The sequence below is a fragment of the Schistocerca piceifrons genome, chromosome 6 (assembly GCF_021461385.2).
Source record: "Schistocerca piceifrons isolate TAMUIC-IGC-003096 chromosome 6, iqSchPice1.1, whole genome shotgun sequence".
Lineage (NCBI taxonomy): Eukaryota > Metazoa > Arthropoda > Insecta > Orthoptera > Acrididae > Schistocerca > Schistocerca piceifrons.
This window is the reverse complement of record NC_060143.1, coordinates 433938038-434010126: the sequence shown is the minus strand read 5'-3', so window position 1 is coordinate 434010126 and position 72089 is coordinate 433938038.

The window sequence follows — 72089 nt, the reverse complement described above, 5'->3', positions numbered from 1 at the left end:
AGTCTACTTGGAAGACAGGGAGCGTTTTAATGTACACCAGTCGCAAGTCCTGGGTTGACCAACACCATTAAAGGGTCCACAGAGATTGCAGAAAGTCGCCCGTCAACTCATAACAAGAAGATTCCGACGAAAGAATGCAACTCGACGGTAGTGTTGTACCGACCTCTGCTTTTTTCCCTGAGTGAGATGCGGTGTGGGAACCACACACACTTTCGGACACAGAAACCCACGTCCGCAAACAGGGGTCACCGAGGAAACGTGAAAAGAAGCGACGTCGCACACCCTCATATGATTGCCTCCTGCGGACGTCTTCTACAGATGACGACCGGACGGCCGATGAGACGGGAAAAATGGATGACGCAGGATAGACCTCACCTGTTACTTTCCCTGATTTCGATACACACGTTTCCGCTATCTCAGGCCAGCAGATCACAAGCACAGCGCCCACAAAGGGCACACAACCAAAAACACCTGTGGGTTCACCCTTGGTCTCTAAGTCAAAAGTGTCCTACCACAGCCACGGTTAACTTACGGACCTTGGGCGGACGACATTGAAGACGGTTCTACGCCCGCTATGGTGGATGAGTAAAGGGGTCTCTCCTCCCACACCTCGACCCTCCCGAGTAGCAGCAGATGACGGCGCAGACGCGGCCTGCAGATTCCAGGCCCCAGCGTTAACGGCGACGCTGTCGGCGGCCCCCATTGCAGGAGACGATCTACAGACCCACGGCTTAGCGACTAACAACGTTAACACCATTCGGACACTTACGAAGTTGTCGCTGCTCCAAGACATGTTCAGTGCAGCAGACGTTGACATTGTCTTTCTCGAAGAAGCCTTCGTCGACGATTTCTCTTGCATGTATGGTTATACCGTTCGGTGTCCCACTCCACGCCAACTAACAGTCGTGTCGCAGTTTTCCTGAGGGAGGGCCTCGACGCTAGAGGAAGGGGCGTAATGGCGCTAGGGGTCCAGTTTATCAATGTGTAAGCCCCTTCCGGAGCGAATCGCTGTCGCGACCAACCGCTCTTATCCGCGGAAGGAGTAGCACCGCTTTTTCAGGGCAGGCACGATGACATGGTACTATGGGGCGATTTTAATAGCACCCAAGCACCTAAAGATCAGCTGACACGTCATTCACCGTGCCCCGATCTTGGGACACTTATCAGCGATCTCCAGTTGGTAGATACATGGGAACATGTCCAAGGAAATCGACGGGGATTCACTCAATTCACGAGTCACTCGTGCAGCCGCATTGATAGGATTTACGTCTCCTGTTCTCTCGGAGCAACAGTGAGCGACGCGGTGTAGCTAGTCGCCTTCTCTGATCATGAGGGCTATGGGCTGTCACTCTTCGTCGCAGCCGGCATCCCTTGCGGTTAAACCTTGCTCATCCCACTTCTGCGGATTGTCGACGCCCCATCGAGGACACGTGGAGCTCGTGCGTCCGCCTCTTCCCGACGTATCCTACAACCATCAGTTGATGGTTAAACTGCGCCAAATCGACCCTACAGAGAACCCTGATTACGTATGGTCCTGAGACCGCTGCTTGGAGGCGGTAGATCCTCGAGTTTTATTACACTGTTGTTCACGAATGTGCCTCCTTGCCCAACACACCGGAACGACAGATGACAGTACAGCGTGCGAAGGCACAGATCGTAGTCCATATGCGCCGACACCTCCAAAGGAAGATCGTCCGAGCGCGAACACACGACACACTCACAATGGAACGACCCACCATGTGTCACGAAATTCGAGAACGAGAACTGTGATACAGGTCATCATCAATGCGGACGACTGTAGGCACATCACACAACGCGGTATTGGTGCAGTCTTCTTCGACCACTACGAAGGGCTTTATTCTGCTCTATGTTCCATCCCGACGACGGTGACAGGAGTCTCACGATTGGTTTATGGCACTGTCCCACGGGATTTACAAATTGTCTGGAGTCTATGTCCCCTGTGGTGCCGTTCCCCGCAGCCTCCGTAGAAGGAATGATTATATCGATTCACAAACCGAAAAGTGGCGCTCGAATACATGATTATCGCCTGCTGACACCGGTCAACTGCGACAGGAAGATATTCACTAAATTATTAGCAAACCGTATAAAAGAGACCCTGCCTCACGTCATCTCACGCTTCCCTAGGAGGTATCAATGACATTCTGGCTATCAATAACACCCACACAGAAATGTGTCGATACCGTGGCATAATAGCCCTAGCAAGGGCACGCCGCATCCTGGGAACGCTGTCATCACTAGATTTTAGCCAAGCTTTCGATCGAGTGGATCTGAGGTCTGTTCTCCAACACGTGCTGTCCCCACCGCAGTTCACAGACGTTGTGATGTGTCTGTTGTGGGGGCGGCCTCCAAGGTGCTCGTTAACGGGCGACTCATGCAGTCCCTCCCTATTTTAAGATCGGTGCGTCAAGGCTGCCCCCTATCGACGTTGCTCTACGCTCTGGCACTGGAACCGCTCCTCTGAAGCCTTCACACACATTTCGCTGTACAGCGTATGCTGACCACCTGGATCTCGTGCTCCGCAATCGCACCACCAACCAACGATGTAACCAGCGCACTAGAATGGATTACCACATACGGTGTGGCTTCAAGAAGCTGCTTCAACGACACCAAATCGGTTGCCATTGCCGTAGGAGACAGGTTGATCCCAGCGTATGTCGACCCCCCACAGCTTAGTGATACTATCAAATGTCTGGGAGTAGAGTTTCATGAGGACATAACGCGCACAGCGGTCATTAATTACCGGCGCTTATTACAACAAATTCGGGTCTTGTTCTCCAACCTTCGTCTGCGGACCCTCGACATTCTCCACACATCGTCAAATTTTACATCGCATAGCGCCTTCCACACACAGCGCATGTTCTTTCAGTACCAGTACTGATGGCTCGACGTACTATACATTAGCATAATTCGGAGCCTACGTCAGTACAGGCATGCTATTCAAAGTCAGTTATAATCCGCTGATCCTTCCCCCAGAAAGGGGAGGTGTTGGCCTAGTCCATGTCCATGACAGAGCGGTGGCCCTGTTTGTGAACTCGCACATCAAACTGTGGTGCCACCACTCGGAAAGTTTGCGTGGTTTGCTGTTGGGGTCTTATCCGTCCTCCCTTACGCCTGTAATGACAAAACAAGACAAACCCCCATCCTTCTACTACCTCCGGCACTTTCACATTGAATACAGCTATGTCCGTATCGCAGTACCACCGACGAAACAGGCGACGGCGCGCGATACACGGGTGATTATAATTAAAGTCAAACTTTCAAACCGCTGTAGAAATAAAACCACTGGTCAGAATGATGTTAGTTGCAACGGAATATTTTGGGAGATGGGGGAAAATGTATGCCAGAATAAAAATAAATAGTTACAAAATGTAGCAATAGATGGCGCTGAAAGCATCATAATTTAATAGTGGTCCACTAAAAGTGATAAATGAATCATATAACAGTGCCCTAAGGAGTACGTTTCACGTTAAACAAACTGAACTACTCAGTGTGCATGGGTGTACAGATGTGATACTGTTAGTTACATAAACCCATCTACCACGGCAACATCGGATGGGAAAAATCAGTTTTTAATTGCACGTAAGCAAAAAACCGCATAAAAATATCAATCAAAATCAAGTCGGATTATTAATTTCCGTGTGACTGGCACAAAACATGTTTAATACGCTGGCCACCGTTTTCTGCAACAAGTTTAAATCGAGAAACAGCATGTTCCACAACTGATGGAAGTGTTTCCGAGGTCACCTTCAGAATGTGTTGCGCAATGCGTGCCTTCAACGCAGCTAAGTTTTCAGTCGGAACACTGACCACAACATGTTTCAGATAGCCTCACAACTAGGAGTCACACGGATTAAGATCAGGTGATCGGGACTGCCAGTCTGTAGCAAGATGACGGCTGATAATTCTGTTGTTGTTGTTGTGATCTTCAGTCCTGAGACTGGTTTGATGCAGCTCTCCATGCTACTCTATCCTGTGCAAGCTGCTTCATCTCCCCGTACCTACTGCAACCCACATCCTTCTGAATCTGCTTACTATATTCATCTCTGGGTCTCCCCCTACGATTTTTACCCTCCACGCTGCCCTCCAATACTAAATTGGTGATCCCTTGATGCCTCAGAACATGTCCTACCATAATTCTAGCTTTTCCGAAATGCCGCTTCAGCAGCTGCTTAACTGGTTTTGCAATTTGCGGAGGTGGGCATCTTGCTTAAAAATGATTCTATTCACACATCCACGCTGTTGGAGAGCTGGAATGACGTGGTTGCGCAAAAGACACTCATAGCGCTTCCAGTGATGGTACAGCACCTCTCTCTTCGAAAAAATATGGCGTTATGATAAAAGATGTTGTAAAGCTGCACCACACAGTGACCTTTTCAGAATGAAGTGGTACTGGTTGATTTCCGTATGGATTTTCCGTTGCCTAATTTCGACAGTTCTGCGTATTGACATATCTTGCCAGATGGAAGTGGGCTTCGTCTGTCCACAAAATCTTCCACTGCGAATCATTGTCCACTTCCATGCGAGCAATAAATTTTAAAGCAAAGGTGTCTCTTACTGGCAGGTCAACAGGAAGGAACTCGAGCACGTGGGTAATTTTAAATGGGTAGCAAATACGGATGTTTCGTAGGATTTTACGCACCGTGCTCACTTGTATGTCCAATGTTAGGGCAATTCTCCGTGAACTACACGTTTGCACACCACCACTCGTCTCCTCCTGCATTGCTGTGGCCACTGGTTCCACTGACGTAGAATCAATTCGTTTCCTCCCTCTAGCAGGTTGCACACCAAAAGAATCCGTCTTTTCGAATTTCCGAATAATTTTCTCCAGTCATCGGACCAACACCTTTTTTCAAACCCTTCAGTGTCCGGAACTTCTGCAGAGCGACGTGTGCACAGTGATCATTCTTGTAAGACAGTTTACAAGCAGAGCGCGATCTTGCATTGAGACAGTCATGGAGAACGTCACGGACACGAAAGGAGGAAAAGCCGTGTACCCGGCGTGTTTATACAAACATCAATGGGTCGTGTACATGACAGGTGTTTTCATTTTCGTATTCTGACACACACAGCGCCATCTATTGATCAATTTTCACACTACATTTTTTCTTCTGCCATTCGTTTTCCCCCTTCTCCATAATATTCCGTTGCAATTTGACGTCATTTTGATCAGTGGTGTTATTTCTACAGCGTTTTGGAAGTTTAATTATAATTATTCTCTACATCGCGTCCTACAAAGGAGGCGCCCACCAAACATCGAAGCGGCCGAATACCCTCACGTTAGTTGGAATGTGGTATGGCGGACGATACACGCGGTTATACTGGATACAGACGTCCGATCCACATGGTACATCACACCCAAGGGTAAACAGATCACCCGATCACGCCTCCACAAGATAAATATGGTGGACTCACCCTTATGTGCAGACTCCGGAGTACCGGATACGGACGTGCACCGTCTCAGATGTGGCGTGGCAGAAGACGTACGGCGCTTGGTGCAACAAATTTTGTCGTAATTTTTACGACTGATCCCGGAACATATCACATCTAGGCTTCTGCTATTTCCGGACGAACAATATCTCCTGCGCACCAAAACCAACCCAGTCACGTTGGTCCGTGGGCACGCAGTACAATATTTATTTCGCGATGGGCCTAAAGATGTATTGGACTTTTGGAACTACCTGCAAGAACGTTATAGCAAGATTGTACGGTACCCAAGATATAGACAGTATTTTTCTAATTACTTAGGAAGTGCCCTACGCGACCCTCCACGCAGCTGGATCATCAACATGTTGGAGAAGATACCCATTGACTGAGTTGACAAAAACATGTCCGATTATCGGTGGAATTACATACGACATGAGTGAATACATAGCTAAATGATGAAGAGTAATGAGAGTAGCGACGCACCCTTCTGAATCGTGTACAAAGCACATTTTTCGTTTTCCCATATATATTAATTACCTCGGTGTAGGAAAGTACCGAGCTATGTGTTTTGTTTACTTAGTGCACGATGTGGTGATATGTGCATGCATTTTCGATGTGGTACAAAGGAAATACAAATTAAAAATACATTAAAAAATACAATGAAATAAATTAAACGTTATAAAAGAAAGCGGAGCATCCGGGTTCGAGGCCCACTCCGGCACAAATTTTCATCTCTCGCCGTCGCGTTGTTGCTTTGTCCTGTCATTATTTCCATCCTATCTCTTCCCCACCCCCATTTCTTTTGATTCCATACACCCCCATTATCCAAGTATTCTCTTTGACTTTGGTCTTCGGTCTCCCCTGAATAAGTAAGCAGCTTCCCGGGACATTCATCTTTTGATAGATGGTCGAGCTCACACTATCTGACGCGCAGAGCTACGGACTGAAATGAAGTTACCACTATCACACGCAGAACTGATTTGCTTTGATCATTTTGTTCTTTTAAGTCGATCAAAAATACTAACATCTATTCAGCGACACGTAGTTATAAAATGCGCTTATTCGAACAAGAAGGCGCTACATGTTTATTTGACACGTATCGGGAACACGTATAGTAGAAGTGGGAGAAATCTACGAACACTGATGATCCAGGGTTAAGGTCACTGATGAATCTAGGCACTGCACACCTGTTTTGTTTAGTAATTTTTTAAATTATCTCATTTTCTTCAGGCTGAAATATCACTTGGTATGGTTCATGGTTTGTTCTGAGCAGAGACCACCATGTGTATATATTTTAGTTCTGAAACCTATCCATGTTTCTATAATATTCCATTTCAAATCTGCGATACATGCAGCTTCCATCATTTTACTTATTTATTTTTTGTTGTGTTGCGACCACATGTATCGTAAGGTTCACTTACAGACACCGGCCTGTGCGGCCGAGCGGTTCTAGGCGCTTCAGTCCGGAACCGCGCTGCTGCGACGGTTGCAGGTTCGAATCCTCCCTCGGGAATGGATGTGTGTGATGTCCTTAGGTTAGTTAGGTTTAAGTAGTTCTGAGTCTAGGAGATAACATCAGATGCTAAGTCCCATAGTGCTCAGAGCCATTTGAACCATTTTTAACTTACAGACAATAAATATGTTCCTGGAGCTTTGAGTGACATGTACTCTCTGACCACCCACTGTTTACGTATTTATACCCTAGTCCAATATCCCAACTCCTCCAAGTGCCTTAAAATTAGAACCATAATAATAAGCGCGCTCTACAATGCACTAAACCCAAAGACTGAAATTAAATATTTTGAGTCACTGCAGTCAGAAACGAACGCTCGACCTTCAGTGTACACATATTTCTTCTTAGGCTTCTCATCGAGAGGCAATAATGCGCTGGCAGCAGCAACAACGTGTTGTCACCCGAGCGAAACTCACAGCTGCCTGAGATGCTGCCCCGCTGATCACCGATGGGCGTCGCCGTGCTGAACCAAAGTGCAGTGGGAAACCCCGTAATTGTAAATGCAGCTCACGATACAGGAGTCACCCGACGCACGCTGCGTTACGTCATCTGCATCAACAGTTACGAATTCACTACATAGCGCTCCATAGTCTAGCTCTGAACAAATGCTGATATAACTATCCGCGCGAAACGTCTGAAATGGCAAGAGTTCTCTCGACTCTACAAATCAGAAACGATCTATATTACTAAGCGACTGACCCTGAACCCGTAATCCAGTACCAGTTGTGGCTGCCTGTCTAACGGCTTCTACACCACTGGCCATTAAAATTCCTACACCAAGAAGAAATGCAGATTATAAACGGGTATTCATTGGACAAATATATTATACTAGAACTGACGTATGATTATATTTTCACGCAATTTGGGTGCATAGATCCTGAGAAATCAGTACCCAGAACAACCACCTCAGGCCGTAATAACGGCCTTGATACGCCTGGGCATTGAGTAAAACAGAGCTTGGATGGCATGTACAGGTACAGCTGCCCATACAGCTTCAACACGATACCACGATTCATCAAGAGTAATGACTGGCGTATTGTGACGAGCCAGTTGCTCGGACACCATTGACCAGATGTTTTCAATTGGTGAGAGATCTGGAGAATGTGCTGGCCATGGCAGCAGTCGAACATTTTCTGTATCCAGAAAGGCCTGTACAGGACCTGCAACATGCGGTCGTGCATTATCCTGCTGAAATGTAGGGTTTCGCAGGGATCGAATGAAGGGTAGAGCCACGGGTCGTAACACATCTGAAATGTAACGTCCACTGTTCAAAGTGCCGTCAATGCGAACAAGAGGTGACCGAGATGTGTAACCAATGGCACTCCATACCCTCACGCCGGGTGATACGTCAGTATGGCGATGACGAACACACGCTTTCAATGTGCGTTCACCGCGATGTCACCAAACACAGATGCGACCATTATGATGCTGTAAACAGAACCTGGATTCATCCGAAAAGACGTTTTGCCATTCGTGCACCCAAGTTCGTCGTTGAGTACACCATCGCAGGCGCTCCTGGCTGTGATGCAGCGTCGAGGGTAACCACAGCCATGGTCTCCGAGCTGATAGTCCATGTTGCTGCAAACGTCGTCGAACTGTTTGTGCAGATGGTTGTTGTCTTCCAAACGTCCCCATCTGTTGACTCGGGGATTGAGACTTGGCCTCACGATCCGTTACAGCCATGCGGATAAGATGCCTGTCATCTCGACTGCTAGTGATACGAGGCCGTTGGGATCCAGTACGGCGTTCCGTATTACCCTCCTGAACGCACCGATTCCATATTCTGCTAACAGTCATTGGACCTCGACCAACGCGAGCAGCAATGTCCCGATACGATAAACCTCAATCGCGATAGGCTACAATCCGATCTTTATCAAAGTCGGAAACGTGATGGTAAGCATTTCTCCTTCTTACACGAGGCATCACAACAACGTTTCACCAGGCAACGCCCATCAACTGCTGTTTGTGTATGAGAAACCGGTTGGAAACTTTCCTCATGTCAGCACGTTGTAGGTGTCACCACCGGCGCCAACCTTGTGCGAATGCCTTGAAAACCTAATTATTTGCATATCACAGCACCTTCTTCCTGTCGGTAAAATTTCGCGTCTGTAGCACGTCATATTCGTGGTGTAGCAATTTTAATGGCCAGTAGTGTACCTTTACACTCGGTTTGCGTGGTTTCTCAGGATTATTTGTGTATTGTTTATTACAGGTAGCTCGTCATCTGCAACGAAACGATGTTGATGAGAAATTTTGTTATGAGTTAACCTACCATTTTATGTTTTCCTAAATGCAAAATGCTGCTGAATTTTGCACACGGTAGTCATGCAATGGAGAGTGAGTATGAGATTGTTTTCGTTTCTTGTATGGTTGCAGCCACTAGATAGATCAGAGTTTATATCGTAATTATAAGGTGGTAGATTTTTGGTATGTCACTGACTAGAATGCGAACCTCGAATCCGATAAAAAAGGCAAGCTGAATGGTAATCACTTTATGTAACCTAATAGAGCGTCTGAGACCAATCTGAATGAAGCGTACGGTTCACTAAATTAATTCAAGTCCAACTTTACTCCTTTGTTTATTGTATTGTTTACAATTGCTCGTTACTTCCGGTAACTCTACGAACTCACATCCGACGTCTGGTTGAATGACGTCATTGTTACATCTTGACAGCATCTTTTCTGTTTATTGACTGTACAGCAATCAAATCTTAACGTAGTACAGCATTACTCTATTACTTGCTCTGTTGAGCTCACCCATTCTTTGTTGGAGTTCTTCTGCAAGCGAATCAATCAAAATAGCGCCAGTTGTAGACTGAAGATAGCTTAGAACATCGTGGTATATGCCTACTTCGTTAGTGTTTATTGATTCAAAAGAACTTCAGTCCACTGATAAACAATAAAATGTTGCAGAAAAATGCTGATAGATCAGAATATCAACTTCGCCATAACTGTGGTTACAGGTTTTTGCTTCGTAATCATTTAAATGCTATCTTTGGTTGAAAATCATTTTTCGGCTGTGTGAAAATGAAAGCTGCTAGCCCAAATTCCAACTCCAGTCATGCTCTTATTTCGGCCGCAATAGTGAGGTTGATTGCTGCCTGAAGGTCTCCGGCCGCCAAGTCTTTTGCGTCAGTGTCAGAAAGCTGCCAGACGTGAGAGACATGGGCAAGTAAAGGTTTTATTCGTCCGCCGGGGAAAAACTCATTGCTATTCTGCGGCGCACTTGCAGCACTCTGCATTGCATTGAGCGCCGAGCGGCGGCCACCCTCAGACAGAAATCGTCGTAGGTGGCCGTCCTCACAACGAGCAATCCAAATGGTCGTGTTATGCGCTGTCTGGTGGCGAATTCTAACGACGACGCGCACCTTCCGGTAGAGGCAGCAGACCACGAACGAATAATCTACCGCCTGCCTAGCACTGGGAAACTCGGGTTGGTAAGACTGTCGCAACTTATTCCGCAGAAGCAATAAACTGTATGAACTCATAACAAGGCTTGATTGTTTGAAACTCGTGGTAAGGGACACAATATGTATCAGTCAGTAGTCAATTATTATTATTGTTACTATTATTATATACCTACAGGCCACTAGCGGATCACGTGTAGAGTCTACATGATGTAAGATTTTCTTAAATGTCACACTTGTTTCATCTTGCACCCTTGCACTTTCTCCCATGTTTTGTTTATGAAACAATTCATACTGTTTTAGTCACTTGTTTGCTAATATTTAAATAGCACGCTCATCTTGCACCCTTGCACTTTCTCCCATGTTTTGTTTATGAAACAATTATACTGTTTTAGTCACTTGTTTGCTAATATTTAAATAGCACGCGTTTCGAAGCATGCTGCCATCATCAGGTGCATTCCAGTTACGTTTACATTATATTAAACTGAAGTGCGATTATGTTCATCTGCTGTGTGTGGCAGTGAGGTTATGTACTGACAGACACTGGGGAGACAAAAGTTACGGGATAGCGATATGCACATCTGCAGATGGCGGTAGCAGCGCATCACCATGTGTAAAAAGGCAGTACATTGGCGGAGTTGTCATTTCCACTCAGGTGATTGATTTGGAAAGGTGCCCGACGTGATTGTGGTCGCACGACAGGAAACGCAGGACTTTCAACGAGGAACAGTAGTTAGAGCTAGACGCATGGACATTCCATTTCGGAAATCGTTTGTGAATTCAGTATTCCGAGATCCATGGTATCAGGAGCATGCCAAGGATACGAAATTTCAGGCATTACTTGTCACCACGGACAACGCAGTGGCCGATGGTCTTTACTTAACTACAAAGAGTTTTGCATGGAGTTGTCAGTGCTATCAGACAAGAAACACTGCGTACTATAACCGCAACGTGAGACTTGTGACCAAATTATCTAGAAGCTGTGATATTATTGGATTTCAGACATTTTGCATATGAGAAAGGACAGCCACCGAGCTGTAGTTTGTAATGATACTAAGCATGACAACGCAAGAGTAAAGAAACGAAATCTGTTTATAACGTGCGCCTACACCAAGACGCGCGGCCAGCGTTTAAAAGGTACTTTTAAATACTATGACTCGCTGGGCGCAGATATTTAAAATCATTGCCGCAGCGCTTGATAGCAAGAAGCTGCGAAACAGAAGAAAGAACAATTTATCATTTGTTAGGAAAGTTCTAGAGTCTTTATACACTCCTGGAAATGGAAAAAAGAACACATTGACACCGGTGTGTCAGACCCACCATACTGGCTCCGGACACTGCAAGAGCGCTGTACAAGCAATGATCACACGCACGGCACAGCGGACACACCAGGAACCGCGGTGTTGGCCGTCGAATGGCGCTAGCTGCGCAGCATTTGTGCACCGCCGCCGTCAGTGTCAGCCAGTTTGCCGTGGCATACGGAGCTCCATCGCAGTCTTTAACACTGGTAGCATGCCGCGACAGCGTGGACGTGGACCGTATGTGCAGTTGACGGACTTTGAGCGAGGGCGTATAGTGGGCATGCGGGAGGCCGGGTGGACGTACCGCCGAATTGCTCAACACGTGGGGCGTGAGGTCTCCACAGTACATCGATGTTGTCGCCAGTGGTCGGCGGAAGGTGCACGTGCCCGTCGACCTGGGACTGGACCGCAGCGACGCACGGATGCACGCCAAGACCGTAGGATCCTACGCAGTGCCGTAGGGGACCGCACCGCCACTTCCCAGCAAATTAGGGACACTGTTGCTCCTGGGGTATCGGCGAGGACCATTCGCAACCGTCTCCATGAAGCTGGGCTACGGTCCCGCACACCGTTAGGCCGTCTTCCGCTCACGCCCCAACATCGTGCAGCCCGCCTCTAGTGGTGTCGCGACAGGCGTGAATGGAGGGACGAATGGAGACGTGTCGTCTTCAGCGATGAGAGTCGCTTCTGCCTTGGTGCCAATGATGGTCGTATGCGTGTTTGGCGCCGTGCAGGTGAGCGCCACAATCAGGACTGCATACGACCGAGGCACACAGGGCCAACACCCGGCATCATGGTGTGGGGAGCGATCTCCTACACTGGCCGTACACCACTGGTGATCGTCGAGGGGACACTGAATAGTGCACGGTACATCCAAACCGTCATCGAACCCATCGTTCTACCATTCCTAGACCGGCAAGGGAACTTGCTGTTCCAACAGGACAATGCACGTCCGCATGTATCCCGTGCCACCCAACGTGCTCTAGAAGGTGTAAGTCAACTACCCTGGCCAGCAAGATCTCCGGATCTGTCCCCCATTGAGCATGTTTGGGACTGGATGAAGCGTCGTCTCACGCGGTCTGCACGTCCAGCACGAACGCTGGTCCAACTGAGGCGCCAGGTGGAAATGGCATGCCAAGCCGTTCCACAGGACTACATCCAGCATCTCTACGATCGTCTCCATGGGAGAATAGCAGCCTGCATTGCTGCGAAAGGTGGATATACACTGTACTAGTGCCGACATTGTGCATGCTCTGTTGCCTGTGTCTATGTGCCTGTGGTTCTGTCAGTGTGATCATGTGATGTATCTGACCCCAGGAATGTGTCAATAAAGTTTCCCCTTCCCGGGACAATGAATTCACGGAGTTCTTATTTCAATTTCCAGGAGTGTAGTTAGTTGTACTTCTGGTCGCCGATATGTTAATATGTACTTCATTACCTTTGATTTTTGGTCGCCGACTTGTTAAGACGTGTTTTGTAGCACCGCTACAAGTTATATTTCATTTAGTGTGAAAAACCACGTTATCATCAAGAAAGAAAACGCCTTTGTAAACCTAGTGACGATAAAAAATACTTACGCGCACGCCAGGACATTTAATTTTTACAAAATATCACACATACAAAAGCAGCGATTGTTGAACTGCTCCATGTATGAGAAAAACATAAAAAAGTAAGTTTTGTATTCATTGTAAATTTGTTAATGTTTATAGTTTGACGCCTTTGTTCTTTGAGAATATATTGATGCTTCACTGTACAGAAAATCTATGCTTATTCTTTTCTTTAAATTAACCACAAATAATGTTTATGTTTAAATGAACTTTGTTACAGGTTCACTCTTTATCGCGGTGTCTCGATTGTATTTGGGAGACCATTAATGTGTTCAGTTTCCGATCTGACAACTTTTTTTACAAAATTTCACTGTTTTGCATTTTTTTTATTATTCAAATAGGTCCCTTAGGTAATTTCATTGAAGAGTCTGATTGCGTGAAAGCAATCCGGGTTAAAAGGTCATTTGAGAAACTATTTTCACGCAATCAATACGTACGTCTCCTGAACACAATCGAGAACCGACGCATCGTCGATCATTCATTAATTTTTCTCTCTTTCCAAGTCGCACCAAAAAAAAAAAAAAAAAAACGGCCAAGGAGAACTGCCGTGAGTACGCAATCTAGTGTTAAAAGGTTGCATTCTTTATCTTGTCGGCAAACATTGCCATAAATTATCATCATCAATGTTATATTTGGTTAAATACGAAAAGCAAAAACCTTTTAACGCTAGAAAGCGCACGGCGAAATTTGGCATTAATGGGCTATGGCAGCAAGCGACCGACGCGAGTGCCTTTGCTAACAGCACGACATCGCGTGCAGAGCGTCTGCTGGCCTTTTGACCATATCGATTGTACTCTAAACGACTGGAAAACGGTGAACTGTGAGCCGTGCTGCAGCTCGCGTTGGTGCCGTGTGTAGGTTTCTGCCAGACCGTATCGTCAGTTGGCATGGTTGCGTTGTTTGTCTTCTTCTCGTGCCCACTGGCGCCACTCGGTTTCGTAAGCGTTGCCTGTTCGCTAGTGGCAGCAGCGGCGCTTATCGATATGTTGTTCTGCTGCACTATCGGGCTTCTTCCGTGTGGTGGGAGTGTGGAGTTCGGTTCGGGACGAGGAGCGACGTGGTCCGCGCAGAGCGACCACGCGCCGGGACCGCTGGCGGCGTGTATGGACTGCCAGATCGAAGTGGTCACGAGGGTGCACGACCTCGTCGAAATCGAATCCTGTATGATTAAATTGAGTGCATTGCAATTCGCGTGGAGAAACCTCCACCATTGTGGAATCTCACGATTCCCCAGTGACTTGGGTTCGTGTTGCTGCTTGTAGTGTCGCTGAGGCGAAAAGCAGCGAGTGGAGTACCTGGGCAAGGTGGATCTGATTAGCCTTCCTGTGCTTCTAATTACTATTTACTATTCTCAGTTCCTTACTTTGTTAAGTTCAACCAGCGGTGTTTTTCTGGCTTGTGGCCGCTACAGCCCCAGTTACTTGCCCTGGGGGTTAGTGTATGTAACGGCAGTGTACGTTTCCTCGCCTTGCTACCACTCTCTGGCGAGGCGTGTAATTTTGACAGCTTCTTGTGTGTCGGTTGGGTGGCGTTCTTCTACCTCAGTGGTAGTCATTCCTTCCTCTTCCGGGCGCTCTAAGCACAGTATTCTGCAGGCGGAGCCCAGACCGCCGATTCCGCTTTGGCGTAATTTTACATTTGTTTTGTTGGATGTCAGGTAGCCTCACCAAGATTATCATTAGTCACTCGTTAGACAGCCACTAGTCCGAGTTACCATGCAACTCTTGGCTGCCTTTCTCTTCCCTCGCGAAAGTGTTTTTGGTGTGACCTACTCAGAGGTCGATTCCTGGAGCACCGTTGGTCACTGGCCCTTGTGTTTTATTTTATTGTAGAATTATGTAGTTACCATCATTTGTCTCGCCTGTTTGGTGATCTGTTGTTTGTTTTTTAATTAACTTTTGTTATCGCATTAGCCGTTTGACAGTATATTCGTTAATTTTTTTTTTTATAATTGCGATTTTAGCGTTAAAGGCCTTCAGCCGTGATTGTGGTTACTTGCTTTAAAATTCTGATTGCGACCTTGGCTTGTTTTCAAAAATTATCTGCTGTCTGTATTTTATGTATGTTTGTTAAATTCTTTTAATGATTGCCATTTTGGGCGTTAAAGGCCTTCAGCCGTGATAATGGTTACTTGCCTTAAATTTCTGATTGAGAGCACATTGGCTTGCTTTTCAAAATTATTGCTGTCTGTGTTGTGACTTGGCAAGACAGCCAAGTCACTATGAGGTGAAGCCGAAAGGCACGCGTTTAAGCTCACGCAGGCTGGCGTGAGGTCTGGAACAGTTAAAGGAGTTGAGTCTAGTAAATAAAGTACGAAGCTGCTGGAATACTTAACTTTAATCCATAAGTGGTGAACATAGCTCTTGACGGTACATGCATCACAAGATAAACAGCAATTGATAATGGCGCCTTGCTAGGTCGTAGCAAATGACGTAGCTGAAGGCTATGCTAACTATCGTCTCGGCAAATGAGAGCGTAATTTGTCAGTGAACCATCGCTAGCAAAGTCGGCTGTACAACTGGGGCGAGTGCTAGGAAGTCTCTCTAGACCTGCCGTGTGGCGGCGCTCGGTCTGCAATCACTGACAGTGGCGACACGCGGGTCCCACGTATACTACCGGACCGCGGCCGATTTAAAGGCTACCAACTAGCAAGTGTGGTGTCTGGCGGTGACACCACAGTCTGTATTTTACGTATTTGTTGAATTTTAAATTATTTCCATTTTTCGCGTTAAAGGCCTTCAGCCATGATTGTGGTTACGTGCCTTAAAATTCTGATTGCGACCTCATAGGCTTGTTACCAAAAATTATTTATTAAAATAAATGAGTGAAATTGCAAAGCAAACCATTAATAGGCCTAACTGATTCGGGCCCCGCCCACAATCGTAACCCAATCCTGCCTTCCTTAATTACCAGGTTTCAGACTGGTCAGATGAGTCTAGATTTCAGCTGGTAATAACTGATGGTAGGGTTCGAGAATGACGCATACCCCACGAAGCCATGGATCGAAATTGTCAACCAGGCACTAAGCAAGCTGGTGATGGCTCCATAACAGCGTGGCCTGTGTTTACATCAAATGGTCCGAGTCCTCTGGTCAGACTGAGCTGATCATTGTCTGGAAATGATTATGTTCGGCTACTTGCAAAGCATTTGCAGCCATTCGTGGACTCCATGTTTCCAAACAACAATGTCGTGTCACCGTGTCACAATTGTTCACGATTGGTTTGAAGAACATTCTGGACACTTCGACTGAATGATTTGGCCACTCAGATCGCCCAACATGAATCCCATCGAACATTTATGGAACATAATCGAGAGGTCAGTTCGTGCACAAAATCCTGCACCGACAACACTTTTGCAATTATGGACGGCCTTAGTCATTTTGGTTCAATATTTCTGCAGGAGTCTTTCAACGGCTTGTTGAGTCTATGTCACGTCGAGTTGTTACACTACACTGGCAAGAATGTGGTGCGACACGATATCAGGAGCTATTCTACGACTTTTATCCCCTCAGCGTACAATCTAGTACAGAAAGGTAAATATAGTTCAGTGTGTACATTTGGCGCATTTACTTACATTTTTGTCGAAAATTTTAGTTATCTGACAAATACATTCCAGCTCAACACTTCCACATACAGTTGTGTACATCATTCCTAAGAGTCTTAACTGCTAGGATAAACTAGTTTCAGTCTCTTAATGTACACACTAACATCCATACATCTTTCGGTACAGGACTGTATGTCGATACACAACCTCACTTTCCTACACAGAAAATAAACATATTCAAAATTCACATTAACATAGTGCAGTTGTAACTGGAATGCACCTGATGAACGCGTTGGCTACTTAAATATTAGTAAAAAAATTACTTATGCAGTAAAAATCACTTCATAAATTTACAATACAGTTGGATTCCTCTAACCATTCCATATAACATGGATAAATTTAAGTTCTTCCTTTCTTCCCACCAAGCTGTTTCTGTTATGATTTTCTTGACTTCTTTCCTAACTTCCCACTTGGGTACTTTGTGGTTGAATGTTTATCTGTCTCGTCTATCTGAGTTTGTTCTGCTAGTATCCTTCTGGCTTTTTGTGACTCAACGTGACCAACTTCATGTTCTTACTGTTTTCTGTGTGCTCCAAGAGCTTTCAGTTTGCCGAGTGTCCGAAATTCTCTTGGTATGCCAGTAAAATTTCAGTCGATGTTTCTGCATGTCATGTACTGTGTTGGGTATCTCTCTTGTCCACTCTAGAATCTGTAGCCTTCTTTTGTTTTACTGGCCCTGCGATTTTTCTGATAGTTCTTCTCTCTAGTTTCTTGATGCTCTCTAGTGCATCTTCCTGGCCTATGGCCAAAGTTTCTAATGCATACAAGAATTCTGGTTTGAAGAACACGCTGTAACGCCTTACTTTTAAATGATTTATTGTAGACGATTCCAGTCTTCCAAAATGCTGTAGTCGTCTTTTGGCTCTACTGTTCGTGAACTTCCTTCATCTATCCTTTTGCCTACTGTGTCGTCTCCTCAAGGCTCTGAATTTGTTCGTTCACTTGATTTCATCATATTTTGCTGCATTCTTTTTTGGCACATCTTATTGGTTTGTCACTTTCAGGACGCCGATTTGCTTTATTGCAGGTTCCGTGTTATCTGTGACGATTTAGAGATCATCAACGAATATCAGACAGTTTAGTTTATAAACTCCCCGTATCTTCAAGTCTTTATGCCATTCCCTGACAATTTTGTCTATTAATATTCTGAGAATAGTGGTTAAATACCACCGCTCTATCTCACTTCTGTTCTAATCCCGAAGGATTCTGATAACTCATCTATTAATTTGATTTTGTATTTGGCGTCTGTTTGATAATATTCACTGACTTCTCGTCGAGGTCCATCTCTTCCAGTTCTTGGATCAACAATGGTCTTTCTATAAAGTCATATGTTTTCGAAATCTACGAAGATGCACGCAATCTGTCTGCTTTTTATCGCTTGGTACCCCAAGATAATCTTAAAACTGAGTACCTGTTCAGCATCTGATCTTCCCTCTCTGAAGTCTACTTGGTAATCTACATTGTTTACCATCTGGAACAAGTCCTATCTAACAGATGCTGTAAAGGTATCGCTATATAATTATTAATATCGAGCGTATTCCCTTTCTTCTGCGTAGTTTCAGTCTTCTGGGATTACTTTGGCCTCTCAATTGTGTTGTATGATATTATCGTATTCGGCCCAGCTTTGGCAATTAAGCTACGATGCGATCTTCTCTCGCAGTTCCACCGTTATAACTTTCAGAGTTATAAAGATTTCAAGGTATTTCAGGATTTCTCTCTTGATCTCTAGTTAGCCTGGTGATTTTAACTTTTTTGCTTGATCTCTTGGCTTCTTGAAAACTCTCTGCCATTTAGGGTCATTCATTAGTTCAGTGAAATACTTAACCTGTGTGTCGTAGTTATTTTTTTCCGTTCAGTGCCATTTCTATATCCTTTTTTATGATACACAGGTTTTATGGTTGGCTTCTTATGATTATGGTTATAAATTATTGTTATTACTATTATTATTATTGTGATACTACTTGGCATCCAGCCCTGTTGCACCAAAAGCCCAACGCATTGTACCATAAAAAGAAATACTGATCGAAAAAATATTAAGAACAATTTTACTTGACAATATCTAAATCTACATACATGCTCCGCTACGGTGCATGGCGGAGGATACACGTAGTAGTGCTAGTCATTTCGTTTCCTGGTCTACTAGAAAATAGAGCGAGGAAAAAAGAACTTTGTGAAAGGCACTGTGCGAGCCCTAATTTCTGGCATGTCATCTTCATGGTCCTTACGCGAAATCTATTTTGGCAGCAATAAAATCGTTCTGCAGTCGGCCACAAATGCTGGCTGGGTAAATTTCCGCAAGAGCGCCACGCGAAAAGAGCGTCTTCTTCCCTGCTGGGATTCCCGTTTGATTTCATGACAGCATCTCCGTTAATACTTGTATGTTCAGCGAACCTACCGCTAACAAATCTTGCAGCACGCCTCTGAAATACTTCGACTTCTTCCTTTAATGGAGCCCAAGCACTCTAACAATAGTCAAGAATCGGTTTCACCGGTGTTCTATACGCCGTCTCCTTTATGGGTGAACCACACTTTCACAGAATTCGCCCAATAAAACGAAGTCTAGCATTCCCTTCCATACTGCTGGGCTGACGTGTTCTCTCCATTTCATATCGCTTTGCAACGTTACGTCCAGATATTTAATCGATATGACTATGTCAAGCAGGATCGTAGTAATGCTATTTTCGAGAGTTACAGTGTTGTTTTCCCTACTCATCAGCATTAAATTGCATTTTTCCACATTTAGAGCAAGCTGGCATTGATCACACCAACTAGAAAGTCTATCTAAGCCATCTTGAATGCTCCTACACTAACCCAACGAGGACACCCCCCTGTACACGACAGCTTCACCAGCAAACCGCGTCGATGTGGTGCAACGATTAGCGAATTATACCTGCATTCGGGAGGACGATGGTTCAAACCAGCGTCCGGTCATCTTAATTTTGGTTTGTCGCAATTTCCCGAAATCGCTCCAGGCAAATGTCGGAATAGTTCCTTCGGAAGGGAACGGTCGACTTCCTTCAGCATCCTTGATGACTGAAGGAGATTGTGCCCCGTGTCTATTGACCGTGAAAGGACATTAAACTGTACTCTTCCTTCTTTCTTCCAGGAAACAGGCGTAAATTGCTGCTCACCCTGCCTGTTAGATCATTTATGTACATAGGGAATAAGATCGGTGTTACCAGCCCTTCCCTAGGGCACTAGCAACGATACGCTAGTCACAGATGAACACTCGCCGTCGAGGACGTACTTAGTCTTAGAGCCACTCAAATAACGTGTGGGAACCTCAATCGTAGGCTCAGACCGCCGTGAAAAATCTGCAGGGGCACCATGTCAGGTAACTTTCACAGTTATAAAAATTACAAGGCATTTAGAACACGAGTTAAAGGTATTTTAGTTAACACTGAAAGACAATTACGAAAAATTATTCTCAAGGCTGAACAGTATAAACCACCATCCGCTTTCTGAAACCAAAATCATGAAGTATACGTGGCAGGTGAAATTGAATACGAAGAAGTCATAAAACCTTAATTATCGGCCCGAGAAATAAAAAGTTACGTGATTAAATTTTGTTTATTTGCAGTTCTTCTACACACTGGAATCATTGCAACGCGGTACCGCAGGATGCCGCTAAAGGAGGTGAAAAAAAAATTGGCGCAACTTGTTGAGAAAATAATGCTGCGCGGTAATTCATTTTCCACATTTGAACAGGAACAACGCGGCAACAGTCCATTTTGCGTTGTTGGAAGTGTACATCAAAAATGCACAATAGTATGACACAGTGATCAGGTAACAGAGACGTTTCCAGTGCAGGCAGGCAAGGCTCAATGACGAGGCACGAAGTGTGTGACCATCTCTCCGTGAAGCACAGGGCATACCTAGAGAAATGGAGCCGCTGGTGCTCAGAAAATGGCGTGTCGGATCACATTCCAGTCAGCTGTGAGAAACCGTACTTGGACCATAGACCTGATATAGTAAAATTTTACTCAAGACATTTGAGTCTCATCTTTATCTACGATAATGATGAAAGCTGAAGAAATGAATTAAGTATCTCCTTACTTACTAGGCATGTATGCTAGCCATTACACCACTTAGGCACTATGCTTTACACTACGCTAGTCAAATATCCTCCCTGCCACAAACCTCAATTCACTCCTTCAGCTTTTTTCCCCTGGCCATGGCACAAAATTTTGATTCATTTCTTCAGTTTCCATCATTACAAAAATTGTAATTCATTTCTTCAGCTTTCATCATTATAATAGATAAAGATGAGGCTCATATGTCTCACCGAGCGAGGTGGCGCAGTGGTTAGCACACTGGACTCGCATTCGGGAGGACGACGGTTCAATCCCGCGTCGGCCATCCTGATTTAGGTTTTCCGTGATTTCCCTAAATCTCCCCAGGCAAATGCCGGGATGGTTCCTTTGAAAGGGCATGGCCGACTTCATTCCCCGTCCTTCCCTAATCCGATGAGACCGATGACCTCGCAGTTTGGTCTCTTCCCCCAAACAACCCAACCCAACCCATATGTCTCAAGGAAAATTTCATCATGTCAGATCTATAGACCACGTAAACCTGAAGTACAGGCAGAATTTACCCATTACGTCCAACGCTGGGGTGCTATTCCGGTACCAGAGAAAAACATGGTTCAAATGGCTCTGAGCACTATGGGACTTAACATCTGAGGTCATCAGTCCCATAGAACTTAGAACTACTTAAACCTAACTAACCTAAGGACATCACACACATCCATTCCCGAAGCAGGATTCGAACCTGCGACCGTAGCGGTGGCGCGGTTTCAGACTGAAGCGCCTAGAACCACTCGGCCACACCGGCCGACAGTACCAGAGTGTCTCGACAATAGTGACGAACTAAGAAGGGGAAAATAAGCTGAAGATGTGGACTGACGTTTCTGTTACGGAGCGCATTGGACTAAAGTAGTCCGTGCAGCTCTGTTAGGCATAGTGCTGTGGTGGTGTAATGCCTAGCTTACCTGCCTAGCAGTCTGCTTTGCGTAGTCGTGCGGCTCGGACGTCTGTTTACGTCCCTGCCGCGGTGCTTAGTGCGTACGTGTTTGTTTACTTCGTGTTAGCCTTCGCTTGTGCTTGCGCTTTCGAACTAGAACGGTTCATTCGTACCGACAATCTACTACCAATATCAGTTTTAATAATGAATTTGCGCGACCGAAGGCATTTGAAATAGAACGATTTATACGTGAATAAATTAAAATTGAACCACAAGATACGATTGGCATCCACTTCTGTCACAAGCAGTGTGGTCTACGTGAAACTGATCAGCGACATGGAGTGTGACGAGATCGTACGCTACCATAAAGATGGCCCTAAATTTAAACATTCATACGGCCATGTCTGAACGGTAGCTACTGATCACGTGGGACTTAGATTGAGAACTGTCAGAGTATTTGAGGTGCCATTCGAGGTTCCGGCTGAGATCGCGGTTAACGCGCTACAACCCTATGGATGGGTACTTAGCCACATAGCAAAAAAATGGACAACCTTTACCACGTACCTGGTACTTAATGGTGTGAGAGAAACGGATCGAGCTATCAAAACGTGTGCGGTCTTATCTTACAATTGGAGGCTGCAGAGCGATAGTCATTTACGATGGTCAGCCGAAAACGTTTTCACTGTGTGGTCAAGAAGGTCACGTTTGCTCATCGTTTCTCCACTGAAGAATTGCACAGATACTGAAAGGTGTAGCAACACCTGTGACGACGTCTCTCCCTTTCCATATGGAAATATGTTCCGGAAGGACGCCCCACCGAACAGTGGCAGCGCCCAACAGCTGGACAGGCCAGTCGAAAAGCCGACGACGGCCGATGAGGAAACGTGCATGGTGACGGTGGCGACGGCCCCCACCGAGCAGCACCGGCCGATACCACCAGTACAGGGATCGGACGAGGAAATGGTCATCGACAGTGGAATATCGCCAACGGCTGCCTTCATGTCCGACTGCAGTGGTTACAGAAACACTTACCCACATTCGGATGCGGTAACGCATACGCGTAAGCAACGGTCTCCGAAATGGCGTAAGAAACGACGTCTAACCCCGTCGGACGATTCCTTAATACGTATGCAGGGCGACGATCAAGAAAGGACCGAGGAAGACGGCCATCTTACAGAGGGTCCTGAGACTCCTCATCCAGAACACCACCGTCTCGCCAGCAGCATATGGCAAGAGCGACCTGAAAGACTTGACAACGCACGACAACCAGCAGTCCGCTGCCGCTACCAAGTATTAGACAAGGAACCACATAGAGACGGGGTTGCCGGACCCCGGCCGAAGGAAAACTTGTTCCAAGGATACTGGGCTGATGATTGTGAAGGGAACCCACCGACAGTCGTAACAGGCAACACGGCGGGGGCGGCGACCCTCTAAAGTTCAACTTATAACCAACGACGGCGGGCAGGACGGGATCACGTAACGTGCCAGTACGTCAGCAGTCGGTGTAAACTCCCATGGCCGATACACATGTGACGGAACGGAGACAAGCATATCGGTTTGCTTCTTTCAATATCAATAATATACGCTCGCAGATTAAGATGTCCTTACTCAAAGACATGCTATAACAGCGGACATCGACATCGTCCTCTTACAAGAAGTATACGTCGATGAATTTCCTGTCATGCACGGGTACGTGTCCTACATATCACTCGCCACCGAAACTAGCAGCGGCTAAGCAATACTTCTTAATGAAGACATCACGGCAGTGTATATACTGTACCTGCCGTCGGCACAGTGATTAACAATGACAGTACTTGACGTACGACTCATCAACATCTATGCACCGTCCGGTACAGACAGGAGGCGAGAGCGTTCCCGCTTCTTCGCAGACGAAATTGCCCCGCTCTTCCAAGGTCGACACCACCAATTAATCCAAGGCGGCAATTTTAATTGTCTACTTGCACCGAAAGACCAATTTCCTCGATGTACCCCGTGTCCAGAATTACGAGTGTTGGTGCAGAGTATACACCTGGTTGATATCTGGGAGCATGTCCATGGCCTCCGTCCTGGATTCACCCACACAACAAGTCATTCCGCTAGCCGTTTCGACCGAATACATGTCACAAGCAATCTTAACGCTGACGTCCTGGAAGCAGAGCCTATACCGACCATACAGCGTTGATATGTACAATCTCCCTCCGGCGACAGCAAGAGTGGCGTAGCCGCGGTCCTTGGAAAATGAACGTCGCCCACCTGCGGGACCCAACTTGTCGAGACGTCATTGAAGATTTTTGGAGATCTTGCGAACGGCACCTTCGGTCGTATCCCTAAGTTGGTGGATGGGTTGCGCCAAACCGGTGCTGCGCCGTGCAATGATGGCTTGTGGTCGTGAGCAGGCAGTGTGGTAGCGTCAGACGATGGACATCTATTTCACGATGCTACGGGAATGCGCCGAACAAATGCCTTCTCCGAAGCGGCAAGAGGCGGTACAACGAGCAAACGTCAAAACTATATCCATGATGCGACGTCACCGCGAAGGTACGGTGGTCAGGGCGCGAACACTAGATAGGGTTGCAGGAAAACGCCCATCGATGTATCACATCATCAACGAAAACAAAAGCTGACGAAGAGCCCTAGTACATGCTGTGGACACGCATGATGGCAGACAACATCGCAACAAGAAATAGGCAATGCTTTCGTAGAACATTTCACTCTACTTTACACCGCAGTGGATACCGATATGGCGGCCATTAACGAAGTTACGCATATGGTTTTCGGCACCATTGATCCAGAGCCGTCAGCACAACTGATGGAGAAGATTACAGATGAGGAAGTGATGGAGGTCATTGGTAGGGGAGCGGTGAACAAATCGTCGGGACCAGATGGTCTCCCTCTGGAATTCTACAGGACCTTTAGCTGTGTGATCGCACCACGATGGAATACTAACTGCCGCGAATTAATGTCTACTGACGTCCCCTTACCACCGGCTTTTGTGGAGGGGCTGATTATCCCGATACAGAAATCCTCTGGCGGTACGCGGGATACTTGACTAACGACCAGTGACGTTCCGTAACTGCGACTTTAAAATATTCACCAGATTAGTAGCAGCACGCTTCCGAGGAGCATTGCGGCAAGTACTCTCGCGTGCTCAAACTTCGCTCGGTGGAAATAGCAACATCCAGACGACGCTTGTTGAATATCGCGATTTGATCGCCCTAGCAAAGACGTGCTGCCTCCGTGCTGCACTAGCGTCAATAGATTTTGATCAAGCCTTTGATAGAGGTAGCCGTAACTATCTGGCAGAAGTGCTGACACACATGCGATTCCCACGACCATTTATCGCTGTCGTAATGCGTCTGCTCAGCAATGCCTCTTCCAAAGTGCTCGTCAATGGAAGTACGACAAAATCTCTAGTCGTAGCGAGCTCGGTCAGACAAGGATGTCCCTTATCAACGACATTATATGCACTGGCTCTCGACCCGTTACTTTGTCGCCTACGACACCGCTTGATAGGACTGACTTTACGAGGATACACAGTTACGTGCAGGTCATATGCGGATGACCTGGTGCTGATAGTACGGAATGAAAACGATATGAGTATGGCTTTGGATTGGATACGCAAATATGGAACTGCCACTGGCTGCCATATAAATATGGACAAGTCTGTAGCGATGAATATTGGTGTTGGACTAAAGGAAGAATGTGTAGCACCCTTACGGCTCATGGATACCTTGAAATGCCTAGTTACTGTTTTTACCAACGACATATGTCGCACAAAAGCGTACAACTATAAGAGACTACTACAGTCAGTTCGGACGGGCATTAGACAGGATCCAGTGGGTCTCGTATGTTAACACCTACCTAGCGTCACGAATTCCACATTTTGCTCAAGTACTCCCAATGCCGGTGACGATAGCACGACGAATGCTGACGGCGTCCGGTTCCTTTGTGAGTGCAGGTCTACTGTTTAAAGTAAAATACGACGCCCTTATCCTCCCTCTCAGTATGGGTGGACATAGTCTTGCGCATGTATATGATCGAGCGGTGTCACTATATATCAGCACAATGTTAAAACTGTGGCGACTACATCAGAGTTGTCTAACAGGAATCTTAATAGACGAACTAGCACCAGTTTCTAGAATTGCGCCAGTTGCGCTCCAGCACATTTCCCAGTCGCTCATTGCACATACTCACGGCTGTGTCGGAAGCCACCCCTTCAACGATGCGTGACATATATCGGATACTAACCACAGGACAACACAGCAATTCTATTGAGAGGAAGCATCCACATATCAAGTGACAAATACTATGGGGATCGATACACCATGTTTCCTTAGAAACAGAGACACGTGCAAAGTAGTGCCTATCAGTTAATGGTTGGCTTGAGAGCACAATGGTCAATCTCTCATATGAATCGCATGGAGTCTCGATCTGGTGACATTTTTACCATTAACTGGACAAAGACAAACACCGCCTCATATGCGGCCCCTCGTCAGATGATCGCTCTCTTTCTCTGAATGGGACAACCCAACACTGATCCATGGATTATATTCTTCACGGCCGGGACTTACTACCCACGCACTAAAATGAATGCCGTAACGTAGCTTCGAAGCCTGACGGTGCTCTATTTGTTCGGAGATGGCGCAAAGAATGTGGTGGTCTTTTGGACCTTTTAACAGGAACGAGATATAAAGATTGTGATCAATCCGAAATACCGAAAGTATTTCTCTACCTTCCCCTGCAGTGCGTTTAAAGAGTCCCCGCATAGCTGGAATGTCCAGGATAGGAGAAGTTAAATTATCGATGCGAAGAAAGCATGAACGGAAGATAAGAATCGATGAATCGGTGGATACATTGTACTTACGAGAAGACATACTCGGTTGACAGAACAGCGGGGGGATTGGAAATACGATTCTCCATTGTGATGTGTGTATTTTTTTTTTTTTTTTTTAATCTAATGCGAGAATAATGTTCAGTTTACTAGCTTCAAGTAACACAGAAATATTATTTGTGGTATGACAAGGCAGTGGTTGTTACCGAAATTTAACTTCACTTAAGTGTTATATGTGAACCAGGCTTTGCTTTAATTTGTGAAAGATATTCATTGAAGTCTGAAGCATAGTTGGAGAAGTATTTCTTTTAACGTGATTTTATTGCGTTTTTTTTTATTTCTGAAGTATGATTACCTTCCAAAGCTCACTACTTATCACAATGTTAATTTTACGTCAATCTAGTTTATAGTTATCCTTTCAGCTTATATATATATATATATAGAAATTTTTAATCTCATTTTGTAATACCAACAAAAAGGTACCTTTTTGTTTTCTATTGTTCCTGTTAAAAAAAACAAAATAAATAAAAAATAAAACAAAAAAATGGTTAATCTGACCGCAAGTGACAAACGAGAAACCCGGGTTCGAATCCAGATTCGACGTAGATTTTAATTTGTTTTGGAATATTCTACAGCTGATGCGGAACTATCATCACAATCTGCGAATCATTTCTTAAAAATAAAGAAAAAGAAAGTAAGCAAGAAGACCTAGGTTCAAGTTCCAGCAACGTAACAAAATGCACTTCTTCAGCTTTCATCATTATCGTAGTACATGGATCAGTTTTTAACATCTCTCACGATATTCTGAACGCGATAAATGTCGCGCCCGTTGGGTTTCACGGCTGCTGTCACCTCTTCAAAGCACCCGTCGTGAGGCAGTAGCAGAAATATTGCAACTGTGTTACAGTAATCTAGACTACTACCTTAGTCACGTAATGACATTGGACGAGCAGAGAAAGCAGTGGAAGAAACATGTTGATTCACCACCGCCAACAAAGCGACGACGCAATCATCATCAAGCTAGGTGATGCTTAGTATTTTTTGGGATTATCATGGTGTGGTACTAACAGCTTATGCTCGTAATATTAGCTAAATATCCTAATGAGGTCACAGGGATCTGTCAAAATGAAAAACAGCGGAAAGCTGTCCCACGGGGTGTGGAGGCTGGTGATGAGTTGGAGGGTTGGGTGGGTGGGGGGAGGGGGGGGGGGGCTATCACCGCTTCTCCACGCGTACAAGCTCATCCTGCACATGCAGAGTACGCAGTCAGCAGTCACACTTGTTGCTTCTTTGGGCTGTCAAGTTTTGCCTCGCACCCCTCCCCCGTTTCTCCCTACATGGCAATCAGCTTCTTCTTTCTTTTTCCTTGCATGAAGAAACCATTACGGGGAGGCATTTGCAGAATGATGATGTGATTTCCGAGATGCCATCGTTTATGGACCTCCGATTGCAGATAATTAAGGATCTTTATCATCATCATTCATTCATCTTCACACGTCGCAATGGAGGGTGAATTTGAAGAGAAGAATTAACACAAAGTTTCATGGGCACGCCTTAATTTTTTACTGTGATGGACATTGTATCAGTTTTTGCTGAAGTACGAGTACAAATGCTGATGGGTTTGCTTTTGAAGAAAAGGACGTGGTTTTATTAATTGTCTAAGCGTTTATTGTTTGTTTTCAAGTTTAATTAACAACACCGCTATGAATATCCAGCGTGGATACATGCTTGTAAATGCTGATGAGGATAATCATCCTGAGGTTGAAGCTCTATTTTTCCGTGTTTCCTTCAACAATACGTATGTTTCTGGATAGGGTCCGCCTTTAGCAAAACACAATTTTGTTTTTTCACCCAAACATGTTTCACTGCAGTTGCAACCTCTTTAGTGGGCTTTTATTTTTCATCTGTTAAAGATAAAGAATGTTCTTTACTGTTTGTATACACGTAACTATTAATTTTTAAATTGTAATTACAGATGTTTGAAAAAACACATAAATTATATGAATTCATACCTTTTTACCACATGATGCGGTTTTTCTGATGTGTTGTGTTTCTACAGTGACTGTTTTGTTCAACAATTTGTCATCTGCAACCATTTACACCTTAAAGTAAATAAACTGTTTAAGTCAAAATTACGATCTGAAAATTGTTATTGATATGCCTGGAATTAATTAATTCTGTGTGTGTGTGTGTGTGTGTGTGTGTGTGTGTGTGTCTGTGTGTGTGTGTGTGTGTGTGTGTGTGTGTCTGAGCCGGCCGCGGTGGTCTAGTGGTTCTAGGCGCTCAGTCCGGAACCGCGGGACTGCTACGGTCGCAGGTTCGAATCCTGCCTCGGGCATGGATGTGTGTGATGTCCTTAGGTTAGTTAGGTGTAAGTAGTTCTAAGTTCTAGGGGACTGATGACCACAGAAGTTAAGTCCCATAGTGCTCAGAGCCATTTGAACCATTTTGTGTGTGTCTGTGTGTTTGTGTGTGTGTGTGTGTGTGTGTGTGTGTCTGTGTGTGTGTGTGTGTGTGTGTGTGTGTGTGTGTGTGTGTGTGAGGGGGGGGGGGGGGGTAATTGCAGAGAGCTGCAATGGAAAATTAAAATTAAAATTTCAAAAATTTTAGCTGCAATGGATCTCTGTTCTCTGCTCTCAAAGAATTATTAGACAAGACCAACCTATAGATCTTCCCCCCCCGCTCACCGCCACCCCAGCCCCCCACACCCACACACACATACATATACACAGTGACAATGGCAAATCAATTTATGGTGTTTGACAGTGATGAAGATGATTAAAAGGAAACTGTAAGTGAAACACTATGTAAATAAGACACACTCTCACACACACACACACACACTTATAGAATTAGTTAATTTAAGACATAGAAATAACTATTTTCAAATCGTAATTTTGGTTCAAATGGCTCTGAGTACTATGGGACTTAACATCTGAGGTCATGAGTTCCCTAGAACTTAGAACTACTTAAACCTAACTACCCTAAGAACATCACACACATCCATGGCCGAGGCAGGATTCGAACCTGCGACAGTAGCAGTCGCACGGTTCCAAACTGAAGCGCCTAGAGCCGCTCGGCCACCGCGGCCGGCCGTAATTTTGGCTTAAATAATTTATGTACTTGAAAGTGTAAGTGGTTGCCGATGACAAACTGTGGAACAAAACAGTCGCTGTAGAAACATAACACATCAGGAAACCCACACCACGTAGTAAAAATGTACGAATTCATAATTTATTTGTTTTTTTTCAAAAATCTGTAATTACGATTTAAAAACTAATAGTTACAAACAGTAAAGAATATTCTTTAACAGATGAAAAATAAATGCCCACTGAAGATACGCAACTGCAGTGAAACATGTTTCGGTTAAAAAACAAAATCGTGTTTTGCTAAATGCTGACCTTATCCAAAAACATACGTGCTGATGAGGATATTTGTCTGAAGATATTTCTGACTACAAAAGCATGTACCTTCGAGCAGCGTTAAAAAAACTGGTGCTTTAGCATTGTGAGTGGCGGAGCCTTCATTGTTGCCTTCAAACTTCATGATTATTAAAGATCTTTGATAGGTAAATTACAGCTAAATTTAAGACACTTACTTGTTAGAATTAAAGTATGTCTCTTCTGTGGTATATCGAAACGAATTTACAGGTGTACATGCATGAATTTTGTTGTGAATTTAGTAACTGAATGCTGCTGTTAATTCAGCCCACACATCCCCGATAGCAGAAAACTGCTATAGTTTATTCAAGGAAGCCGTTGCACACTACCGTAAGGAAACACGTCTTTGATGTGGCAGCACTAAAATAGCGATGTGACAACACAATAAGAAATCAGGTTTTATTCCATAGGGAAACAGTTATGTCCAACGACTGCAATCATTTCAAGCAGCTCAGGGTCAACAATCAGTCAGAAAGATTTTTATTTCACATCTAGATTTCGTCACTGTGTGGCCATCCTTAGTGCAGAAATGTACACTGGGGTAAGTCTTGGGATACCTCCTAATATTGTGTCGGACATGTTTTTGCCTGGCGTAGTGCAGCAAATCCACGTGGGATGGGCTTAACAAGTCGTTGCAAATTCCCTACAGAAATATTGAGCCATGCTGGCTTCTACAGCCATTTATAATGCGAAAGTGTTGCCGGTGCATTATTTTGTGCAAGAGCTATTCTCTCTAACATGTCCTGTATTCTTTGGGACTCATGTCAGGCGATCTGAGTGGCCAAACGCTTCGCCCCAGCTGTCCAGAAAGTTCTTCAAACCAATCGTAAACAATTGTGGCCCGGTGAGGTCACGCATTGGTCATCCATAAAAATTCTATCGCCGTTGGTGAACATGAAGTACATGAACAAAAACCAGGACCTATTCTATTCAATTTGCACATTGCTTTGTTGACAGCTTGCATCTATGGCGTGGCGTCTGCGCCACACTCAGAACCTATCGGCAATTCTTACCAACTGAAATCACGACTCATCTGACCAGGTCACAATTTTCCAGTCGTCTAGCGTAAAACCGATATGGTCATGAGCCAAGAACAGGTACTGCAGGCGACGTCGTTCTGTTAGCAAAGGCAGCCGCGTAGGTCGTCTGCTACCACACACCATTAACATCACATTTCACCGCACTGTGCTAAGGGATGCGTTCGTCGAACGTCTCACACTGATATCTGCCGTTATTTCACTGACAGTTCTACGCAAACGTCGCTATTCTCGGTCGTTAAATGAAGGCCGTCCGCCACGGCGTTGTCCACAGTGAAAGGTAATGCCTGAAATTCGGTTTTCTTGGCACGCTCTTGACACTGTGGATCACCCAGTATTGATTTCCCTACCAATTTCCGAAACTGAACGTCCCATGCGTCTAGCTGCAGCTGCCATCCCACGTTCAAAGTCTGTTAATTCCCGTTATCAGGCCATAATCACATCGGAAACTTTTTCACTTGAATTCCCTGCGTACAAATAACAGATCCGCCGATGCACTGCCCGTTTATACCTTCTGTACGCGGTACCCCCGCAGTCTGTATACGTGCATATCACTATCCAAAGACGTTTTCTTCACCTCAGTATAAGTTAAAACATTAAAAACACTTGTGTATGCACGTAGTCCCAACTGTCACACACTGAGTGAACCCAATCTCTGACATGTATCATCCACTACATATGTTTTTGGATAGGGTCCGCCTTTGGGAAAACACAATGTTGTTTTTTTAACACAAATATGTTTCACTGCAGTTGCAGGATCTTCAGTGGGCTTTTATTTTCCATCTGTTAAAGATAAAGAGTGTTCTTTGTTGTGTGTATGTATGTAGCTATTAGTTTTTATATCGTAATTACAGATATTTGAGAAAAACACATAAATTACGAATTCATACCCTTTTACCACATGGTGTGGTTTCTCTGATGTGTTGTGTTTCTACAGTGACCGTTTTGTTGCACAGTTTGTCATCTGCAACAACTTATACCTTCAAGTAGACAAATTGTTTAAGTTAAAATTACGATTTGAAAACTTGTTATTTGTAGTCAGAAATTATTTAATTCTATGTGTGTGTCTATTTACATAAGGTTTCACATAGATTTTCCTTTTAATCATCCTTATCACTGTCAGACACTATATATTGAGTTGCCACTGTCAATGTCACTGTTTCACTGTTTACCAGCTGTAAAAACAAATGTGGCGGGCAGTTGAACAATTGAAGGTGTAAAAACAAGATGGCTGACAGTGGAACATTTGAAGGTGTTTCTGGCGGTTGTCCTTCTCTCTCTCTCTCTCTCTTTCTCTCTCTCTCTCTCTCTCTCTCTCTCTGTGTGTGTGTGTGTGTGTGTGTGAAATGGAGGGAGTGAGGGAGAGTGAGTGTGATAGTAGATTCAGAACAACCGCCAGGAACACCTTCAAATGTTCCACTGTCAGCCATCTTGTTTTTATACCTTGAATTGTTCAACTGCCCGCCATGTTTGTTTTTACAGCTCCATGTTTTAACATAGGTGGAATGTTTTGTGACTCAAACTCTATATTTGGTTTGCGCCTCATTTTTCCCTTCCCATCAGATCCAACCAAGTTAAACTTGTATTAGTCAGAAAACAGCACAGTATTCCAAAATTCAATCGATTTATTGACTTAATCTTTGGCGAACTGCAAACGTTCTCTTCTGTTAATTTCTGAAATAAATGGCATCTTTCTGTTTTTAATATCAGCTGCGTTCAAAACATTCCTAATAGTCTGAGTCTTGTTTGTTGGAAGTTGACTAGATATCGGATACAAACGACCCTGTTCTTTCAGAGCGCACTTTTTCGGCAAGGCGTGTTATCATCTCACGCTTCCTACATGTAAGACCTCTTGGGCGTCTGGATTTGGGCACCTGCACTGTCGTATAATTAATAAAGATCTTTACCAACCTCACGGTAACTTTGCCCTGCGAATTCAGTTAAGTCGCCTTGTTGTGGAATGACACAGAATGCTACTTCTTCGCACTCCAACAGCTGGCCGCTAGGCAAGGGACTGAACTGTTCGTCAACTCCAATTACACAAATGTGATTCGTGCAGCATGTCTGTCAACTAGAGTAACAAATGTCAGTGTGCCAATACTTTTTTGAGCAGGAGGACACCTTGATGTAATTGATAACATGTGTTTTGTTGTGTTGGGAAATACACACATCAAAAAAAAAGTTTTGCATCACCTCGGTTCCGAGAGTTCCGGAACCTGTACAGGAAACTGGAACAGAGGTCAACGTAAACATCACGTCCTCTCTTTTTATTGCTCATGAAAACCACACATAGCGTGTTGTACAACCAAACAGCGAGACCTTCAGAGGAGGTGGTCCAGAATGCTGGTACCTCTAATACCTCTAATATACAGTAGCACGTCCTCTTGGATTGATCCATGCTTGTATTCGTCGTGGCATACTATCCACAAGTTTATCAAGGTTCTGTTGGTCCAGATTGTCCCACTCTTCAACGGTGATTCGGCGTACATCCCTCAGAGTGGTTGATGAGTGATGTCGTCCATAAACAGACATTTTCAATCTATCCCAGGCATGTTCGATAGGGTTCGTGTGTGGAGAACATGCTGGCCACTCTAGTCGAGCGATGTCGTTATCCTGAAGGAAAACATTCATAAAATGTGCACGATGGGGGCACGAATTGTCATCTATGAAGATGAATACCTCTCCAATATGCTGCCGATATGGTTGCACTATCGGTCGGAGGATGGCATTCACGTATCGTACAGCCGTTACGGCGCCTTCCATGACCACCAGCGGCGTACTTCGGCCCCACATAGTGCAACCCAAAACATCAGGGAACATCCACCTTGCTGCACTCGGTGGACGGTGTGTCTAAGGCGTTCAGCCTGACCGGGTTGCGTCCAAACACGTCTCCGAGGATTGTCTGGTTGAAGGCATATGCGACACTCATTGGTGAAGAGAACGTAATGCCAATCCTGAGCGGTCCAATCGGCATGTTCTTGGGCCCATCTGTGCCGTGCTGTTGTTGGAAAGATGGACCTAGCCATGGACGTCGGGAGTGAAGTTGCGCATCATGCAGCCTATTGTGCACAGTTTGAGTCGTAACACAACGTCCTGTGGCTGCACGAAAAGCATTATTCAACATCATGGTTCCACCGAGCCATAATCCGTCGATAGCGGTCATCCACTGCAGTAGTAGCAATTGGGGGACGTGAGCGAGGCATGTCATCGACAGTTCCTTTCTCTCTCCATCTCCTCCATATCCGAACAACATCGCTTTGGTTCACTCCCAGACGCCTGGACACTTCCCTTGTTGAGAGCCCTTCCTGGAACAAAGTAACAATGCGGATGCGATCGAATCGCGGTATTGACCGTCTAGGCATGGTTGAACTACAGACAACAAAAGCCGTGTACCTCCTTCCTGGTGGAATGACTGGAACTGATCGACTGTCGGACCCCCTCCATCTAATAGGCGCCGCTCATGCATGGTTGTTTACATCTTTGGGCGGGTTTAGTGACATCTGTGAACAGTCAAAGCGACTGTGTCTGTGATGCAATATCCACAGTCAACTTCAGGAGTTCTGTGAAAAGGGGTGATGCAAAACTTTTTTTGATGTGAGTATTTTAATGTACAAATTATTTCAGAGTGAGAGTTAATGGTACATATACAATGTGGTCCATTGATAGTGACCAGTCCAAATATTTCACGAAACAAGCGTCAAACGAAAAAACTACAAAGAACGAAACTTGTCTAGCTTGAAGGTGGAAACCAGATGGCGCTATGGTTGGCCCGCTAGATGGCTTTTCTATAGGTTAAACGGATATCAACTGCGTTTTTTTAAATAGGAACCCTCATTTTTATTACATATCGTGCAGTACGTAAAGAAATACGAATGTTTAAGTTAGACCACTTTTTTCGCTTTGTGATAGATGGCGCTGTAATAGCCACAAACATATGGCTCACAATTTTAGACGAACAGTTGGTAACAGGTAGGTTTTTTAAATTAAAATACAGAACGTAGATACGTTTGAACATTTTGTTTCGGTTGTTGCAATGTGATACATGTACCTTTGTGAATTTATGATTTCTGAGAACGCATGCTGTTACAGCGTGATTACCTGTAAATACCACATTCATTCAACAAATGCTCAAAATGATGTCCGTCAGCCTCAGTGTATTTGGCAATACGTGTAACGACATTCCTCTCAACAGCGAGTAGTTCGTCTTCCGTAATGTTCGCACATGTATTAACAATGGGCTGAGGTATGTTGTCAGGCGTTGTCGGTGGATCACGATAGCAAATATCCTTCAACTTTCCCCACAGAAAGAAATCCGGGGACGTCAGATCCGGTGAACGAGCGGGCCATGGTACGGTGATTCGACAACCAATCCACCTGTCGTGAAATATGCTATTCAATACCGCTTCAACTGCATGCGAGCTATGTGCCGGACATCCATCATGTTGGAAGTACATCGCCATTCTGTCATGCAGTGAAACATCTTGTAATAACATCGGTAGAACGTTACGTGGGAAATCATACAATGCACCATTTAGATTGCCATCGATCAAATGGGGGCCAATTATCCTTCCTCCCATAATGCCGCACCATACATTAACCCGCCAAGGTCGCTGATGTTCCACTTGTCGCATCCATCGTGGATTTTCCGTTGCCCAGTAGTGCATATTATGCCGGTTTACGTTACCGCTCTTGGTGAATGACGCTTCGTCGCTAAATAGAACGCGCGCAAAAAATCTGTCATCGTCCCGTAATTTCTCTTGTGCCCAGTGGCAGAACTGTACAAGACGTTCAAAGTCGTCGCCATGCAATTGCTGGTGCATTGAAATATGGTACGGGTGCAATCGATATTGATGTAGTATTCTCAACACCGACGTTTTTGAGATTCCCGGTTATCGCGCAATTTGTCTGCTACTGATGTGCGGATTAGCCGCGACAGCGGCTAAAACACCTATTTGGGCATAATCATTTGTTGCAAGTTGTGGTTGACGTTTCACATGTGGTTGAACACTTCCTGTTTCCTTAAATAACGTAACTATCCGGCGAACGGTCCGGACACTTGGAAGATGTCGTCCAGGATATTGAACGGCATACATAGCACACGTCCGTTGGGCATTTTGATCACGATAGCCATGCATCAAAACGATATAGACCTTTTCCGCAATTGGTAAACGGTCCATTTTATCACGGGTAATGTATCACGAAGCAAATACCGTCCGCATTGGCGGAATGTTACGTGATACGACGTACTTACACCTTTGTGACTATCTAAATGGTGCAATGTATGCTGATTTCCTACGTAATGTTCTACCGCTGTTACTACAAGATGTTTCACTGCATGACAAAATGGCGATGTACTTCCAACATGATGGATGTCCGGCAGATAGCTCGCGTGCGGTTGAAGCGGTATTGAATACCATATTTCATGACAGGTGGATTGGTCGGCGAAGCACGTTCACCGGATCTGACGTCCCCGGATTTCTTTCTGTGGGGAAAGTTGTAGGACTTTTGCTATCGTGATCCACCGACAACGCCTGACAACATACGTCAGCGCATTGCCAATGCATGTGCAACCATTACGGAAGGCGAACTACTCGCTGTTGAGAGGAATGTTGTTACACGTATTGCCAAATGCATTGAGGTTGACGGACATCATTTTGAGCATTTATTGCATTAATGTGGTATTTACAGATAATCACGCTGTAACAGCATGCGTTCTCAGAAATGTTAAGTGCACAAAGGTCCGTGTATCACATTGGAACAATCGAAATAAAATGTTCAAACGTACCTACATTCTGTATTTTAATTAAAAAAACCTGCCTGTTACCAACTGTTCGTCTAAAATTGTGAGCCATATGTTTGTGACTATTACAGCGCTATCTATCACAAAGCGAAAAAAGGTGTCCAACTAAAACATTCATATTTCTTTACGTACTACACCAATATGTAATAAAAAATGCGGGTTCCTATTTAAAAAAACGCAGCTGATATCCGTTTGACCTATGGCAGCGTCATCTAGCGGGCCAACCATTGCGCCATCTGGTTTCTCCCTTCAAGCTAGATGAGTTTCGTTCTGTGTTGTTTTTTCGTTTGACCCTTATTTCGTGAGATATTTGGCCCGGTTACCTTCAATGGACCACCACACACACACACACACACACACACACACAGATATATATATATATATATATATATATATATATATATATATATATATATATATATATATATGTGTGTGTGTGTGTGTGTGCGTGTGTGTGTGTGTGTTCCTAGTATTTACATATTTATACATTCTGTTGCAAAGGTATCTTTGCCATACTTTTCGGTGGTACTATATACGACACACTGAAGGGAGCAGCGCAAAACTGGATGCTGCTGTACGAGGCAGAGAGACGCCAGGCGAATGGTTTTGCCTGTGTCGTTGCGGTCTCTCGCGGTATTTGTTGTGTACCTGTTGCTCTACACACATCATCATCGATGAAAACGTTCAGCGACAGGGCAGGGGGGCGGAGGGGGGCGGCCGGGAATTCGAAAGTAGAGGAATCGGGAGCTGTGAAGTTTGCCGGCTGGCCACGTGGCCTGCAAAGCTACAAGGCGCACCCACAGTGCGGCTGCGTCCACGGCGATGCCGCGGCCGTGGTCGGCGCATCAGAGACCCTGATACGCGGCACGGCTCGGCTCGGCTCGGCTCGACTGCGTTGCGTTTATTCGCGTCGGACCGGCCCTAAATCACAGCGCCGCAGTTCAATTAACATTCTCGTGCCGCCGCGGGTGCGCACTCTTCATCACGGGACGGCTGTTAATTGCTTTCATTACGGCGGCGCGCGGCGCCCTTGAAGTCGGCGAGCAGGTGTTCGGCTCCCGGGGGCCCGGCTTCGTGACCGCGCTCGCGCTCTCGCTCATGCTCACGCTCACGCCCGAGCTCTCCTTACGGCCAGAGCGAGACTTTTTTCCTGCGTCGCTACTTGTGTGTACTAACATCCAGTGCTCGCTTTTTTTTTCTATCTCCTCCTCTTCTAAGAACAACAGCCGCCTTTATATTTATTGCTTCTTCAGGCATTTTTCATCGACTAATATTTATTCAACTCTGTCATCGTTCATCGTGTGGCGAATTTTATTTTACCATTTCTCTCCGATCTACGTACCATTTTTATCGCGCGCTTTCCTGCGAATACCAATTTTCACGAATCCTCAGTGCTACTTCAACAACTTTGTAGGCATTGTATTTTATCGAGTAAGTTTTGGTTTGTCGATAGTTGGGGGAGGGGAGTGGGGTGGGAAGGAGATGGTTTCATTTCTATGGAACTGTTTGCTGATTATTGTACCCTCTACGCGCCGGATTCCCCTGCGTTAATACATTGTTCTTTTTCCTGTGTAACGGCGCTCAACGGCAAGGTTATCAGCGGGGTTACAATACTGAAACAAACGAATACGAGTAAAAAAGGTTAAAACCACTACACACTCACTCAATCACTCATTCCCACCTCACCCACATTGATCCACACAATCACTCCTACGGCAAGAAAGGAAGAATGGATTGATTGTTGGTGTTAATAACGATCATTCTCCTTTACCTCCTCTGCATTACTGCAGATGACGTGTCACTGAGCACATTTGTTCTGTGGAATACGAAGGTTCTGTTATAGTTCACTAACCTGCTGTCTTCAAGTTGATGTCCCCAGCGCAGAAAAGAGCACGCAGGTCGTAGGTTCTGTATCTTGAGGCTGAAACTGAGTTTTAGCGAGGTTCTGTTCTGAAATAATGTATCACTTCTTTGGATGCCACTCGCGTATTTTAATATAGCCACACGAGAAGACTACATGATCTTAATACAACACCTTCTGATACAGCAAAGTACATGATCAAACACAATGTTTACGAAAATGTATCTTTACACTATTTGTGGCACATGAATACCGGAGTGAATCTTTTTAATACTGAACACTGGCAAATACATCACGCCACAGACAACATGACTGTACATCTCGACTGCCTAATCCAGAGTGACGAACAGGAAGTTAAATAAAAATTGGAAACACATCCTACGACAGGCAACATGCCTATTCTTCTCGACTGTCTAATCCAGAGAGACGAACAGCCCGAAACACCTCGCGCGCCATACCAGAAAGGGCGTGACCCGAACACTTCAGAAGTGTTTCGTCTACAATTTCGTCAGTCTTTTGTTTTTGATTTAAATTGTTTTTAATAATTCTAAAATGACTGATTGATAATCAGCTGCTGAGAGACATTTATATTAAAAAGTGCAGTCATTCCAGTGAGTAGTTTAACTAATAATAATAACTGTATTTTAACGTTTTGGCGCCCTTGCTCTGAACACAGCAGCCACTCACAGAGCAGTAGCAATATGCAGGCGGTCTTTCTCACGGGAATGGTACCGAATCTAACATCTGTCACAGGTACCTCACACCACATTTCGTCATCTATATACTTCTTGCATCTCTGCTTCTCTGGGAACAGCTTCTTGGAGCCTAATATGATGGCTGACTAAGCCAGAAATATTACACTCAATGTCACACGTCGTAAAACAAAGAAGAAATAGTGAAAGGTGCTACACTTGAGATGAAAACAGAAGGAGAACGACAGAGGAGCTAAAACAACGGTACAAGGATATGTGGCCGTCTTACCACTTACAGAAGCAGTGAGAACATCTCCCTAAGAGTTTTGGAAACAACCCGGACAAATCACATTCCTTTCAACGGCATTTAAAATGGAGGGCAGATTTGTTGCCAAATTTGGCTCTGCGCACTGGCCCGAAAATAAAACACAATCTAGTAAAATGTGGCGCACAGTGATCTGTACACCACAAGCGCCACACATTGGAGGGTCGTCGCGCCAGAGAAAGAAGCCGTACATCAGAGGTCCGTGGCCTAAGCGAAAAAAGACGAGAGGATCTCGTCCCGCTTTCATGGCTGAAAGGAGGTACGCCGCGGTCGCGTAGTGGGCTTTACTATACGCAGCTTATTATCTGTCACTTCCAGCCACTCGTCTTCCCATCGACGCATGACTGCACCTCAACAGCGAGGCGATAGCATGTAGCAGGTTGGCATACTGAAATAACTGAGGATCGCGACACACTTCATTCGCCGGCCGCTGCGGCCGAGTGGTTCTAGGCGCTTCAGTCCAGAACCACGCGGCTGCTACGGTCGCAGGTTCGAATCCTGCCTCGGGTATGGATGTGTGTGATGTCCTTAGGTTAGTTACGTTTACGCAGTTCTAAGTCTAGGGGACTGATGACCTCAGATGTTAAGTCCCATAGTGCTTAGAGCCATTTGATTTGAACACTTCATTCGCTGCTAAATCTATCCTTTCGTTCCCCACAATACCCATGTGTCCTGGTACCCAGCAGAAACACACGTTAATACAAATGTATTTGCCATTCAAAAATGGCCATTAGAAACCTTGAAAAAAATATAAGTACAAAAATGTTAACTTAAAGGTGCTACAGAAGTATGTTGAAAATTATGTGGGCTGACAAGAAAAAGCATGCGGAAACAGGCTGTTGCCCTCATGTTTCAAAAAATGCCGACAGGCAAAAGTTAGTTAAAATTCGTGCGTCCGTGAAAAGATCGATGCGCGAAGTGCACAACTTTCGCCCTCAAACCTTACCGAAAGATCATACCGAGAAAAATCTGTTCCTACGTAAAATGACTAGGAGTGCCAAAGGCCTGTATCTAGTCACTTGTTGACCAGTCTGGTGTGGCAATGCAAGACGCAAAAGGAAAGGAGTTCTAGAGTTCGCATTTGAGAAATCTTTCCTTCAAGAGGATTATAAAAACATTCCGTCTTTTGAGCGCCGCGTAAACCCTCGGAATAGAGGACATAATAGTAGGCATCCCTAGTGTAGAGAAGCAACTGAAGGAGCTGAAAATAAACGCCATGTCCAACGGAATTCAAGTCAGTTTTATAGACAGGACGGCTGTTTTCTGATGACGCTGTGGTGTACGAGATGTCTTCGCTTAGTGCTGTGGGAGAATTTAAGATGACTTAGCTTGCATTTATCGCGAATTTCTTGCCAGGCACGGTCCCAAGAGACTGGAAAAAAGCACAGGTGAGTCCTACGTATGACAAGGATAAAAGAACGGCCCCACAAAATTACCATCATCGGGTTCCTGTAGAATTCTTGAACATATTCTGAGCCGGCCGCTGTGGCCGAGCGGTTCTAGGCGCCTCAATTCGGAATCACGCTGATGCTACGGTCGCATGTTTGAATCCTGCCTCGGGCATGGATGTGTGTGATGTCCTTAGGTTAAGTTAGCTTTAAGTAGTTCCAAGTGCAGGGGACTGATGACCTCAGATTTTAAGTCCCATAGCGCTGAACCATTTGAATATATTCTGAGTTTGAGTATAATAAATTTCCTTGACCCGGGAAAGCTCCTGTCCACAAATAAGCACAGATTTAGAAACCATCAATCGTGCGAACTCAGCTTTCACTTTCCTCACATGATATCCTGAGAACTGTCGATGAAGGGCAACAGACATATTCTATATTCCTGGATATCTGGAAAGCATTCGATACGGTGCACCACAGAATGTTCAAGTGTACGTATTAGGTTCCCATATATATATATAAGTGACTCGAACACTTCTTAAGTAATAGAAACCGGTACCCTACTCTCGACGGCGAGTGTTCATCAGAGGCAAGGGTATCGTCGACAGTGTCACACAGAATTGTTATAGGACCACTCTTATTCTCTATACGCAGAAATTATCTGACGGACAGGGTGAGCAGCAATCTGCGGCTGTTTGCTGATGATGCTGTGGTGTACGAGAAATTGGCTCTGTTGAATGCTGTAGGAGGATATAAGACGACTTAAACAAGATTCTAGAAAGTGTGATAAATTGCAGCGTGCTCTAAAAGTAGAAAAGTATAATTAATGTAGTTGAATAGGAAAAACAATCCCGTAATGTTCTAATACAGCATTAGCAGTGTGCAGCTTTACAGATTCATGTCGGTTAAATATCTACAGCTGACGTTACGAAGTGAAACGAAACGAATGAGCATTTAAGGACGGTAGTACGGAAAGCGAATAGTTGACTTCGGTTTATTAGGACAATTTTAGGAAAGTGTAGATCCTCTACACAGGACACCGCGTATAGTACACTAGTTGCGAAGCATTCTTGAGTCCTCATGAGTGTCTGGAATCCCCGGCAGATCGGATGAAAGGAAGACATTAGAGCATTTCTCAGGTTTGCTGCTAGATTTGATACCGGAAGGTTCTATCAACGCCTAACTACTACGGAGATGCCTCGTGAACCAAATGGGAATCCCCGGAGGGACGACAATGTTCTTTTCACAAAAGACTATTGAAAAAATTTAGAGAACCGTATTTGAAACATTGCAAAACGATTCTTCTGCCGCCAACGTATATTTCCCTCAAGTACCGGGAACACAAGTTAGGGCTTGTAATGTGGCATAGAGACAGTCGTTTCGGTCGTTTTTCTCTCGTTCTGTTTGCAAATGGAAGAGTAAAAGAAATGACAGTGCTAGAAAGGGCCCTGTGCCTTGCAGCATACGGTGACTTGCAGAGTGTGTATGTAGACGTAGATGAAGATTTAGAGGTAGAAGTAGAGGAGGTTCTCCACAGAATTGGCGAAGAAAGAAACATATGGAAAACACCGGGAAGAAGAAGGAACAGAATGGTAGTTCATGTGCTAAGACATCAGGGAATAACTAACAAAGCACAAAAGGGAGCTGTAGAGATTAAAAGCTGTAGAGGAAAAAAGTTGGAATACATAAAATAATAACTGAGGACATAGCGTGGAAGTACAACATTGAGATGAAGAGGTCGGCACAGCACAGGAATCCGTGGCGTGGCCAACCACACGAGTCATAAGACTGATGACTCAGATAAAAAGTACGCAAGAAAGACAATAAATAAAATGCTAAACGTCGATTAAGTTGGCATTAAATGAAATATCGATCAAAGAGATCAGATCCTTCAAAAATTATTTGTACCAGGGTGAAACGAAGTAAACCAGCTGTAAGATGTCAGGCAAATCCAACGCCTTCCATTAAAACCCTGACATGATAAGCAAATCCAGTAGTATGTCACATAGCTCCGAATACATGGTTCAAATGGCTCTGAGCACTATGGGACTTAACATTTATGGTCATCAGTCCCCTAGAACTTAGAACTACTTAAACCTAACTAACCTAAGGGCAGCACACAACACCCAGTCATCACGAGGCAGAGAAATTACCTGACCCCGCCGGTAATCTCCGAATAAATCGTGACATTAAATTAACCAAAGTAATACGAGTAACGAGTGAGCAAACGGAATACCACAGACTAACAAAAGAATGCCTAAATGCATGTCATACCTTCCCACCGTGAGACAGACGCAGTTCCGAGGGGAGAAACGAGAAGCCGAGAGCAGAACCGTGTTAAGCTGGAAGGCCCTACGATAATGGACGGACGGACACCCACGTCCCCAGCTAACCGCTAGGACCACACCACCCGCAAGTTTTAGCGTGAGACGTTTTCGCGTCTCTGTTATGTCAGGACCACCCCCCAGCCAATGTTAAAAGCTAGAGCCCTCCAGAAGAACAGTATAGATCTTACGATAACGCTAAAATGACCACACCAGCTGCAAGTTTTAGCGTGAGACTTTTTCGCATCTCTGTTACGTTGCAAACTTTAAAAACATTGCCCCACCACGAAAAGTATAACGTTTCTCATTGGATAGACAGAATTTTTGTAGGTGGAGCTTAAGGTTAACATTGAGACCCTGATTGGTCAGATGAAAACACAGCCAGGTAGCTTTTTTAAAACCAACTTCGGTAAATTGTAGTAAGGAGAAGTTGCTTCCGAGACAGCGAGGTGAGCGGAGCTGTGCTGTCCGCCGCCCCCTGACGAACACTGACAAGGTAATGAACGCACGCGATGCCGCATAACAGTGCATAAAGCTTCACTCAGAACTGCAGAAGTCTCATCTGTTACACCCCCTTTTTGCGTAATACTAGTGTCGATCGTCAATTAAAGCTCATGGTGTTCACATTTGCCACTTGAAGTAAAAATTTGAAACGCGATGATTTTTCTGTTATATAGTTATTGAGAAGCCACATCAGCCACTGTAATTTACGACAAGTTAGGTAAGTCATTAAAAAGATAATTGAGGGTCACTGTAGACCATTTTGATAGTTTTCTCTTTTGTGAAACTTAATTTAAACCTAGATTGTTGATGTGATATGGCATAGGTCATCCTTCGATCCATTGTATAACTTGGAAACCTGTTCAGGAAATATTCGTTCACATTTTTGTTGAACGCAGTTGATTTTTACCATCCTGTATTAAAACATTTCCTTTTATCAATAGTGCAATTTATAAACAATGTTTTGTGAGTAGAATAAAATTTCCAATGGTAAACTTAACTGCTTTTTCGACGTTATTTTACCAGCTAACTAAAAATAGGAAAGCCTTGAACCCCTACCACTAAATTTAGTTAGTATTAAGATTCTTTTACAGGGAGTGCAGTGGAGGTGACGCTGAAATCATTAAGTATTTGGTTATATCATCGCTTGTCTCACTGAACTCTTCTGAATTCTACATGTCATGTGTGGTCTGGCGTCTCCTTACCAGCAACAGGTCCCAGGTTCAAACTAGTCAATTCCCCAAAAAACACGCTCAGAGCGTCGTTGCGCGAAAGTGGTAGGGAGACACGATAGAGAACAAACAGACACCACGCAGAATGTTAGACAGCATAGATTTGATGATATCGTGAACTGCAGGCCAAGAAGAACGAAGCAAAGTGGTTGGGGATGCGGTCAAAGCATTTCTCACAAAACAACGAAATTAATGTCAGTGGACTGGAAGGAAGGAGAACTCTAATTAAATTGGAGTATCGCTTAAGCTGTGCGACTGAATTCGTGCTTATCTGTCAGACCACAATACGTAGTAATCGACGGAAAACCGTCGATTAAAACAGAAGTGATATCCAGCGTTCCGCTAGGAAGTGTTACAAGCTCTCTGCTGTTCCAAACCTATATAAACGATTTAGAAGACAATATGACCAGCCTGTTTAGACTGTCTGAATCTGATGCTTTCATTTACAGACTAGTAAAGTCATCAAACTATCAAAACCAGTGGCAAAACGGCTTAGACAAGATATTTGTATGCTGCGAAAAGGGGGAACTGCCTAAGTTTAATGTCATCCACGTGAGTACGAAAAGAAATCAGTTAAATTTCGTTTACACGATAAATCAAACAACTCTAAAGGCTGTCATTTCAACGAAATACCAAGGAATTTCAATTACGAACACTTAAACTGGAACGATCACATAGGTAATGTTATGGGGAAGGTGAACCAAAGACTGTGTTTTATTGGCAGAACACCTATAAGTTGCAACAGTTCTACTGAAGAGACTGCTTATACTACGCTTCTATGTCCTCTGCTAGAGTGTTGCTGAGCTGTATGTTATCCTTACCAGACAGCATTGGCAGAGGACATTGAAAAAGTTCGAAGAGTAGCAGCGACTGCGTGGCCCCTGTCGTCGGAGGTTCGAGTCCTCCCTTGGGCATGGGTGTGTGTGTGTTGTTCTTAGCATAAGTTAGTTTAAGTAGTGTGTAAATCTAGGGACCGATGACCTCAGCAATTTGGTCCCTTAAGAATTCACACACATTTGAACAATTGAAGAGTGGCAGCAAGTTTCGCACCCGTATTATCGCGAGTAGGGGAGAGAGTGTCAGGTATATAGTACGCGAGTTCGGGTGGCAGTCCTTAAAAGACAGGCTTTTTGTGCTGGGGCGAGAACTTTTCACGAAATTTCAATGACCAACTTTCTCCTTTCAGTGTGAAAACATTTTACTGGTGCAATCCTACATATGGAGGAAAGATCACCGTAATAAAATAAGAGAAAATCCGAGCTGGTACAGAAATATTTTACTGACCATTTTCCCCACGCGCTGTAAGGAAGTGGAACGGTAAGAAATAGTCTGAAAGTGGTTCGAAGACACTTAAGTTCGAAGGCACTTAATGTGAATTGCAGAGTAATGATGTAGCTGTAGGAATTAAACAACATTCCATTTTAAAATTGTGGAAGAATAGCTAATGAGATCGGTCGTATCTTTTCATAGGAATCGTTATGGAGTAAGCAATTGAGGGAAACAACGAAAACCTAAATGTGAAAGACTGAACAGAGATTTGAATCGCGTTCTCTCAGATTCGAGTCCAATGTCCTACCACTGAGCCACCTCGCTTGATCGCATTACATAGAAGTCATCAGCAACGGTAGTTTGATGCCTGAAGAAGCGCCGTCTTGAAAGGTAACGGAACAATCATTCTTAGAAGACAGATGACCTTCCTATCGAAGACTAACAATCTTGGAGCCAGTAGTACATACAGTTCACAGACACACGATTTACTATAGAACGAACAAAACAAAACCAGCAAAGCCCTACTCATAAACGATCTTGTGTATCAATTTAGAAAGAAATACCGATAATAACATCGACCATAATGATAATCGAATACTATACTTATGAAGCTTTGTACAGTAAAATGTAAATGGAAAACACTGCCACATTTTTCAGTAATGCACAAAATATGACGGGCTTGTTTTCAGTGATAAAGATAATATTAACTGTGAAATTGACTACGTACTATGAAAGATAAGTTTTTGATGCTTAAAACAAATCCACAATAATTATGCTCAGATTATCAGAAATATTACTCTTTGGTGTAAATACAAATAACTGCAATCATAAAAACACACACAGGTTTCCTTAATGGTGTTAAATATATGAAGACTGAAAAATAATCTTGTACGATTTTCAAACTTTTCTAAAGATATTAAAATAATATATTACTTGAACGATATCAACGTATGGATCCTCAGATTAACCCATATACAAAGAACATGTTCACTTGAAATACGCAAAAATGTAATAAAAGGCTACAAAATATGTTACAGATAACATATTTATATGGAGCACTCGCTCGAAGCACTGATAAAAGGGGCGAGAAGCTTATGGAGACTCACAGTAAATTACTTACAAATCATGAAAAACAGAAGTAGTGTGTGCTTCACACTGTATCCAGGTGTCACCATAAAGTTGCAGGGCATACGAAAGACACTTCTTAATGGAGTAAGCATTTGTAAAGACTTCGATTTGCTCATTAAATACCACCAAAAACTTTGTTGACAGTAGCGTTATAGAGGGAGCTATTAAAGTTAAGCCAACAAATCTAATAACCAAGTTGGAACCAGCTGGTTCAAGGTAAATTTCTTTAAAATGAGATTTTTATGTAATTGTTTCCTGTTTTTCCCAATAAAATGACCCAAGGGTTCAGCTTCCTCTTCTCCAATGGACCCCAAATTATACACACCTCATTTTTTGGTGCAATGGAGATCAAGTTTCAAAAATGAACCACCCTAATGAGTGTTTATAATTTGGCATTACAGAGGGGGCGTGACAGCTATCCATCAACGGTGCAACATAACGGCCGCAGACCAGTTTCGGCGAGTAGCAGGTATACATGTGCACTCTTTTCAGGAATGCAATGGGGAAACTGGATCCTAGTGGCAGCGACGCAGCAACCCGGGTGCACAGGTATGCATACCCGAGACAACTAAAGTGGGGCGAGTTTAGCGCAGCAAGTCGGCTTACAAATACTCTGCTGCTGCCATGGACTAATGATAAAGGGGCTGTCATGACGTCACAAACCTTGACGTCTGCCACGTTAGTTGCCCCAAAAATAGCTTTTTGTGGAAGCGCTTTAATCGATTCTGCCAGCTAGCATCATTTACAGATGTACTAATAACTGTGATTATACACTGAAAATGTGAAAATATTGCCTCGGATGAATTTTGTCCCATGTCGCATTAATGTTCGGTAGGACTCATGTCTGGCGATCTGTGTGGCCAAATCGTTCGCTCGAAATGTTCAGAATGTTCTTCGAACCAAACGTGAACGATTGTGGGCCGGTGACATGACAGCGTTGTATGAGAACATGGAGTCCATGAATGGCAGCAAATGGTCTCCAAGTAGCCAAATATAACCATTTACAGTCGCTTATCGGTTAAGTTGGTGCAGATGACCTAGTAAACACAGCCCACACCATCATGAAGCCACCACCAGCTTGCTCAGTGCCTTGTTAACAGCTTGGGTCCATGGCTTCGTGGGGTTTGCGCCACACTCGAACCCTATTTATCAGCTTTAACCAACTGAAATGCGGCTTATCTGCCCAGACCACGGTTTTCCAGTCTAGGATCCAACCACTATGGTAATAAGCTCAGGAGCGGCGCTGCAGGCGATGTTGTGCTGTGTTGTTAGCAAAGTTCCTCGTGTCAGACGTCTGCTGCCATAGCCCATTAACGCCAAATTTCGCCGCACTGTCCTAAAGGAACGTTCGTAATACGTTCCTCATTGATTTCTGCACTTATTTCAGGCATTGTTGCTTGTCTGTAAGCCCTGACAACTCTTTGCAAACGCCGCTACTCTCGGTCGTTAAGTGAAGGCCATCGGAAACTGCGATAATGAGGTAATACCTGAAATTTGGTATTGTCAGCACAGTCTTGACACTGTGGACCTCGGAATACTGAATCTCCGAAATGAAATGCCCCATGAGTGTATCTCTAACTACCATTCCCCGTTGAAAATCTGTTAACTCCTGTCACACTACCGTCATAGGTATATGTGCACATCGCTACCCATCGATTTTTGTCACTTCGGTGTAGTTTAAAGTTTGCAGGAATCACATTTTACTTCTTTAGTGGACCTACTTTCTTTCGTGTACATGAATTTTGGCAGCCTGTTTAATTGTAATCTGTTGGTTATATTTCTGTCATTTGACTTGAGATTTCTTATCGGTCCAATTCGAAGAACTCTCTGGGTGAACGTTGTGAGAACGAAAGATTAGAAAACCACCAAATGTAGCGAAATATTAGCATTTTCGGTAAGAGGATATAGCACGAACATCGGTTTGACCAGTCCATATTAAGGAAATTGCTGGATTACGTAATCAGTCTTTTTCAGCACGTACTTCTCTTCTCGGTTATTCGAAAAATATAACATAATGAAAGCTAAACTGGCGAGGCGAAGCCGGCTGTATTGGCCGAGCGGTTCTAGGCGCTACTGTCTGGAACCGCGCGACCGCTACGGTCGCAGGTTCGAATCCTGCCTCGGGCATGGATGTGTGTGATGTCTTTAGGTTAGTTATGTTTAAGTAGTCCTAAGTTCTAGGGGACTGATGAGCTCAGACGTTAAGTCTCATAGTGCTCAGAGCCATTTGAACCATTTGACGAGGCGAAATGCATCGTATTACTGGATCAAATACGCATTCAACAACAGAACAGTGAAAATGCTTTCCTGGCGTTATTTCATTCATGAAAGCAGTCTAAAATTTTCTGGTTGAAACAACTGTTACGTGTAAACGACAGCTATTACGATGAAGAAGCAATCGTAAAAGAGGTCACTGCACACTCGCAGCAAGGCGGTCACTGGTTTTAACACTTGGCGTGCGCTTCACACGTAAGAACTGTCTATAAGGTACAACACTTTCTACATATAAATTCACTGGAGCTGCCAGAACTAGTCTATTAATACGAAAATGAACATAAAATACACTACAGCCACGTAGAAAGTTCTTGAATGTATGAAATACAATTTCCTGCTGTTCCTCTGCCACAGTGTTTCAACTGTTTCCGACGTGTCAGTACAGTGAAGTTGTCAATTCTCTTCATCTACTACGTTCCCACATATTGGAGAAATCTTTGAAGCGGCAGGGAGCAGGTTGGGAAGTGGAAAGGTACTGGGATCCGAAAAAAAGTTTACCTTAACACTTTATTAAAAAGAATCAAAATCTTTAAAGTTAGAAAAATACACCAATAAAAGAGTGACAGGAAATTAAAATTCTTGAGTTTAAAAATGCTTGCAGCACAAGTAATCAGCAAGGAAGAGAGATCAAGAATAATCCAGTAAAAGGGCTTAAGGGGAAATAATAAGTTTTGAATTTTTGCAGTAACAGACAAAGAATCACAATATTCTAAATTACCTTGTGGATTTTTTCATAAGGAGAAAAGGAAATCAAATAACAGACTTAGCGACTGCAGAATTGGCTTAGGTCCCAATTAATGGTATGTTTCTTTGGTAAGTCAAAAAAATTTAAATTACAAGCAGATACCGCAGAGTACTGTTAACAAGGTAACGGTGCGAGCAGGCTGCACCTGCGGCTTAAGGTCCAAGGATAAAAGTCCACGATAATAAAATAAGCAAATACAAGAAACAATTGCATATTAAAAACGTAAATACTGAAACCAATGACAATGTCCAATAAAACTTACAAACAAAGAAGAAGGGAGCAACGATTTTTAAAAGGGCTACAAATATAACAAACATTGAATTTCATTAGTATGCACAGAATTAAGAACATGTACGGGATAAATAAATTAAAGGGCGGTGGCCACGCATACAAGTTTACAATCGATGAAGGAGCCTTAAGGTTATCTGAAATGCCCCTAAAATGCAAGGAAGTCATTAGTAATTAATGTAGCACGATGGTCAGTCAAACAATAGTTGGAACTAACACAACAGGTTGAAAAGGTCGCCTCTAAGCGGCGTTTCTTCACTTAAACCAACAGTACATAATTCATATAATCGTGTACAATTTAGATAACTCAAAAATTCGAATTAGGTAAACTCTTGTAGTGAGGATACCAAGAACGAATGCACATTAAGAACTTAGTACTAAAACTGACATTGTAGAATGTAACTAGTTTTAAAATTCTGCTGATAAGGAACGTTAACAATAATTTAAAAGAAAGGCTTGGACGGAATTAAGTGTCAGTGGCCTTGTAAACAAGATTTATAACTGGTGAGAGTGGTTTACGATTTCTCTGAATTTTGGTGAAGCGACAAGAAGCCTGTAAGTAACTAAACAAGTTTCAGCGCCACAGTGGCCCATAAAGCATTACCCTGAACTCAGATAAAAGGACACCCTTAGGCAGTGTTTCTTAGATTTACTAAGATATTTAAAGTCATTAAAAAAAAACTAACATTAATAGAATATTCCTAGCGAGACCACGATGGCCCTCAGGGGCATTAGACAACGACAGTAGCTGCTCAGATATAGTAATGCAATGAACGAGGCCCAACGGGAAGTGTGTCAAAATAATTAACAGTGAGAGGGATAGTTACAAACAATTTCAGATGGCAAGTAACATGGATTTCATGTAGTCTGCTGACCAGTCGCCTTACGAAAATGAATTATCTTTTATTAGTCGTACCGAAAAACTTTTTTTTAATATCACAGTGAAGACGCTGACAGTCAGTTCATTAAATAATGGTTGATCTGCAAGACTACAAATAAAATATGATTAAACATTACTCATCTTAGATATATGTAAGTACACAAACTTCAATATGCCGAAATTTAAGATCAACTGGACCGGCGTTAAGGGTTAAGTGGTAATTAAACGAAAAGTCAATGAAAGCAGGCAGTGAGTATTTTACACTGTTTTCGTTAACAAGCAAAATACTAAATAATAGGCAATAAAATACAAACACCTTAAAGAGATCTGGCAGGCATGAAATTTAAAAAAATCAGTTCAAGAAATTGACAGAGTGAAATTAAGAAAATTGCGTTAAAGACACTGCGAGCTATCCACGCCATTCAGTAACGCGGGGAATACACAACAAAACTGGAGCTCATTCGCGGCAATCTGCGAAAGTGTGCACTAAGTGAATAACACCGACGAGCGCCGTTGGCCAACAATACGAAACCGGAGCAAAGACGCGATTATCGAGAAGACACGAAAAGAACCAGGGTGCACCAAATTAGAGTCTGTTATCAAAAGACCTCACCATGGTTCGCAATATGGGGAGGCAGCGGTTCCCCAGGCCAGACTTACTCTCTTCAATGATCGATCAACTGCCAGTTAAATTCCCAACCGATGTGATGACGCCGAAAACGGTAATTTCCAATGCAATGGCCCTAACACTGTATATCGACCTTGCGACTCTGTGTCGACCACACGACTCTGGTGGCGTGAGTTATGATGGCTACTGTTTACACCGTTCACTAGAGCAACAACAAAAGACGAACGTATACTAAGCTACAATTAATTATTAATGAAAGTAATAACTTTACTTGATTTGCTCGTCGTCCACGTCTTCTTCATGCATCATTACTCGTGTTGTATAAGGCGCCGACAGCGATCCTTTTTTTCCCATATAACATGGATACACTCTTGCTAGGTCAATCAGAAATATTGAGAGAGTATCAGGAGGGTCAAATTTTCCACGCAACCCCATGTTGTGGAAATACAGGTAATGGAAGAGATAGAGTTCGTCCCTATCTCCTGGACGCTCCTCTCTTTATATCGACGATTTGACTGATTCCCTCAGGCTTTCGTTGTTCGGTGTGTGGACAGATGGATCGTCCGATGACACGTATTGAGCGGATTGATTCACGAACTCTTGTTGAAATCCTTCTTTCTTTAAGGTATTGTATGACAAAGTTCCTGGCAATATAAAGCGCTTTTTATAAGAGAGGCTAAGGTTTTCTTTACCCTTGAATAAACCCGAACTATGAAGCACTTGCGATATTCTCTTTCAGTGTTGCCAAATACTCAAATACGTCCGGCTTTTTCAGCGGTCGTCCTCCCTGATATTTCCTTGCAGCTATGCGATTCGTCTATTTGGACAACTTTGTTTCGTTCACCAACTACAAAAATTATTCGTGACTATGACGTAATAGACTTCTCGGCAGAAACCGTAGTAGTCGTACACGCTGTGCCTGGATAATTGCGTTTCAGAAGCTGTCGCATGTAGCACATAATCTCTTATCCAACAAGAAACTAATGGATGGACAACTTGGAAGTGCGAAACCATGTATTCTTTTTATGGATGTTCACCTGTGACCCTGAGCGCAGTACAATTGTAAAGGAAAATCAACATCCGTACCTTTTTCCGAAAGTTTCATGTAATTGAGCCAATGGCATCCTACACAATTCCTGCTATCCTCATTTGGAAACAATCGGAAGTGGCAACAAAATTTCAAACAACTCTCCACACTACATACCAATTAAATTTCGCCATGTGATACTATCGAAACTGCAACGCTTTCACTCATTGCTATTCGCAACCGAAAACGATAAACTGTTTTCCCCAGGGAACGTGCTAAACATTTACCGTAATTCTCACCGTCAGCGTTCGACAGCGGGTCGCACTTTCGATATATATCGTTAGCGACCCGTCCTCATTAGACAATCGTTCTACGAAATTATCCCGAAAAAACACTGTACAGGCCAGTCCGCCGCTTTCCCGCAATGGTGGGTCAAAATGGAGTCCTCACACGTCCCTGGTAAACACAGAACTTCAACCGCAACTACTCTCAGCCAGTCACACTTTCTGCAGCAAACCGAGTACGTACATACACCCCGTCCACAGCTACTCACTCACCTACTCTCGCAGCTCAGCGTCCTCTAGTATCCCAGGAACGGGCCGATGACAAATCTAGCGCAAATACAATCGGTAACAGCAAAGGTATCACGTGCGCATGCCACAATTTGCTTCTTTCAAAAGTTCATTAAGTTTATGGTGACTCCAGCTCTCTTAAATGCACTGTAGACAAGATAAAAGGAAAGTATAATGAAAATGACTCTAAAAATGTTCGTTCGTTGCTGAGAAAATCTCGTACCTGTTTTTGCACTCTTCTTTTGTTCCACATTAACATGTTTCGGGCCCAGCACATTTTCTGGTGACCTGCCAGTAATTAAAATTTTGGATTACAAACTGTTCCTATAATACAACTGCAACGTCAAAAACGTACAAAAATAATTAAAGAAATGAAGCTGTCAAAACAGTCAAAAAACATACATACTACACGCCGTTACATAAGCTCAACAGGCAGTTGTAAATGCCATAAATCAAGAAATGCGTGTGGTATATCAGGTTCAATAACTTACCACTCGTACAGAGAGAAACAAAATGTACCAGCCCCAGAGCGGCAGATAACGCGCGCCGTGTCCCATAGGGGGCACCGTGGGCTAGCACAATGCCATGTTGCGGAACCACCAGTATCCTAAGGAAATGTAATACAAGTTCTATATGCATATTACTAACAATAACAAAAATAAAGCTCACAGACGTAAACTCGTGTAAGGTATGACATCAACTATTACATTTATGATAATTACAGGATATTACAAAATAAATAAACTCAAAATTGCGGCAAACGTCACCGAGAATTTGGTATTATAAACAGTGCCATTATTACTTATTACGGAAATTGAAGAATTTATCAAAAATTTGAAAAAACAATTATGTTGTTCCACTGATCTGTTCATTGAGTAATCGGTCATGGAAGCACCGTCTATGTACGAAAAGTTCAAAGTCTTCCAAATTATTCAAATGAACACGTGTAGAAGAATCTGCATATTGTTTACGGTGCCACGAAGCTGATGACTGCACGGACGAAAATGAGCTCCTTGTACGGCACCACAACTAGGATAACCGTGTACCCTACATCGCTTTCTGAATTCCCTCCCAGTCTGTTGTAACGTAATGAAATAAAAATAGTTGTGACTCTTTTTCTTTACTATTAGTGTAATGTAATAGAATGAATACAAGCCGTGATGTATATAAGAAAGAAACACACATTAACGCAATGGCTCAGCCTAAAAGAGAAATAACTATTGTAAGAATATCATAAACAGTGTAATATGTTGTTTAATTTAGTCCGACACGTATAAGCACGCAGTAAACTAGCTCAGTTCTCAGGTGTTACGCAATTGTAAATACTCATTTGTTTAACTATTAAAACACCACAGATGTTCCTCAATATATACCTAGTCAACGCCAAGTTAAAAGTCGTGTGCTTATAGCACCAGAGAATATTTCACCAGTCCGTTCTCCGTAAAACAATTAATTCCGTAACTCAGAATCGTGGTTTCGTCTTGATTCACAATATAGGATTACAAGCGTAGCTTTTGCAAATGAAGTCTCATACCAGAACTAGAATCCTGTGACCGGGCCTTCCTGCCTAGGATGTTATCTCGCAACTTTGAGAAAATCTGAAAGTGAATCTTATTAAATTATTTGCAGCGACCGCCAGGCTTGTAGAATCTGAAATAAAGGTTTAGTTTTCTAACCGGCGGCTCGTATCGACGATGAGGTAAAAGAAAGTTCTTAATTATTTTTTAAGATGGCGCCTAACAATGAAGAATTTGTGTTGACCCATGTCTACTCTAGACAAGCAAGGTTTAGGATTACAAATGTTTAAGTCACCAACAACTCTATTTTCAGTTTTTTAATAACTTACATTGGCTGATACAGCAAGATGAACCTTCGTTAAACGCTCCTTACGGTTCGCGTCCAGATCATAAGCCAAGAAGAAGAATAATAATCGTGACAAAAGAGGTCAGAGTTCAAACACAGAATCTCAATTCCATGGAACAGGCATACATTGTAGCATAAGATATTGTTCCTCGGTAAAACTCGCTAGTTACTCATACAATACTTATCGTAAAAACATGTAATCTATACATTTCACATTCATTTCCACCCAGGAGAAACAGTACACCGTCCGATGTAAAACTTGTCACAAGCTTCACTCAATTTTGTAGATCCTCCCCCCGTCCCTCCCTCTCTGACCAATTACAAAACTCATTAACAGGATGCTCTACACTATGTCGGAAAGCTTCCCCAATTTGTTAATAGCATTATAACCTACCACCACGTTATGCTTCTCGAACTCATTACTAATCTTCAGAGATAGTGGGTCAAAATACGTCATAGCAGTAAGTCTAACTCCTACATTCCTTACTCCGGTGCCGTGGTGCGTCTGTGACAGAATTTCCTCGTCCATTTTCCTGATATCACTTTCTCTAAATTCATTTGCAATCCCTATCTGTAGAATGATGGCTATTTCCCTATAGGTAGCGTGCTGGTCAAGTGCATTTTTTTAACCTCTGGAACATTGAACGAAAAAGTGCTTTCTTCTGCGATGGGGGATGATTAGAATTCGCAACAATGACGATATATGTTGCTGTCGGCTTACGAAAAACCTAGTATTCTAAACACTCTAAATTCATTTGACGCTAAATTCACTTTCCAAATTATGGCATGGCACCACACAAAGTTCACGAAATATGACATCATAAACACTGAAAAACTGACACATTGCCGGCCGCTATGGGCGAGCGGTTCTGGCACTTCAGTCCGGAACTGTGCTGCTGCTACGGTCGCAGGTTCGAATTCTGCCTCGGGCATAGATTGTGTGATGTCCTTAGGTTTAAGTAGTTCTAAGTCTAGGGGACTGATGACCTCAGATGTTAAGTCCCATAGTGCTTAGAACCATCTAAACCATTTGAACTGACTCATTCTGCATTTTATTCTTTACTACTAAAAGACTCCCACGCTCGGATCAAGTTAAGGAAATCCCTGGCACCTGGCAGCGATTTTTACTGCTTTCAGCTGTGAAGCGCAAGCACCTGTAGGCGACAACAGTAGCCCTGTATACAGCTACGAAGAGGCGCTGCCGTAGAGATGTTTACAAAATCGCTTTGTAGACGCGCGAAGCAGCTAAGCCCAGCGTACAGAAACTGTCCAGTATATTACATTACGAACGTAGTTAATTTTTAGTTTTCGTATTTAAAAGAAAATTGGTAATTCCCTAGCTAGTCCTTCTATAAAAGTTAACTGGCACACATACACTGACCAGCCAGAACATTATGACCACTGGCCTACCGTCGATATAAACCCGTGCAGGCGACAGCATCTTCACCTGGCGAGGAATTACTGCTAGTCAGACACACGAGCGGTGCATGTAGCATCAGTGAGCATGCTGTCCGTGTGTAAAATGTCGAAGGCACGCGATTTGTCTGATTGTGATGGCCCGGAGGTTCAGCACGAGCTTTGCGGAAACTGCGCAGCTTGAGAGTGTTCGAGGAGTGCTGTGGTGAGTGTCTTCAACATGTGGGAAAACCAAAGTGAAACCACGTCCTGACGTCACGGGGTTGGGAGGCACCCCTCATTACAGACGTCGGACGTCGCAGACTGGGCATTTTGGTAAAACACGACATGTGGCGAAGTATGGCGCAACTAATATTAGAATTTAATGCTTTGCAGACTACAAGCGTGTCCGAACACACAGTACACCAAACACTCCTAACGATGAGCCTCCGCAGCCGACGACCCACGCATGTACCAATATTAACACCACGACATCGGCAACTGCGACTTAAATGAGCACGTGACCATCGGCACTGAACGTTGATGCAGTGGCAGAGCGGTGAGTGGTCTGATGAATCTCATCTTCATCATGCCGATGGGAGGACGTGAATCTTTCACCTTCCAGGGGAACAGCTCCTTGACATCCGAATTGTGGGATGGAGACAAGCTGGTCGTGGCTCCATTCTGCTCTATAGAACACTCACATGAGCATCAATGAATCCAGTGGAGCTCTTGCAAGGCACCATGATGGCTAAGGAGTATCGTACACTGGTTGTATACCACGTACACCCCGTCATCATGATCATGTTTCCCTCCGGCACTGGCATTTTTCTAGAAAATAATGCGCTATTTCACAATACCAGGAGTGTGATGGTGGAGCTCGAGGAACACACTGGCGTGATCCAGTTGGTGCGCTGAACCCCCAACTCGACAGATCTGAACACGATCGAACACGTCTGAGATGTGATTGAATATGGCGTCAGAGCTCGTCACCCTTCTCCCCAGAATTTACGGGAATTAGGTGACTCGTGTGTGCAGGTGTGATGCCAATTCCCTTCAGCGGCCTATCAAGACCTCACTGCTTCCATGACACGACGCGTCGCCGCTGTTATCCGTGCTAAAGGTGGACATACCTGCCATTAGGCAGCTGGTCATAATGTTCCGGATGATCAATGTATTTCCGTTATCAAGTCTGTACCGATTACAATCCCAGTGCTCAAAAATGGATTAACAAAGTCTTCTCCCAAAATTCTGTGTTTCAATAGAAACTGTTTTCTGGTTGTCTTGCTTCAATTCCCAAGTGTCCTTTCAGTTCTTAGTACATTTAAAGGAAAAATAGGCATATTTCCACTATCATTGAGCTCTTAAAGCAATTTCTCTGTTAATTCTCTTATTCTCTGTTAAGTATCAACGCCACATATACTTCTGCAGTAACAGTTTAACGGCGTCTTTAGTTCACTGCTCATCTTCTTTCAGTAAGTATTCTATTATGTCGCTTTCGTTGTCTATGTGCGTAGTTTGCATTAGTATACCTGTAGGGTGGGTTTATGTCTATATGTTCAGTTTGGAACTGGGCAGTGTACGAAACTAAAAGCAGTTTTGTGTGTGTTCAAAATGTGTGTGAAATCTTATGGGACTTAACTGCTAAGGTCATCAGTCCCTAAGCTTACACAGTACTTAACCTAAATTATACTAAGGACAAACACACACACACCCATGCCCGAGGGAGGACTCGAACCTCCACCGAGACCAGCCGCACAGTCCATGACTGCAGCGCCTGAGACCGCTCGGCTAATCCCGCACGGCAAAACCAGCTTTCAAGTGACTCCTGAAGGGGTACAATGGCTTTATGTACGTGTGTGTGTGTGTGTGTGTGTGTGTGTGTGTGTGTGTGTGTGTGTGTATGTGAGTGAGTGTGTGAACATTAATATAACTGACAAACTGCAGGGACGGATTCCTGACTGGAAACAGAGCAGAAAAGGCCCAATGAACATGTGTTCGAAAATGTATCGTCGCAACGGCAGATGGCGCTGACGAATGAAGGGTCTTTGGTGTGACGTCATAAGCGAGTGACTGCGTGTGAGATCGCTCTCCAAGGTTTTATATATTTTTAGGTTTCAGATACATATTTTAACGGTTTTTGTGATAATATTTACTATATAAGCGACTTATTAGTGGTTTCTTCATTCACGTCTGCCTTTCTTGTGTTGTGATCTGATATTTGTGAGTGTTTCGTATCGAGCAACGTAACCTCTTACCTGTGTTTACATTCCGCGCTGACCAGTTGCAGCTGTAGCGGCGCGTCGAAAGCTAAGTACTAATTAGTTGTTTGTGTATAGTGGTTTATTTAGGAACTTTAGTAGTCTTCAACCGGAGTTTTTTGTGTTTTCTGGTGAAATAATTTCAGAAGAACCTTTTGGGAACTGTTTTCAGCTTCGTTACTGTGTCATTAGACGTTTGATTCTCTCTCTGTATTAGTCTTTTGTTTTATTCACATTTGTTGTTTATTAATACTGTTAATAATAGTAGTTACTTCCCTTGTAGAGTAAGTTTGTGTTTATTGTAGTCAGGTTTTTAACATCTTCTTATTGTAGTAGCGGAACTTAGAAAAAGTAAAATTTTACCATGAGTGAGAAGTGTGGGCGTTCTGGTGAGATCCTGTCCTGGAACTGCAGGTTATGTAGCAAGAGTAAGTTGATAGAGGAGCAGGAGCGTAAGATCTGTGCCCTTCAGGTGCAGTTGAAAAACGCACAGAAGGAGCTCGATAGGATGAGCAGGGAGAAGGGGGTTGAGGAATGGGAGCTGGCTGTTGGCAAGAGATCTGCTAGGAGAAGAAGTTTTTCAGATAGTTTTACTATTGGTGTTTACAGTAGATATGACCAACTGTCACAGTCTAGTGGAGAGGAATCTCTAGTAGCTGTAGATGTAGGAAGCATGCAGCAGACCTCAGTAGTTACGGTGGTTAGAACAGTTGCAAAGTCGAAGAAGAAGAACAAGGTTCTGCTGTTAGGTAGTTCTCATGGCAGAGGTATAGGCCAGCAGTTGCAGAAAGTGCTGGGGAGTGAGTACCAGGTCACCAGCATTGTGAAGCCTAATGCAGGATTGGCTCAGGTGACTGTTAACATAGGGGGATTATGTAGGGATTTTACTAAAGAGGATCAGGTAGTGATTGTGGATGGGGCTGGTAATAGTATTGATAGGGATGGGGAGTATGACATAGACGTTGACCTGGAAAAGATAGCCACTCAGACTGGCAACACGAATGTGCATTTCGTGGAACTGTTTCAGCGTTACGGTCGGCCTCATCTTATTACAGCCGTCAGGCGTAATAACATGAGACTTGGGGGTGCGTTGATGACAGAAAGCATGGGTCACATTTCAGTGGTGTCGGTGGAGTCTATCAGCAGGACGGGTTTCACTAGACATGGCCTGCACCTCAACAGGTATGGGAAGGGGAGGTTGGCAAAGCTTATAGGTGACAGCATAGGTGGGGTTGGTGGGATCACTCATGGGAAAATTCCTGCTGTAGTGGGTGTTAGAGCTGCACCTTTTTTAGATTGAAGTCAGCTAATAGGTATTCCTGCTTAAGGGAAGTCTCTCTAACAAAGGAATCACTTTTGACAAAGATTAGGTATCCGAGTAATGAGGGAATTAGTATATTTCATCAAAATATACAAGGTATTAGAGATAAAGTTAGTGAACTGCTTATAGATGTTGACTCTGAAATTATTGGTATATCTGAACACTTCTTAAATAAGGAGATAATTCAGAGGCTTCCTTTATCAGGATACAGGTTGGCTGGCAGCTTTTCGAGGAGCTCTTTGCGGTGTGGGGGAGTAGCCATGTATGTGAAAAACGGCATCCCATTTGAGCCAATTGATGTTCCAAAGTACTGCACTGAAAAGGTGTTTGAATGTTGTGCAGGTGTGGTTAAATTTAACGGAGTTAAACTTCTAAGCCGGCCGGTGTGGCCGAGCGGTTCTAGGCGCTTCAGTCTGGAACCGCGCGACCGCTACGGTCGCAGATTCGAATCCTGCATCGAGCATGGATGTGGGTGATGTCCTTAGGTTAGTTAGGTTTAAGTAGTTCTAAGTTCTAGGGGACTGATGACCTCAGATGTTAAGTCCCATAGTTCTCAGAGCCACTTGAACCATAAACTTCTAACTCTTGCTATTTATAGATCCCCAGACTCCGATTTCACAACATTTTTGCTAAAGCTAGAGGAGGTTCTTGGTTCACTTTATAGGAAATACAAAAAGTTAGTTATATGTGGTAACTTCAATATTAATTGTATAAGTGATTGTGCAAGGAAGAGGATGCTGGTAGACCTCCTTAATTCATGTAATCTTATGCAAACCGTATTCTTTCCAACGAGAGTGCAAGGGAACAGTAGAACAACCATACACAACATTTTTGTTCATTCCTCATTACTAGAAGGGCATTCTGTTAGCAAAAAGGTGAATGGCCTTTCAGATCCCGATGCACAAATTTTAACTCTAAAAGATTTTTGTGCTGCAACACGTGTTAAATATGGTCATCAGCTGTTTAGGAAAGCTGATCCAGTTGCTGTAGAGACCTTTGTAAACCTTATCAAGGAACAAGAGTGGCAAGATGTTTATAGTGCTGTTACAGTAGACGATAAATATAATGCTTTTCTCAAGACTTTTCTCGTGCTCTTTGAAAGTTGCTTTCCGTTAGAACGTTCAAAACAGGGTACTAGCACAAACAGGCAGCCTGGGTGGCTGACTAGAGGGATAAGAATATTTTGTAGAACAAAGTGGCAATTATATCAAAACGTTAGAAACAGTCACAATCTAAATGCAGCAGCCCATTACAAACAGTATTGTAAGGCGCTTGAAAATCTTATTAGGAAGGCAAAAAGTATGTGGTATGCAGATAGAATAGATAAGTCTCAGGATAAAATTAAAACCATATGGTCAGTCGTAAAGGAAGTGGCTGGTCTGCAGAGACAGGTCGAGGATATAGGATCAGTGCGTAGTGGGAATGTCCGTGCTACTGATAAGTCACATATATGTACAGTATTTAATAATCACTTTCTGAATAGAGCAGGTGAACTAAATAGAAACCTAGTCCCAACAGGGAATCATATAGCGCTCTTGGAAAAAAGTGTTCCGAGACTGTTACCTGAAATGCTCCTCCATGATACTGACAAGAAGGAGATTGAGTTAATAATTACATCACTAAAGACCAAGAACTCTCATGGATATGACGGGGTATCTAGCAGAATACTGAAGTATTGTTCTATGTATGTTAGCCCAGTACTTAGCCATATCTGTAACTTTTCCTTTAGGAGTGGTCGGTTTCCTGACCGATTAAAGTACTCGGTAGTGAAACCACTTTATAAAAAGGGAGACAGGGATAATGTTGACAATTATAGACCTATTTCTATGCCATCAGTGTTTGCTAAAGTTATCGAGAAGGTTGTATATACAAGGTTACTGGAGCATTTAAATTCACATAATTTGCTGTCAAATGTACAGTTTGGTTTTATAAATGGTTTAACAACTGAAAATGCTATATTCTCTTTTCTCTGTGAGGTTTTGGACGGATTAAATAAAAGGTTGCGAACGCTAGGTGTTTTCTTTGATTTAACGAAGGCTTTTGACTGTGTTGACCACAAAATATTACTGCAGAAGTTGGACCATTATGGAGTAAGGGGAGTAACTTACAATTGGTTCGCCTCTTTCTTTAAGAACAGAAAGGAGAAGGTAATTCTCTGCAATATTGAGAGTGGTAGTGATGTTCAGTCCCAATGGGGCACTGTTAAGTGGGGCATTCCCTAAGGGTCGGTGCTGGGGCCACTGCTATTTCTTATTTATATAAATGATATGCCTTCTAATACTACAGGTGATTCAAAAATATTTCTGTTTGCTGATGACACCAGCTTGATAGTGAAGGATCTTGTGTGTAATATTGAAAAAGTATCAAATAATGTAGTTCATGAAATAAGTTCGTGGCTTGTGGAAAATAATTTGATGCTAAGTTTTTACAGTTTCTAACTCACAATTCAACAAGAACCGATATTTTGATCAGACATATTATAAGCGAGACGGAACGGTTCAAGTTTCTAGGCGTTCGGATAGATAGTAAGCTGTTGTGCAAAGCCCATGTTCAGGATCTTGTTCAGAAACTAAATGCTGCTTTATTTACCATTAGAACAGTATCTGAAATAAGTGACACTTCAACACGAAAAGTAGTCTACTTCGCATATTTTCATACGCTTATGTCGTATGGTATTATTTTTTGGGGTAATTCTTCTGATTCAAAAAGGGTATTTATGGCTCAAAAACGGGCTGTTCGAGCTATATGTGGTGTAAGTTCGAGAACCTCTTATCGCCCCATATTCAATAGTCTGGGAAGTCTGACATTGCCCTCACAGTATATATTTTCTTTAATGTCGTTTGTTGTTAGCAATATTAGCCTATTCCCAAGAGTTAGCAGCTTTCACTCGGTTAATACTAGGCAGAAATCCAATCTGCATGTGGAATGCACTTCCTTGACTCTTGTGCAGAAAGGAGTGCAGTATTCTGCTGCATCCATTTTCAATAAGCTACCACAAGAACTCAAAAATCTTAGTAGTAGTCCAAACTCTTTTAAGTCTAAACTGAAGAGTTTCCTCATGGCTCACTCCTTCTATTTTGTCGAGGAGCTCCTGGAAGAGCTAAAAAATTAAGCAACTTCCAGTGTTACAGTGTTGATTTTCTTTATTTAAATTTACGACTTGTCACCTGAATATGTTTTTTTATATTTCATTTTATCTGTTTCTAATATCGTGTTATAATTTCATGTATTGACTCGTTCCATGACCATGGAGACTTCTCCTTAATTTGGTCCCACGGAACAATAAATAAATAAATAAATAAACGTTCCGTGTGTTCCTTGTGTGTTTCAACCTGTGTGATTGATATAGCGTACTGTAAGAAGAAGAATGATCCTGCATTCATGTATGGAACAAGCCGGCATAGTTTTTGTGGACGCCCAAGCAGATGGAAACGGTCAGTAGGCAGCACTGTCACGCCAAAAGAAGCACCGTACAGGCACCTACCACATCACACAACGTTTCAAGCCCTTTTTGGGCATCTGTCTGATCATGGGCGCTTTCAGACAAACGAACGTGCAGGGAGGTGTCGGACTGTGCCTACAGCAGATTCGGAGGACCGTGTTCTACAGGATATTGAGACGAACCCTAGTACGAGCTACAGTATGTGGGCCACCAACATGGTGTAAGCCAAAGTACGATTATGTGTATCCTGTGCCTCTGGATCACCGGGTCCCAGGTTCGATTCCCGGCCGGGTTGGGGATTTCCCCTGCCCGGGGACTGGGTGTTTGTGCTGTCCTCATCACTTCATCGTCATCATCATTCGTGACAGTGGCTAGATTGGACTGTGATAGAAATTGGACTGTATAAAAATTGTGACTTCGTTTGGGCGCTGATGACCGCGCAGTTGAGCGTCCCATAAATCAATCATCGTCGTCATCATGTGTATCCTGCATGACAACCGCTACTATCCCTATCGTATGCAATCCCAGTAATGCGAATTTGAACATTTGTTGTGATGTTCATGCGATGCAGCTCTTTACCGTGATCCGGGACGACTTTTTTCTTTGCATGCGTTCCGTCCATTTCCAGGCATGTGTCCAGAAATCCATTCCTGCAGTTTGTCGGTTTTATCAATGTTCACGCTGTATATGTTTAGAAATTTAGCTGCACGTGCAGTTTAGTTATTAGAAGATAAAGTAGACGGTTACAGAGAAACTCAGATTGAATTTCGTCCACAAAATGTTTTGGGTGGTTTTCATTCTTTTTCTTGTTCCACTGTGCTACATCACTCGTGAGCCGTCTGTGCAAACTGCATGCATTTAGACTCCACTGCTCGACAAGCTTACTTAATATCCACTGCTCGGCAAGCTAACTTAATACCATAGTCACAGAGAATATAAACAGAATATGTATTATCAGGAAAATTGGCACAGGCTGTTGTAAATTGTTATTTTGAAAGGAAATAATACTACTAAGGCAAAAAAATTATTTATCGCTTCAGTGAACACATTTATTAGTTGTAGTTACTTTGTTCATTACTTAAGCACACACTCATGGCTTATTCTTGTATTAAAGTATATTATGTAGTACCATCTATTCACACTGAAAGGGAAACAAACATGTTTACCGTCGACACTGGGAGTCTCATGAGAGACGTGATGAAACGAAATTGCAAATACCTGGCGAAACACCATGAAAGAATACCTGACGGCCCTTTGGAGAGACATGCTGTATAGAGGGTCTACAAAGGGTGTCCCAGAAACGTGGCGACGAACTTCGAGGCGTTGTGGAGGGCGCCTCGAGGAACAAATCGAGGAAATGAATCCATTTCCGGAAACGTCATCCAACGACTTTACAGAGCAGTGAAGCTTTAGGCACCGGCGCCTGCCTCGAGGCAACCCCTTCGGCAGCAAACGTGACACTGTACGCTGACGGACCGTAGGCGGAATGCCTCGCATTGTTGTTGGTTATTCAGTGATCGCGACTGATCGCCGCGGTCGCCAATGGAGAAGATGGAGCTAGTTGCTGCGTAGAAAGGCCTTGTCTCCAATAAATTCGATGCCCTACTACTTTGGTGAATGATGGTTTCGGACACAGTTCTCCACCAACAGTTTATTTTTCTCTTCTATACCGAAAAATTTCGGGGATTTTATAAGATTACAGGAGATAAACAAACGTGGTTGGGAACCCATGTGCGAAACCGTAATCCACGGAGTCAACAGACCATCGCATGCATAGACGCCAATGACTATGGAAAGGGCAATTAAGTTTAGGACGAAGAAACGTGCCTGCCTTCGACATTATAGTGCTATAAGAGACGGCAAAGGACTTGGAGGAGCATTTAAACAAAACGCATGGAGTCATGAAAAAATATTTACGAAAGTAAAACGAGGGTAAGAAGTGTAATCCACTTAAAACAGGCGATGGCGAGGAAATTAGATTAGAAAGTAGGACACTACAAGTAGTAGATGAGTCTTGCTAGTTAGGCAGCGAAGAAAGTGAGTCTAGTCAAAGTCTGCGGACTGGCAATAGGACGAAAGACATTTATGAGAAAGAGGAATTTTGTAACATCTATTTAAGTGCGACGAAGCATTTTGGGCAGGATGTTTGTTTCGATTATAGTATGGGACGGTCATGAAACGTGGCTGATTAGCAACTAAGACTGGGAGAGAACAGAAGCTTATGACTTGTGGTGATGTACAACAAAGCTGAAAATTGGGTGGGCACATCGAATAACAAACGAGGAAGTATGAAATCGAATTGGTGAGAAAAGAATTTTACGTCACACTTTATGCCACAACTTGACGAAGAGAAGGTATCGGTTGATAAGACTCATCATGAGGCAAAAAGGAATTGTCGATTTGATGATCAACGGAAGTGTCAGTGGGTAAAAGTTATACAGGGAAACGAAGTTTTGAATATAGGAAGCTGGTTCAAATAGATGTAGCTTGCGGCAGTTATACAGAGATGGAGAGCCTAGCACAGGACTGAATAGTACGGGGACTTGCATCTACGTTAACTGGTCTTCGGACTGAAAACCTCAACAACAAGAGTAACAATGTCATCAGCTAATCTTTTCACTGATATCCTTTCACCTTGAATTTTAATCGGAAGCGTAATTTTATTTCCATGGTTGTTTCTTCGATGTACAGGTTTAATACTAACGGAAAAAGACTACCTCCATGTCTCAAGCCCTTTTCAGTTTGATTACTTCTCCCTTGATTTTCTTATAATTGCCTTTTCGTTCTTGGACGTACCGTGTTACCCTTGTCCCTCAATGACTTCCTAGGTAATACACTGACGCAAAAAATAATTAATGTACATTAATGAAATTTCGGGAATACATTTCTGTAGGCAACATGTTTAATTGATTAACATTGCTAGATCACAGGTTAACGTAAGCGCGAATAACCTTGTAGATACGAAATGCCGGTATATGAACAACCGATGAAAACGCCAGAACGGTGAATGGATGGATTGTGTTGTACAGGTGCCGATGTCAGTTTGTGGGATGGATTTCCACGCCTGTTGCATTTGATCGGTAAATACAGGGACGGTTAATGCTGTTTGTGGGTGACGCTGGAGTCGTCGCCCATGATGTCTGATACGTGCTCGACTAGAGACAGATCTGGTGATCGAGCAGGTCAAGGCAACATGTCGACACTCTGAAGAGCGTGTTGGGTTACAACAGCGGTATCTGGACGAGCCTTATCCTGCTCGAAAACACCCCCTGGAATGCTTTTCATGAATGGCAGCACAACAGATCGAATCACCCCACTGACGCACAGATTTGCAGTCAGGGTGCGAGGGACAATCACGAGAGTGCTCGTGCTATCATACGAAATCACACCCAAGACCTTACTCTAGGTCTAGGTCTAGTGTGTCTAGCACGCAGACGAGTTGGTTGCAGGCCCTCAATTGGCCACCTTCTAACCAATACGAGGCCATCACTGGCACCGAGGCAAAACCAGATTTCATCCGTAAACACAACCTCCACTGCCCTCCAACGAGCTCTCGCTGGACACCACTGAAGTGACAAATGGCGGTGGGTTGGGGTCAGTGGAAAGCACGCTACAAGGCGTCTGGCTCCGATCTACCCTTGAAATAAACCATTTGTAACAGGTCGTTGTGTCACTGTGGTACCAATTGCAGATGCAGTATCCTGCGCCAGACCCGTACCCCGAAAACGATGATCTGCCCTCTCGGTAGTGCCACATGGTCATCTGGGAGCCGGCTGAAGTGGCCATGCGGTTCTAGGCGCTGCAGTCTGGAGCCGCGAGACCGCTACGGTCGCAGGTTCGAATCCTGCCTCGGGCATGGATGTGCGTGATGTCCTTAGGTTAGTTAGGTTTAACTAGTTCTAAGTTCTAGGGGACTAATGACCTCAGATGTTGAGTCCCATAGTGCTCAGAGCCATTTGAACCATTTTCATCTGGGACCCAGTTCTGTTCCAACCGTACATTCTTGTAACCACCGCTGCCACTAACCACACAGTGCCTACGTTCCTGCCAAGTCTTTCTGCAGTATCGCAGAACGAACATCCAGCTTCTCGTAGCCCTATCACGCGACCCGATTCAAACTCAGTGAGGCGATGGTATGGCCTCTTTGTCGCCTTAGAGGCATTCTTGACTAGCATCAACTCACCACATCAAGTCTCAAAGGTTAGTCATGCTCACGAATGCTACAATCTGCAATTAAAGTAAATCGGGTTTGCATCCTCATAGTGACGCTCCTAGGTACACTCTTATGCGACTGGCGCGAAATCTGAATAGACGTCGTCTTTCAGGTGTAGAAACTTCGTTTATGTCACACAACTCCTTCTTGGTGTTACGAGAAATATCTGAATGCTTGTAAACCATCCTGCGCTGTGTGGCTGTAATTCTTCAAGACGCCTGGAGATGGAAGATTAATCTTTCGAGACCTGAAGGCTTCAGGAAAGGAAAGTCTGCAGAAGCTAATTTTATGTAAACCAAGTTAAACAGTTGTCTGTTTGCGGGTTAATACTTGTTGAGTATCCTGAGACGCTATCTTAAACCCTTCGTGAAGTAGTGGAGATATTCACATTGACTGAGTACAGCTGGTGTGCATAATGTGAAAGACACCCACTTACTCATACTGTGATATAAACATGATAGCGTCAAATGTGGGGCGATTTAATGACAGTGAACATCTTACTGGCTACCTCACTACGCCGCAAATAAGAGGTCCCTGAAGCCTAACTAAATGTATTTACCGGGTGATCAAAAAGTCAGTACAAATTTGAAAACTGAATAAATCACGGAATAATGTAGATAGAGAGGTACAAATTGACACACATGCTTGGAATGACATGCGGTTTTATCAGAACCGAAAAAATACAAACGTTCAAAAAATGTGCTTATTTATTTAAATTATAATTGTCACCTGATTAGTTGTGTTGATATGTATGTAAGTTATACTTTGTGATTTATCTGCTTGCGCCTTCATGTTTACTTATTAAGATGACATATGAACATTTATTTGCTTATGCTGGTATGATGCTAATGACATGCTTACTGCTTTGCGTATGGATTGCATATTTATACATATCTGTTGTTGTCATAACTACTCTTTAATTTAGTGCATAGAAATGCTGATATACTGTGTACAAACAGAGAGTATAGGTTACACTATTGGATTAATTATAGATTGTTCGCTTGGCAGAGCCTCGTTGTAGGAATTGTGCTGCATCCACTTGTTGACATTCTGTTCTCTACTGGTATATTTACTCGCTATTGCTTGTTTTGCTTACGCTCAGTGTCTTATATTTTTAAGATAAGAAAATGAACTGCTATAATTCGACGAACGACATTGGTACAAAGAACTTCGTTGAAGTCACATGAGCTGGAGGTTTTATGGAAGCTGTATAAATTTATGCTAATAGGAAGGAAGCTAACGACATGACATACCAAAACTAGGTTTAGACCATTGACAATTATTACACTGCATTTTTCGTGAGCAATTGAAATAGGAAGTGACACTTGACACAAGAAATACTCCACATGTTTGCTTCTGTTTGCCATAATTCTTGAAGTGGTGTACACACTGTGAAATATTACTATCATTCAAACTCCGTACTCGTACTTAATTACTGAGAATTATTTGAACTAAGTCTGTTAGAGGTCATGTATGCATTTCTTTTGTTTATAATTCATAATGAGTAGAAGATTTGGGTCAGACGGATTACACAGAGGTTGTGTGTTGACAATGTGTCTTCAGATTGTATGGGAGGATGAACTGAAGTTTGCACTAGGATTTTATCTGTACTTGTTCGAGGAGACTGACTAGAGGAAAGAGTTGTGTTGGAAGTGAGATGATATTGGCAATAAGGTTCATATGTATCGACGTATTGAAGAGGTATTATTGAGGTATAGAAATTATATGAAGTTGATGATTATTGGAGTTTTTGTGGACAAGAGGTAAGGTAAATGATATTGATGATAAGATTTATATGTATCGACGTAAGAGGTATTATTGAAATATTGAGATTATGTGATGCTGATGATTATTGGAGTTTTGGTGTATAAGAGGTAAAGTAAGTGAGGAGCATATTTTTTTTTTTTTGTTGGTCTTATGGAACAAGGAGGATGAAGATAGCAGACTAGAACACTAAAGTGGAAGGAAGATAGTCTATACACACACTTTGTTAAATCACTAAGCAGTATATACTTTTTTTTGAAGAGAGGAAGTATTTGGATATCTTGCCTCACTGACAGTTGTTCAACAACAGTACATTTGATCTGGCTTGGCAAACATTGGTCTTGACATGATGACTATGACGTTGACTTAACTATTATTGACTGTTATACATTGCTGCCATTACTACTTGATACACATGATGAACATCAGATTTTGACAGAATTGCATTTACACAGTTAACACTGTTCAGTTACACGGTAGTACTTAATGTGGATGAAAGATGAGTGAGTGTGTTTTGTGTGTTTTCCTTTCCTAATCTTACCCACCTATCTCCTAAATATTATTTTATTTGTTTGTAGTGGCTTGCACTGACACCCATAAATATTATAGGTTTACTGATATTTGAGTATTTGTAATAGTTAATATGACAATTATCTGATATCATTTGTGTGTTCATTAGAATTTATATGTCTAGTGTGTAAAAGCATTTGTATGTGTATTCAAACTATTGTTCATGCCTGAACTGTCTGATTAGTGATAGTGAATATTGTGGACTGTTACTTGCACTTTTTCTACATGATTGGTGCCACTAGGACATGTTTAATTTCTGCTGATGAACTGTGTGATCAGTGATAGTGAATATTATGGACTGTTACTTGTACTTTTTCTACATGATTGGTGCCACTAGAACATGTTTAATTTCTGCTGATGAACTGTGTGATCAGTGATAGTGAATATTATGGACTGTTACTTGTACTTTTTCTACATGATTGGTGCCACTAGGACATGTTTAATTTCTGCTTATAAACTTTGATGAACAGTGTGATCAGTGATAGTGAATATTATGGACTGCTCTCTGGACCTATTCAGCATTGCTGGGTGCCACTACATTACTGGGTGCACATATGAAGCTACTTCTATGGAAATGATGTCACTTGCCGGTGTCTGCACCTACTCAACATTGCTGGGTGCCACTGATGGACTGCTTCTACTGAACTAATGTGACCTGTTGCTATGTGTACCTCTTCAACTTTACTGGGTGCCACAGATGGAACTGCTTCTACTGAAATGATGTCACTTGTTGGTGTCTGCACCTGCTCAACATTGCTGGGTGCAACTGATGGACTGCTTCTACTGAAATGATGTCACTTGTTGGTGTTTGCACCTGTTGACCATTGCTGGGCTGGAATTATCAACTATTTTTTTTTTTTTTTGAACAATTAAAAGTATTTTATGTGAACATTTGTATAAACTGATTTTTTGTGTATTGTGCAAACTATTATGTAAAGCCACATGTATGAAAAGAATTTGTATTGCCTACTGTATTTTATATATTAGGTTATTGAAAGGTCAGTGCAAAGCCAAAATTTTAACTAATTATGTGATATTTAGGTATTAATATTATCTTTTATTTTTGTCTGTATTTTTGTGGACGAATTTGGTGGTATTTTCACCACCAATGCTGGCAAAAATACCATCAAATTCTGGCCTGTAGAGGAGGGGCATATGAAAGGTAGCTACAATGAGCCACCGCGCCAGAGATTGCGCCAAAGAGTATTATTCTGCCGCCTCCACAGTGCTTGTCGAGAGCTCGTGGTAGTCTGTGCTTGTCGAGAGCTCGGAGTAGAGTGCCTGTCGAGGATTCGGGGTGGTCTGTGCTGAGATGTTGTAGCAGAGGAGTGTTTGTTGAGATGTGCTAGTAGGCAGTGCTTGCTGAGATCTGATACTGAAGAGTCTTGTTGAGATGTGGTAGTAGAGAATCGGTGTAGAGATATATTGTAAGGATTAGAGTAATTTTCATCAATATAAATGAGGTAACTAACTCCGTTTCTTTTTATTTCAGTGTTCTAAATAATGCGTCATTACAGGTTCAGTCAACAAAGCATCTGGCGTGTGTTCTTGTATTAGAGTTTAATTTTGCTTTCCTTACGCAATTATAGTATTTGTAATTTTCTTTTATCACGTCAGTATAAATGGTATTTGAAATTTCTTGTCTTGTTGAAGAAGAACCGTGCCAGATGTGTACGTTGAG